Source organism: Nicotiana sylvestris, chromosome 11 (assembly GCF_000393655.2).
Source record: "Nicotiana sylvestris chromosome 11, ASM39365v2, whole genome shotgun sequence".
Taxonomy (NCBI): domain Eukaryota; kingdom Viridiplantae; phylum Streptophyta; class Magnoliopsida; order Solanales; family Solanaceae; genus Nicotiana; species Nicotiana sylvestris.
In genome coordinates, this window is record NC_091067.1 from 6,001,381 (window position 1) to 6,073,469 (window position 72,089).

At 37.8% G+C, this 72,089-nt stretch overlaps 3 protein-coding genes across 3 annotated transcripts; 1 reads left to right on the top strand and 2 right to left on the bottom strand.

Moving 5' to 3' along the window:
- Window positions 1-13,716: 13,716 nt before the first annotated feature.
- LOC104236917 (uncharacterized) lies at window positions 13,717-22,094 on the bottom strand. The gene is made up of 13 exons (XM_009790963.2): window positions 21,689-22,094; window positions 20,475-20,537; window positions 19,369-19,812; window positions 18,893-18,964; window positions 18,656-18,781; window positions 17,895-18,110; window positions 16,786-16,833; window positions 16,114-16,275; window positions 15,655-15,816; window positions 14,954-15,047; window positions 14,752-14,870; window positions 14,614-14,658; window positions 13,717-14,468 (listed from the first exon to the last, which is right to left on the bottom strand). The coding sequence occupies exons 1-13, from the start codon at window positions 22,028-22,030 to the stop codon at window positions 14,235-14,237; spliced, it is 2,127 nt and encodes a 708-aa protein (XP_009789265.1). The 5' UTR covers window positions 22,031-22,094; the 3' UTR covers window positions 13,717-14,234.
- Window positions 22,095-24,580: 2,486 nt separating this feature from the next.
- LOC104236918 (replication factor C subunit 1) lies at window positions 24,581-40,338 on the bottom strand. The gene is made up of 23 exons (XM_009790964.2): window positions 40,172-40,338; window positions 39,951-40,029; window positions 38,750-38,866; window positions 36,664-37,239; window positions 36,514-36,581; window positions 36,207-36,282; window positions 36,071-36,132; window positions 35,846-35,982; window positions 31,458-31,621; window positions 31,173-31,361; window positions 30,938-31,059; window positions 30,660-30,867; window positions 30,257-30,310; window positions 29,531-29,700; window positions 28,494-28,584; window positions 27,327-27,508; window positions 27,193-27,232; window positions 26,690-26,814; window positions 25,969-26,041; window positions 25,802-25,894; window positions 25,470-25,713; window positions 25,060-25,107; window positions 24,581-24,929 (listed from the first exon to the last, which is right to left on the bottom strand). The coding sequence occupies exons 2-23, from the start codon at window positions 39,951-39,953 to the stop codon at window positions 24,775-24,777; spliced, it is 2,997 nt and encodes a 998-aa protein (XP_009789266.1). The 5' UTR covers window positions 39,954-40,029; window positions 40,172-40,338; the 3' UTR covers window positions 24,581-24,774.
- Window positions 40,339-52,077: 11,739 nt separating this feature from the next.
- LOC138880691 (uncharacterized) lies at window positions 52,078-53,337 on the top strand. The gene is made up of 3 exons (XM_070160867.1): window positions 52,078-52,448; window positions 52,887-52,927; window positions 53,045-53,337. Exons 1-3 carry the CDS (start codon window positions 52,078-52,080, stop codon window positions 53,335-53,337), a joined length of 705 nt encoding a protein of 234 aa, XP_070016968.1.
- Window positions 53,338-72,089: the final 18,752 nt, after the last annotated feature.

Genomic DNA, 72,089 nt, shown 5'->3' on the forward strand with positions numbered 1-72,089 from the left:
ATTTGAGAATGTTTTTCTAGAGACTCCGCAGGTACAATTTAAAGCTTAACCCTGCAAAGTGTGCATTTGGTGTTCCATCTGGGAAATTGTTGGGGTTCATAGTTAGTTGGAGGGGCATTGAATTGGACCCGTCAAAGATCAAATCTATCCAAGAATTGCCACCTCCAAGGAAAAAGACCGAGGTGATGTGTTTGCTCGGGCATTTAAATTACATCAGCAGGTTTATTTCCCAACTCACGATGACTTGTGAGCCCATCTTTAAGTTGCTGAAGAAGGATGTGGTGGTCAAATGGACTAATGAGTGCCAGGAGGCATTCGATAAGATCAAAGGGTACTTGTCAAATCCATATGTGTTGGTCCCGCCGGAACCCGGGAGGCCTTTAATTCTTTATTTGACAGTTTTAAACCACTCGTTCAGTTGTGTATTGGGTCAACATGATATCACTGGCAGGAAAGACCAAGCCATCTATTATCTCAACAAGAAGTTCACATCTTATGAGGTTAAGTACACTCCCCTTGAAAGGACATGTTGTGCCCTGACTTGGGTGGCACAAAAGTGGAAGCATTATTTGTCGTCTTACACTACTTACCTCATTTCTCGCCTGGATCCTCTAAAGTATATCTTTCAGAAGCCTATGCCCACAGGAAGACTTGTGAAGTGGCAGATTTTGCTCACAGAGTTTGACATTATCTATGTGACACGAACCGCGATGAAAGCCCAAGTATTGGCCGATCATTTGGCCGAAAACTCGATCGATGAAGAGTATGAGTCATTGAGAACTTATTTTCCCGATGAAGAGGCGATGCATATTGACGAGGTGGAGCAGGTTGAAAAACCAGGTTGGAAACTTTTCTTTGATGGAACTGCTAACATAAAAAGTGTCGGGATATGGTCGTGCTTATTTCTAAAATAGGGCATCACTACCATATTACGGCTCAGCTTCATTTCTATTGTACTAACAACATGGTTGAGTATGAAGCATGCATTTTGGGTTTGAGGTTAGCTGTAGACATGGGAGTCCAGGAAGTCTTGGTATTGGGAAACTCGGACCTTCTGGTGCACCAGATTCAAGGAGAATGGGAGACACGAGATTTAAAGCTCATACCATATCGACAATGTTTGCATAATCTTTGCCAATAGTTTCGGTCAATAGAGTTCAGGCATATTCTAAGGATCCATAATGAGATTGTCGATGCTTTGACTATTTTGGCGTCAATGTTGCACCACCCGGACAAAGCTTAGACCCCCTGCATATTCAAGTTCGTGATCAGCATGCCTATTGTAATGTGGTTGAGGAAGAATTTGATGGTGAACTGTGGTTCCATGACATCAGGGAGTACATCAGAATGGGGGTATATCCGATACAAGCCACAAGTGATCAAAAGAGAACAATTCGACGTTTGGCTAGTGGATTTTTCTTGAGCTGAGGGAATTTGTACAAGAGAACTCCAGATCTTGGGTTGTTGAGGTGCATCGATGCTAAGCAAGCCACTACTATCATGACCGAGGTACATTCTGGAGTTTTCGAGCCGCATATGAGCGGGTATGTTCTGGCAAAAAAGATTCTTCGAGCAGGGTATTATTGGCTCACCATGGAGCGAAATTGCATCAATTTTGTGTTCAAGTGTCATCAATGCCAGGTACACGAAGACTTGATTCATTCTTCGCCATTTGAATTGCACACAATGTCCGCACTATGGCCCTTTGTTGCTTGAGGTATAAATGTCATCAGACCAATTAAGCCAGCAACATCCAATGGGCACAGGTTCATTCTGGTGGACATTGACTACTTCACTAAGTGGGTTGAAGCTAAAACTTTCAAATCTGTGACCAAGAAGGTAGTGGTCAATTTTGTTCATTCAAATATCATTTGTCGGTTTGGAATCCCAAAGGTCATCATCACAGATAATGGTGTTAATCTTAACAGTCATCTGATAAAAGAAGTGTGTCAACAGTTTAAGATTACTAATAACTAGGGATTTTGATACATTTTATTCTCCTTCTTGCTTAAGTTTTGATTAGAAATGTTTACAAAATAGTTCCAAAGGCTCACAAATTGTGCTTGATTGCAGGTTTGATCAACAAAGTGACAAGAAGTCAACGACCAGCTCAAAAGGAGTGAAACTTGCAAAAGTATCAAGACAAGACAAAGCTCAAACAAAACAAGGAGTGTGGCCGCACACCATTCTGTGTGGTTTACACTGTGAGGTTCAGTGAGGTGGCATTCAGGCAAAAAAGGCAATGCGGTCGCACTAGGTATTGTGTGGTCCGCACTAAGATCAATGCGACTGCACTCGATTTAGTGCGGTCCACAGTAAGAAGGATCAGAGAGTTGCCAACTTTTGAGTTTCAAGCCAATGCGGTCTGCATTCCATTTTATGCGGACCGCACTAGAAACCTCTGCGGCCGCAGTCCATTCTCTGCGGTTCGCAGTGCCTGATTTCAAAGAGATGGGTTTTCAAGTTCAGAACCTTAGTGCGGCCGTACACCATTTTGTGCAGTCCACACTAGCCCCGCAGGGGTATTTTTATCCAAATTTTTCAGTTTAGTATAAATAGCTTCTTTTCCATTTTTAGGAAAGCAGATAGATTTAGCTGAAAGCTGCGCTCGTGGGTTCGATACTTTTAGTTATTTTGGGCAATTTTATCTTCATTTTAACATTGAATATTCTAGTTTATCTTAGCAATTAATTAATATGAGTTGTTCTTCATCTATTTCTTTGTCTTCTTCTTCAACTATGAGTAGCTAGACCCATAAGCTAGGGTTGTGGCTCAACCCTAGTATGGGTAATTGATGGGTCTTGTGTTTTAGGGCTAGATTGACTATGGGTGTTTGATATTTGGACTAATTTCATGTTTAATTGTTGAATTAGTGGTTGCAAACACTAGTTTGTGTTTAGTTGATTTTGGCTCTTCTTGAGAAAGAGAACTTAAGTCTCTAAAATTGGTCCAACAAGGAATTGGGGCGTACTCAAGAGATTGATAGCCCCAATTAAAGGGTTAAACCTAGAGATAGTAATACCCGACTTGAACCCTATTTGCTTGTGCAAATTTGCATATCCAATTGGTCTTGAGAAAGTCAATTCGGGCAAAATCACTCGAACTACGAGAGATATAGAGTGAGTAAAATCGTGCAATCATATTCCCCAAATATGTCAATCGTATCTTAAACTCAAGTACCCGTTAATTGACCACCTAGGCGAAAGTCACTACCCTAGTGCCTTTTAACCATTTGAACAACACGTGATATCTCATTCTTAGCTTATTCTAGTTTAAATTAGCATAGTAGTTGATAAAATTAGAAGTTAAACAAAAATCCAAAAATGTTTAGAAGTGCAATTAAGAACAATTACACAACTCTAAATTAGGTAGATACTCGATTCCAACTTCTAATTCTCTGTGGAAATCGATCCCGATCTTAATCGGGTAAAAGCTGCTTCAATTTTCTCTCACTACTCAATAGTAGTGCAGGGTAGGCACCGATCAATTACACATCTAAATTCCACCCTATACTGTCCTAAGGCGAATGGTGTAGTCGAGGCAGCCAACAAGAACATAAAGAAGATACTTCGGAAGATGGTGCAGGGTTCCAGGCAATGGAATGAGAAGTTTCCCTTTGCTTTGTTGGGCTATCGCACCACTGTTCGCACTTCAGTAGGCGCTTCTCCTTATTTGTTGGAATATGGCACTGAAGCAGTGATACCCGCGAAAGTTGAAATTTCATCCCTTCGGATTGTTGCAGAAGCCGAAATTGATGATGATGAGTGGGTCAAAACTCGTCTGGAGCAACTGAGTTTGATTGATGAGAAAAGATTGGCAGCAGTGTGTCATGGCCAGTTGTATCAAAAGAGAATGGAAAAAGCATACAATAAGAAGGTGCGTCCACGGAAATTTGAAGTGGGTCAGCAAGTGTTGAAACACATCCTTCCACATCAGGCTGAAGCGAAAGATAAGTTCGCCCCAAATTGGCAGGGACCGTTTATTGTAACAAGAGTGTTGTCCAATTGCGCTTTATATTTAACAGATATAGAAGGCAAATGTGTAGATATGGTTATCAATTCTGGTGCAGTCAAAAGATATTATGTATGATTTCTTTGTTTTGCCTTAATTGTTGTTTGTACTTGGCATATTTTGAAGATTGGAACGACGAAGGTATTTTATTCTATTATCTAAAAAATTTATCCTTTGGTACTTCTTTGAGCCTTATTTATTTCCTTTCATACCCCTCTTTTGGAATCAGTAGTGAAATTCAGAAACATGAACGCAAAAGGTAAGTAAAGAAGAAAAAAGAGAAAAAAAGAAGAGAAAAGAATGGAAAAGAGTGGGGGGAAAAAGAGAAAAAAGAAAAAGAGAAGCAAAAAAAGCAGGAGAAAAAAAAAGAAAAAAAAAAGAGAAAAGAAAAGGGAAAAAAGAGAAAAAAGAAGAAGATAAAAGTAACAACAACAAAGCAATTCCTATGTCATGAACTACATTTGACCTGATTCCTTTTAAGGATACGTAGGCAGCCTCACGATTCAGTCCCATCAAACTAAAAAGAAATTCAAAAGTCCCCAGGCTAAGAAACTGGGTCAGAAGTTGTGGTTGTTGTAAGAGATCTGATTCCAAAAGTTGTAATATTGAATCATTCAAGTTGTTTTGAGTCTTTGTAATAACCTTTCTTTCTAATCCTATCCAAAAGCCCACATTACGGTCCAAAGAAAGACCTTCTGATCAGTCTTCGAGAGATGCCAAGTCGAGCAAGTAGAGGTGCGATTTATATCAGGGTCAACACTCCAGTCTAAGCAGGAAAAATGAAAAAATGAGTCTTATTGGTGAAAAAACTCACGGACACCGTAAGGTGATTGAAAGGTGAGAGAAATTAAAAAAGCGAGAGTCTTATTGGTGAAAACCCTCACGGGTACCATAAGGTGACGGTAATTTGAGAGATGAATAAATGAGAGAGGTTTGTTGGTGAAAACCCTTTAGGGCACCGCAAATCGACAAGGTCAGTGACTTAGCGAAGAGATTGGGTTATGGAGATCCCGGGGAATAAAGTATGACAAATGAAATGTGATTGGCTGAACGAGCTGGGCTGATTAATCCGAAATGCATGTCATGATCATTGGTTCCATCTACCTCACTCAGATAAGTTTTTCTTCCTTTTCTCCCTCAAGCAGTCATCCTGCTTCAAGTTCTCTTTTTTATTTTTCCTTACCCTCGAAGTCATTGCATTTCATTTCTTTTGGGTTTATCTCTCTAAGGCTTTTCCAATGTCAACTTTGTTTAAGCAAGTAAGAAAGGATTTCAAAGCTTACTATCAACTTCCAAATTGCACAAAGAAAAGTACGGCCAAAGCATACCAGAAATAACATGATGCAAAAGTGAAAAATAAGGTGTTGATGAAAGTTCAAGCGGTCATGTGGTTTGTGAATTTTGTGAAAGATACAGAGGATCAAATTGGAAGGACAGAAATGTAAAACAGCGGGTTGGGTGTAGAGTATTCCGGTCATTCAGGGTCCTGTGGCTGAAATTCAATTAGAAAGGCAAACAATTCTTGGCCAGTTCAAGACGGCCAATGAAAGCAAAGCACGGCAGCGAAAGGGCCACCTTCAGCAAGAATGCCGCAAACTAACTATCGCATCTTCAAATTGATAAGATTTTTCTTTGATTGAAATAGGGGCAGGAAATTTTGTTTGTTTTGGAGAAACCCTCCGTGAGGAAAGCAGGTGCCAGACAGGCTCAGCAGTAAATTCCAGTACCTTCCTGAATAACAGGATTTAGTAAAGTTTTGAGACCCTCGCAAATGACAAGGTCTGACGAGAGGTCTACTTTTGGGAAGTATAATTTGGCATTTAAGTTTTTCACTTTTGAGATGAGGCTTGGTTTGAAATTTTCAAGATAAAGGAATTTAGTTTAGAATTTATTTTGATAACAAGAATCGGTTAACACTCACAAATGTTCCTAATATCAAACTAGGGCAGGAAAATTTCTGTTGTTTTGTTTATTTTATTGAAATCAGGCATCCACCTAGAGAACAAGGGAAGACAACACGAGTTTCAAGAATAGAAAGTAGCTCAGGTTCAGCAATCAGGTACCCACCTAGAAAACAAGGGAAGACAGTTCAAAAGAAAAGCAGTTTCAAGAAGAGGACAATTTGGGTTCAAGAAATCATGCACCCACCTGGAGAACAAGGGAAGACAGTTCAAAAGAATAGCAGTCTCCAGAGAAAGTAGTTCAGGTTCAGCAATCAGGCACCCACCTGGAGAATAGGGGAAGACGACACAAGTTCAAAGGAAGACGGTTCAAGTTCAGCAATCAGGCGCCCACCTGGAAAACAAGGGAAAATGGTTCAAGTTCCAAGGGAAAATAGTCTCAAGTAGTAAGAGAAGATGGTTCGAGTGTCTGCAATCAGGCGCCCACCTGGAAAAAAGGGAAAACAATTCAAGTTTCAGAGGAAAGGAATACAATTCAAATGTTGGTAATCAGGCACCCACCTAGAGAACAAAGGGAAAGCAGCAATGTTCAAAGGAAGACGGTTCAAGTTCAGCAATCAGGAGCCTACCTGGAGAACAAGGGAAAAGCAGTGCAAGTGTTGGAAATCAGGCACCCACCTGGAGAACAAGGAGAACCAGTTCAAGTTTCGAGGGAAAAACAGTGTAAGTATTGGAAATCAGGCACCCACTTGGAGAACAAGGGAAAGCAGGTCAAGTTTCGAGCAAAAGCAGTTCAAGTTTTGGCAATCAGGAACCTACCTGGAGAGCAAGAGAATACAGTTAAAGTTTTGGCAATCAGGCGCCCACCTGGAGATAAAGGAAATACAGTTCAAGTTTTGGCAATCAGGCACCCACATGGAGAACAAGGAAAACAGTTCAAATTTCAAAGGAAGACAACACAGGTTTCAAGGGAAACAGGTCAAGTTTCGATAAAAAGTAGTTCAGGTTTTGGAAATCAGGCGCCCACCTAGAGAGCAAGTGAATACAGTTCAAGTTTTGGCAATCAGGCACCCACATGGGGAACAAGGAAGGCAGTTCAATGTTCAAGGAAAAATAGTTGAAGATCAGCAATCAGACGCCCACTTGGAGAACAAGGGAAGGCAGTTCAAGTTTCGAAGGAAGACAGTTCGAGTATTAGCAATCAGGCGCCTACCTGGAGAATAAGGGAATTCACTTCAGAATGCAATTCAAGTTAGCAACAAAGGAAGCTCACCTGGAGAGTACAAGTCAGCAGAGCAGCAGAAAATGTGATATCAAGTTTGAAGATATGCAGATAGGATTCTTGTAATTCATAGATCATAGTTTAGTCTAGTTTTTATTTTGCCTTTGGTGTAATAAGGAGTTTAGCAAGCAGTAGCAGCAGCAGCAGCAGTGAAATCACAGCTTCCTGGTAGTCCCAGCTACCGAAACTTCCCGAACTACACTGACCTGATTCCTTTATCGCCAAGGATATGTAGGCAATCTCTAAAGCAGGGTGCGGTCAAATCTTTCAGAAATTCTTACCACGGAGTATTCAAACGAGCAAAAATCGCTCGTATCCGCTCACTTTATCTTTGCACGAAAACTCTTCGTATTTCCGAGCAAAGAGGGGTATCTGTGAGCACGTGATTTTTGTCCTATAGGAATTACTCCCATAAAATACAAGAAAAATAATTTTTTCCATTTTTCTACAATTTTATAGGATTTTGTGGGAATTTGTGCTAATTGTTTGCATTTCTGTGCATGTTTATTTTTGTTAAAAATCATAAAAATGTCAAAAATATCATGCATTATATTTAAGTTTCATTTTTACATTTTTTAAGGTTAATTAGTGAATTAGTTTCTTTATTAAAATTGAAAATCACAAAAAATGGGCTTACTTTTGCATTTTTAGCCTTTTAACTTTAGATTAGTAATTTTCTCGTTTAATCTAGGAGTAATTAATTTTTTGTAAGTATTATAGTAGATAATTATTTTAATTTTGCAAATTAATTTAGGTTTTTTAATTATTTATTAGTTAAAAAAGAAAAGAAAAACAATTGAAAAAGAGGAGAAAAAGAATTAGAAAAAGGCCGTTTTAATTAGAGCCCAAATCCCTTACCCGTTTCTAGCCACAACCCAATAGTTTAACCCGGTCCGGACCCGCCCTATCTCCAAACGACCCCGTTCTGGCAGTAACTCATCACAGCCGTTGGATTTTGATAATGCAATGGCTCGGAACTAAGCACTTAGTTAATACATATATGTCGGAACAGTCCCTCCCCCTCAACCCTAAGTCCATTCTTCACTTCCATCTCCCTCTAAATTCAAACCCTAGAGACCGCTGCCACCAAAATCCTACCGGATTTTGAATGGATCATACCAGCATGAGTCATTTGCTCTCAACGGGAGCAATTGATTCATGTGGGCCTGATTCATTGTTTCAAACCCTCATCAACCATATCTGGGTTCCAGCTAGCCCCCCCTCCAAGTCCTAATTGGTATAGGTAAAAGTTTGTTTCTTTTCTTAGCTACTTTTTTTTCTTTCTTTCCATTAGTTGATTTCTTGTTGCGTTTGATTTGATTCATAGTTGCATGATCTAGGGTTTTTAGTGCTTCAAAATTGTTTGTTAGTTTCTGTACTTAAACATTGTGTTAGCAGTATTTTAGGATTAGTTCATTAATTTCCTATCAATGTCATTAGATTTTTCAGTTTATCCGGATTTGTTTAGTTCATGCTTAGGCAAGTTTGTTTGGAAGCAAGCATGTTTAATCTTTCATTATAGTTTGGTTGCCCTGTTGAGGCAGTGTTAAATTTGATTCAAAAGTTCGAACCTCAATTCGTTAATAATGATATTGGTTTAAATTGTTCAAATGTTATGTTTTTCCTGATTCCATTTCAATGATAAACATATTTAAGATTAGGAAATTGGTGCCATTTGATTTCTGCTGCTTGTTGGTTCTTGTTTTGTGTTTTGTGCTTTAATTTGTAAATATTCAGAACTTTCAGGGGGTTAATTGAATAATTAAGAACTTAGAGGGTTAATGTAGGAGTTAGGAATAGAATTTTCAGATAAGGATTAGTATGCGAAGGTTCTAGAACCTGGGGCAACTATCCCCATTTGGTTAGCACCAAAATGATGAGCCAATGAAGGACATCCAGCTGTCCAGGTGGTTAAAGATGCCTTGTGAGGGAATAATTCTCATTCTGTTTTTAGCATCACATGGCACCCCAAAAGGGATATATATAGACCCTTCTTTTACTCAAAAATCAGTCACTGAGATCCTGAAAAAACACTCAAAGTTCTACATCATTTTTGGTTGAAAATTGTTTGAAATTGCTTCTTGGTTTTCACTGTCAGTAAAAACTTAAATGTTTTAAGGGATTACTGAACTATCTGGGGTAAAGATAGTCTGAGGGAGCTGATTATTGTTGTGTCGATTTGCTGATTTGCTCATCCTTCGGCTATTGCTGAAATCCTCATTCTCTTTATTTTATTTTAACCTTCAGGTACTTCATGGACTGTGAATGGCACGTGAAGTATAAATGTGCAATCCGATGTGGAAATCTAATGAATATGAGTTTCCTGTTGAATCATATTCCCATGTTCCTTAATTTCATTCATTTTTCTGTAATAGTTTAGCTTTCTTATATGCATTCTACTTACTCTTTCATGTTACTGATGTTGTATCACATTGTTATGTCTTGGATTAAGATTTCAGTTTATTCTATTGGGTTGTGAGTTAGTTAAAAACATGTCATGGGCATAGAGAATGCTCAAAGCTTTCTGCAGTAGGGATCTAAGTCAGATGATGAACTTCTTTTTGGTTTCGTTTAAATCTGTTCAAAGTCAATGTTGATTTTCAGATTTAGGGTTAGTCAGATTACAATCTCGTTGGCTTATTTCCTTCTATAGTCTGGTTTAAACATTTTTGTTCTTGAGGAGCTATAATTTGAGTAATAAGTTGTTAGTTTGACAAGTGCTAAACATTTCAATTGTGTAGGATTTCCACTACTATTTGTATTAGAAAGGTTAAAATTGAGGTTTGAATTTCATACAAATTGTTTATAATTCAGCTTGAGCTAAATTAAGATTTGAATGTTGCATAGCCATATCCCTATGTTACTAATTCAATTAAATTCAAAACAGTATTTCTTTTAGATGTGTGATATGGTTATTTGGGTGTTGTAGCATTTAGAGCTTGTACATCATATTATTGCATGTTGATCATAGTCGAATGGGCTCAACCAGCTTTGTTAGGCCTCAGATGTTTCCTCCACTCTGTTTGACTCGATCTTGAGTCCCACGCCCCTCAGCATTTACTTTTCATCAGAATTAGCTTACTTTGGGCCTGGATTTTGGGGTCATTTGGAGACGGGCAGACGTTTGCTTAATCACATTCCTTGGGCTCGCCTTCGAGCCCAATTCCCTTTTTAAACCGTTTTTTGCGGATGAAAGCCCAAAACAGACTTGGCCCAAATACTTAAAGGCCTAGTACAAATACCATTTTCCTTTCAGCTAATAGTTGTGCAAGAGTGGCCTTAGATTACGTTGATTAGAGTAACTCTTTTAATTAGATTGAGGTGTGCCATTTAATTAAATCGCTTATGGCCCTCACCAATGTTATAATTAGATTGTTAAGAATAAATATTCGTAGAAAAGCCTTTAGGCGCGTTTAAAATACAATTGTGATTGTGTACACGTTCTCGTAGCATGATTACAATTCTAAAAATCAACTCGGAGTATGTGTTCGCGCAACTTCAAACAAACTTTCTTAATAATAAAATGGTTGCTAATAGGCCGCTAATTGAATTCAGTTTTAATAGTTTGAGGTGTGCCATCCATAATTTAATCATTCATGGCCCTCATATTAATTTTAAAACCTAGATATAAAATGACAAATATTTGTAGTTTGTTTTAGGCACGCTTAATATACTATCGTGGTTGTGGACACGTCCGCGTGACATGATTACGATTTCTAAAAATAAAACCGGGGTATGCGTTCGCGCAACTTTGGCCGAACTTTCTTAATAGTAATAAAGCGTTACTAATTGTGGACACGTTCGCGTGACATAATTTTTGACGCGCCAAACAAATGGGTACACGTGCGCGTGACCCGTTTCAAGATAATTTCTTAATTAAAAGAGGCAAATGCACATAGGTTCTAAAATCAGTAATCAAACAATTTGATTAAGCCAAGTAAGATCAAAGCGACCATGCTAAAACCACGGAACTCGGGAATGCCTAACACCTTCTCCCGGGTTAACAGAATTCCTTACCCGGATTTCGGGATTGAACATAGTCAAATCTTCCTCGATTCGGGATTTTAAACCGGTGACTTGGGACACCATAAATTATTCCAAGTGGCGACTCTGATTTTTTAAATAAATAAGTCCGTTTTGATTGTCCCTTAAATTGAAAAAAACTCCCTTATATCACCTTAGGGGGTGGTAAAAAGGAGTTGTAACAACACTAAATACAAATAGAATACACTGAACACAACCAATGAAATATATTGATTACAACAGTAATAACATATATTAGAAATAACTAAAATAATGTTAATACAAATTCATTTGAATACACTGAATATAAAATAGCGATTACAGTAAATACAAATATTGAAACTAATGAATGCAACAGTAAAAAGAATTAAAACACACTAAATACTAAAGTTAAATACAACAGTTATATACAACTGAAAAATTATTCTAATTAAATGAGTTGATAATGAGACATGTAACAATTAATTTTGTTGAGTTATATTAGGAGTGTATCACGCTAATTGATATTATTTTTGTTATTAGACAGCTGGACATACCTATTTTTAAGGTTTTTGTTATTAGGCACTTTTTGCTGCTGTATTCATGAATACAGCATCACGAATACATGTAAATACATGCGCGTACAGTTGGACTGCCCTGATTTTAGGGGATTTTTAGTGATGTATTCATGAATATAGCAGCGCGAATACATGTGAATACATGTGCGTGCAGCTGGACTACCCTGATTTTAGGTGCTTTTTGCTATTGTATTCATGAATACAGCAACGCGAATACACTACCGTAATAACTGAATAGTAGCTATAGGAAGTAATTATGTATATTGTAGCTATAGGAAATTAATAGCTACAAAACAATAGTGGTTTCTGAAAATTCCTCAATAAATATTCATTTTCCCTTATAGCATTTTCAATCACTACTCTTGTTACTTCAAAAATGTACAACGGTCCAGTAGCGAAAGCAGAATTTTTATTAAAGAGATTAAAAAAATGCAAAAAAGCTAAGAAACAACATCTAATATATGTACATGAAAAAATTTAATATACACGATACAATTTTGGGGCCAAGGAGGTTCGGCTGAACCCCCTTTCGCCACCTGACTTCGCCCCGGGACACGTAGGAACCCCCTTTCGCCCACCAAACTTCGCCCGCCCCGTGATACGTAGAATCAAACTTATAAGTTTAGAGATATGGTGGAAATTTATTAGACATAATATACTTTGCATTTTCGCACTATGTATAAACGAAAGTGTGGACACAACTTATCATAAAAAAGAAGTTTAGAGTGATATCCAGAATTTTGTTCAAATTTTATATTAAATCCTGACATGGCATGTCCGATAAAATTGGAACAATACTGAGAAAGAACTAATATTAAAGATTTTGTACTTAGCCAAGTGTTATTGGGAAAAATTCAAAAATAGTCAAATTTATAAGTGGACATTTAAAAATAGCTATAATTTTAAAAGTAATCGAAATTTAGCCACTTTTCATGTAAAGATAAATCTGAACGAAAACACTGTTCAAAATCCGGAAAAATACTCCAGTATAATATATTGGAACTCCAGTATATTATACTGGAGTTGCAGTATATTATACTGGAACTCTAGTATATTATACTAGAGTTTCCAGTATATTATACTAGAGTTTCAGTGTAATATGTCGGTCCAGCATAATATACTGGAGATTGAAGCACCGATGCTCCAATATCCAGTATATTATACTGGAACTTTCCACGTGTTGGAGTTCCAACATAATATGCTGGAAGTTCATACATAGGTGCACCGATCTCAATATATTATGCTTGACCTTTCCGTGTTGCAGAATATAATGGCTATTTTTTAATGTTTTGCAAATACTGTTATTTTGAATGATCAATCCGAAAAATGGCTAGCCCGTGCTAGTGTTATTCGTTCTTAGACTAAAATATGAGCCCAAATAATTGGCATTCATGTGCCAACTTTGTTTTAGCGGTTACTTTTTCGGTTTTGGTACTTTACCACTTTGACCAACTTTGTTTATTTTTTAAATCTTTAGTTTACATTTTGTTGTATATATTGTTTTATTATGTCATTATGGTCAAGAAAATCCAACCAACAACATAGATTTGATGTTTTATGCATGTGGCTTAACTATGATGTTTATATTGGCCTATTAGAGATGATATTACTAGATTCTAATTGTTGAACTTTGTTTGATTCCTAAAGGGTCGTTTGGTCGGGAACAAGTTATCACTAGATTAGTTATTTTAGGATTAATTACTCCGGAATTGTTATCACATCCTCCCATAGGAATAAAAATAATACCATGATTTTATCCCAATCAAACGTGAATAAACTCATATCAAATTTAATCTCGAGATCAATTATCCCTTATCCCTCGTACCAAACGAGCCATAAGTATCACAGTTCTTGCTGTCATGTATACAAATAAATAAATGCCAAGGGGTGCAGGGTAATGATTATACTTATAAAGTTAAATATCAAGTAAAATTAACACAAATTTTGAAATGAATCAACAAGAGGTAGAATTATTGTTGAAACAGAGGTTGTACATTGGTGGTCCTATTCAGAATATTATGGTGTTCATTAATTGCACAAAATAACAACAATATCAATACATTTCAAAAGAGAGCATGCATTTATTTTACTTTTTATCTCCACTAGAGCAGAATCATCTAAAACCATCACCCGTCTACTGTCTAGGTTGCTCCTAGCAATTAGCAATTACCAATTAGCAATTTAGTACAAATGCCCAAGGAGACGAGGAACTATAGCGAGAACTTAATGCATCGTACTGCCCTTTTACAACAACAAAGAACCCAGTGTAATCCCATATGGTGGGGTGTGAGGGGGAGTGTACGCAGACCTGACCCTACCTTGTGAAGGTAGAGAGGTTGTTTCCGGAAATTGGCCTTTTACACATGGACTAAAAAATGAAGTGCTGCAACTTGCAGATCGCGGTAGGCACCTTGTGATTTACAGTGTGAGTGTGAAATTGGTGAAAACAAAATAATGGTGTCAGTATTTTGCAACTCCAGCATTCTGAGCCTTCCCTAAAACCGACTCGATGCTGCCATGAAAAAGACCTAAACTTTTCGCCAATGCAAAGCCGCTGTACATGCCATCAACTGCTGCACTTACTATCCCACCAGCATAACCCGCTCCTTCTCCGATAGGGTAAAGTCCTCTTAGGGATGTGCACTCGTAAGTATCAGCCCTTCGAGAAATCTGGACAGGTGAACTAGTTCTTGTCTGTAATGAGGACGAAACTATGTTACAATTTTGGTTCCAGAACCAAGAAAATGTGGATGTTATTAACTCGAATACTTAGTCCAAAAATCCGTATGTAAAACTGAATTCGATGCTTTATGATTTCACGAAGAAAGGCGTGCATTACCTCTACTCCATGAAGAAGAGCATTACTGGAAATAAATCCCGGCAACTGTAGTTCCAGGATCAACAGATGTGGTGTTAATTTTCAGAGACGGACATTATATATACGAGATATCAATTGCTCAAGACAGGAAAAACTTACCTCTTTGTCAAACTTTAAAAGTGAATGTTGCAGAGAACTGGTTATGTGACTAGGGAATAATTCGTGGAGATTTGCTGCTCTTACTCCTAATCTATAACTGGAAGACGGCAATGATGTCACTGTAAAACAAATTTTAAGCCACATAAGTATCTTATTCCAAATATCTAACCCCAATTGTGCCGAATCCAACAAAGAGGTATACCTGACAATTTGCTGTCAAGAAAATCGGTCACCGTTTGAACAGGTACCACGAAATTGCCTCCACCCATTGCAGCCGCTTTGCGTTCAAACATTCTCTGCAATTATACAACCGAAATCAAAATACATGAGTAGCATTTTAAATGGCAAAAGCAAAAGGTAACTCCGTTAGACTAGTGGCTTAGGGGTAATAAAACAGTTACTTTGCAAGGAAAGAATATAGAAAACCAATGTCCAACCAAAGGTGACAATCCACCGATTGAACTAAGTTCTCAAAGACGAAAACTTTTGTTTATGGCGTACTTCTTTTATCAAATAATGTTATGGTTTCTATTTTCTGATATATCAAGATAATGCCTGTTTTTCCAGACAAAAAAAAAAGTTGATTTCATTTCTTTTTCAACATAACAGATACACTGGAACCTGCTTTCGAACTCACTTTCATATGCAATACAAAAACCTTCCATTCTCATCCCAACAAGTGCATGCTGAAGAAATCAAAGCAAACGAGGTAATTATGCAATCAGCTCAATAGCTTCTCCTTCGAGACACAGATATTCTTTTACTAATTATTACTACCAAACATGTCAGTAATATCTGCTTCATATTATATCACAGAATTCAATGTGAACATTCAGGAACCCAAGATAGTTCCCGCATAACAGGTTTATGTCTAAGCGACTAGTATGGACACTTAAGAAGTACCTGAAATTCAACACCAGCGAGAGGTCCATTCAAGTCCAAAGCAGAAAAATCCTTTGATGAGACTGTAACAACAAGTGCAGCATTTGCCCATTTAGACGACCGACGAGAAAAGGACATGCCATTTATACAGAGCTCTGATGGATCTGTACTAGTTAGAACTACCTGCCAAAATCTTGTCCAGTAAATTATATCGAAATGGACATTGAAGTCAATTGAAAAATGCATTTCTTTCAGATATCACTAACTTAATCTACGTGTGTAAACGTTTCTAGCTGTTGTCATCAGTCATCTACAATGACTATTACGCGCAAAATGAACAAAAAGTTGCGAACCATGGATATGGTGCATGAAAGGGAATTCAATATAATTGCTAATCAGAAAGTTGGAAAAGCATAAACAAATGTCAGATCAATCATAATATTTCATTCAGCGATTATGAACAAGAGCAGTTGTTTGTACCTGGCCACCAGGACACATGCAAAAGGAGTAACAACTGCGATTTATTGGTCCAGAATTTGAAGGCAAGGCAATATCTTCTGCATTCACATATTCAACGACCTTGTAATCAGCGACAGGCACTTTCCCACGTCCACTTAAAACTTCGTTGGCTAATCCAGAATACTGAACATTTTTGGACCAAAAGCAAATTATTTTCATGATAAATTTGCGAAGATATACTTCACCTAAGAGGGGAAAATACAACAAATGTACTTGCTCACAGACAATGAATAAGCATTGTAAGTTGAAGAACAACAAAGAAATACTAGAGGGAAATATTAAATTTAAACTTTATTTTCAACTAAGACGGTCAACACACATATGTTGATTTCATCTAAAAGAGGAACTTCAAGGTCGCAAGTACACCATGGCAAACTCTTGAATTACCGTTAGTATGTATAATAGAAAATAAGCTATTACCCACTGGATCACTACTGTAGCATCATTTAAGAAAGAGGAGTTTCTTTACTCGACATTGATACAAGGGACAGTCAAAGCCAAACATTTCTAGTGTTGTTAAAGAAAATCTGATAAATCAACATCTCCTCATCATGATACGGCAGGAAAAGCTAAAAATACACTGTATAACTAGTAAATCAACGACTTGATTGTATTTACTATTTAGTGACAAACCTGTATGCTGTTAATTAATTCTTGAGGATGCTCAACCCGCAGACCAACCTGTAATTATACAAGTTATTAGGAGAATGCAAGTATCTTTGACAATGATGGGATACCAACAAGGTTATAGCAAAAATCAATACCACGAGTGCCAATACTAATGAACCAAAAATAAGAAAAAGTCATCAAGGAGAGAAAAGAACAGACAACTTGCACCCAACACAGAGACAGGATTACATCCCTAGCAGCAGCACTCTACTGTTTACAAGAAAATAAAGCAGTCTGCGAAATTTTGATTTCTTAGTGGATTTTCAACCTATTGTAAGACTCAAAAATAAAGGAAAAGTGAGGGTTTAGATATCAAGTTATAGATGTATACATATCAGACATGTCCTTCTGCTAACCGCATTTTAGAATAAACTCCATTATTAGTGAAGTCAATCCATTTGGACTGACCAAGTAACACAGACTTCTGTTATTCAATCTCTAAGGACTAAATTTATGCCATATGGGAGTTCATTCGGTGTGCACATTCAAATCTTAGTGCAGGAGGCCCTAATATGATCAAATATTTATATAAAATGCTACTGATTTATTCAACTTTTAAGGACTAAATTTATATAAATCAAATCGGACCAAGATGTTGATGTATTTGAATGAAGTTTAATGTTAATACCCACATCTGGATAATATCCCACCTTCCTACCACAAATAAAAAATTTTTTTTTTCCTTTTGCTGTAACTAAAAATGTAAGAAATTAACCGTGCCATGGTAAGCCCACCAGAGCACCACTTAGTAAATGCTCCCCCCTCCCTATTCTTTTGTCTTTGGCCGGAAAAGAGGTTTAATGACTTGTAATTAGATAAGACCTACTATGTTGCGCAGACTCTCCAAAATGCCGCCACACCCATGTCGGATCCTCCAAAAATACACTATTTTTGGAGGATCCGACACGCACCCGTTGGCATTTTTGGAGAGTCCGAGCATCATAAAACACACAACAGCAACCCAAGCCGTAAAGCTATAAAGCATATGTACATGTAGATCCAAACACTTCTATTAATGGAAGGAAAAAGAAGATATAAACACGCATAAATAATTCACATGGACAGCAGCTTACAGCAAAATCTTTTTCGACCAGGTTGACCCCATGTGAAAGAAGCATCTGATATGTATCACGTGCAGAGTGTCCAACTGCAAGAACCACTGCATCATAACTCAAATTCTGGCTCGTGGAGTGTGAGCTGTTATCGCTTGAATCAGAAACTTTGACTCCCAACACATGTTCATCTTTGACAAGTAAATCATCTACCCTTGTTCCAAACATGATGTTGACCTGACCATACAAGCAAGAAAACAAAATTTCTTAAGACCCTCCATACAATAATTTTCCTTTTCTTTTTTGAAATTGTTTTCCAAAACTTGTTTGGTTATACATTGGACTAAATTTTTTAATTTTTATTTTAGGATGAGTTTCCAAGCTTCAAAACTTTGCTTGGTTGCTTCCTGTTTAGTGTTTCTTAAGCCGAGGGTCTATAAGGAAACAACCTTTCTATCTTCACAAGGTAAGGGTAAGGCCTGCGTACGCACTACCCTCCCCAGACCCCACTTGTGGGATTACACTGGATTTGTTGTTGTTGTTGTTGTTGTTTCCAAGTTTCAAAAAGTGGGTTTTACCACTTTTTCTGTAAAATTTCATTTCCCTTCACAAAAATGTAATATTTTTTCAAGTAAAATGCATGTTCAAATACAATTTTAAATTCCAAATATATTTTTTCAACTTAACTCCAAAAACTGCATTTTTTGAAAATCACATTTTTTGTGTCCAAAAGCATAAAAAAGTCTCATATTTCTTTTCTAGGATAAGTTACAATTACTTACACCCAACTCTTCCAGGTACCGCCGGAAGTTTTGAAGCAGTGGTACCAATTTATCAGTTCCTAGATGAGGTTTTCCATCAACCAAAATTTTCTTCGGAGCTCCAAAGTGGACCAACGTTTCCAAAACCTAAAATACAAGACAAGGGTAAAATGACAAGGATAACTGACCCAACGAACGCGTATGAAAGAATGCATAGGTAAAAATCAGAGTGTAACTTTCCAGGATTAAGCAACTTACTGCTAAAACACTACCGCTGTTTCTTCCAATTCTAGTAACTAGCTTACCATCGCTCCAAGTACCTGCACCACCCTGTAACACATAAGTCCTTCGTAAATAAGTAGCTAAAGAGACCCAATGACTGTAACATCATATGAGCGATTTGACCCCATAAACCAGAAATCGAAAACCAGTAAGATGATGAAACGGCATACAGATCTAAATCACTGAAAACAGTTACTTAATTCTAGCACTAAAACATCTCTTTCCAAATCTTGCAGTGCAAGTAGCGAGTTGATTCTCCCTTTTAAGATTTAATACTTATCTATTTGAGTATTCCAGTAAACGAATAAACAAATTTGAAAGTAATTTTTTTTATATATGGCCGGTAAAATGCCATGCAGATAGTTGAACAAAATGTACAGAGGTAGATTGCAGAAATTAATCTCAAGAAGCTGGAAAAACCTTTGAAGGAAATAAGTGAATCGGGATATAACCTCCCCAAAGCAAAAGTTGCTCTCCTCCTGCAATATCCGTCGAACAATCAGAGCACCAATATCACGGCCCCTTTTCTCAACGGCTTGTCCCCTTTCCATCACTGTAACATCTGCTCCAAATTCAGCAAGCACAAGTGAAGCAAACAACCCCGCAGGCCCACTACCAACAACGGCAACTTTTGGTTTTCTATAATTTGGATATGTATGTGATCCGTTACAGAGATTCATATCTCCGCTTTCTGAAGTACTTGCATTCTCATCCAACTTTCGGCAATCGTGTACTATGCTCATTATATCCCCGGAAGTTCTGTCATGAGGCAAATGTTCAATTAGGCCAACCTTGGGTTCCAATTCAGAGATGAATTCCCAAGTACGGGGCTCTAAATCTATTAGTTTTTGGACATCCATATCCACTGAATACACAAACTTTGGTTCCTTTTGCAACTGCAATAAGGTTAACGAAGCAGTCAAATACATACATGATACACCCATGGTGTTCAACTGTAGCTATTACAAATTAAAGTTGAATGGCAACATTATAGCCCCTAAACTATCTTCAAGAACACATACCATAGTAAGCTCAATTGCAAATTAAGTATCAAATCGGTAGGATAAAGTATTCAGAAATCAAAGTAGATACATGCATGTTTCTCAATACAAGTAGCTTTAGGTTTGGATATGTTTTCTTTTCCCAATCACAAGCCTGAACTGCTATAAATAAATGAACGGATAGATGGTTGGACATTTGGATAACTTTTTTTCTGGTCAATGTGATCATGAATTCTTCGAATTTTCAACCGCACGAAATCACATTCCTGGTTATGAACATTTTTACAAGGAACAGGATGACCCTAATACTTTTGGCTCTTAAATATTCATAGTCTAGATATGTCACTTAAGTATGGTCTTCGTCTTAAACTTTAGAACGAATGTAAAGGTAATAAGTTATCCCAAAGCACCAAATGGTGGTTATATTGGAACTTAAGATGGTTGAACATCTAATATTAGAAAATTGTCGTGCAGATTACTTGATACAGAAGGAAAAAACAAGCTACACAACCCTGACAAGGAGGGAATGTTTCAAAAGAATTGCTAGGGAAACAAACCTTCCGAGCATCAAAAGATTTTCTAACAACTTTAAATGCCTCCTGTGGCAACATTGAAGCAACCTACAAAACAGAAAAGAAGAGCACATTTTCAAATAAAATGCAAAGGAGAACATACCGAAAATACCTAAGCTTGCATATAAAAAATGCATATTACTCTGTCCAGCTCAAATTAATAGTGTTCCTTCTCCTTTTGAATTGCGCAACATTGTATTTGTAGTTGTGCCCCATGGCTTTTGAACTAGACTCATCTCTATTTTTGGCTTACACAGATTTTGCAAGTAGAAAGGCAATGATATTGAACGTCGGCAGAATCATCATGGATCAAGTATGCTCTTCTAAATAACTAATTCATATTATGTACATTGTGAACATCATGATGCTAAATGATCCTATAACTCATATAACGGAGTTTTGTATCAGACTGGTGAATGTTTACAATCTATGAATATTAAATCAGGGGCAGAGCTAGTGTACTGTGCACGGGTTCGACAGAACCAGTTAGCTTTGGCTCAAACTTTGTATTTAGTTTTTAAAAATCCACTTAATATGTATAAAAATTTATCACATAACCCACTAAGCCGCCTTTTCTATAATCAAGAACCCATAAACTTAAAACCCTAGCTCCACCTCTAAATTTAAAATCTCTTACAATGTTCACTTTCTATAAGGTGGCCTATTATTTACACTTCCAATAAACTTGTAATACTAAAATTATACTCTGGAAAAGTCCCCATTCTTTATAAAGCAAACATTATTTTCACTTATGATCCCACTTTTTCAAGCAAAATAGTTGATCTTATGTGTATCCTATTTAACTAAGTACGGAGTTTAAGAAAGAAATGAAACTTTTGAAACTTGTATCTAAAATAAGCTATAATTATTTGTGTGGCTATAATATCAGCATTCTAAAGTTAAATTGTTACTAAATATAGAAATGTGTTTTTTAGGACCGACTAAAAAGGAAATAATGTCACATAAATTGCAACGGATGGAGTACTATTTTAAGTTGAGACTAATCGAACAGAAGCTCAAAAACCAATTCTTGCTCTGCAATTTTTACTACTTTCCCTTACCACAACACTCAAAAACATACTAAACAGATTGGTCAAATGAACACAAATTAAAAACCCAATTTTCATTTTGTAATTTCTACTGCTTTCCCTTAACACAACACTCAAAAATATAAATATAAAGTTAATATTTCTTTTTACCGGAAATTCAAGAACTTTAGCAATTTCTTGTAGCAAAGCATCAGAAAGATCCAAGAAATCTTTTCCAGGGTCTTTATGAACTGAAACATTGAGCTTAGATAGCCTCCAAATCCCTTCAAATTTGTTTTTAACATCAACTTGAGCTTCTTCTTGTTGCTGTTTCAGCTTCTTTTTCTCTGATGGGTACCTCAATTTTCCTCTTCTTTTTATCCTCTTTGAACATTTAATGCAAAAGGGGTTTGAGTAAAGTGGAAAAGATTTAATTTTTGGGAATGTGAATTTGGGATTTGAGTTCAAGAATGAGAAATGAGAAGAAGGGAGTGAGATTTTGAAAGAAGCCATGGAAATGGTTGAAGAGTTTGAGGAGATAAGATGAGTTGGTACTTGGTTGTGTGGGCAGAGGGGGTTTTAGCAGGGGTTTTGGTTTTTTTTTTTTTTTTTTTTAAAATATGGATTATTTAAAAGAAATTTTCTATCAGTGGGAGAATTATAGATAGGGAAATAAATTGGATTTAAGTTATAGTATAAACTATATTCCTCAATTTTAATTTATATGATTTAGTTTGACTCGATACCAAGTTTAAAATAAAAGAACTTTTAAAATACGTGTTGTTAGAAGCTTAGGGTTACAGCTACGTGAGACTATGTCATTTGTGTAGTTATAAAAAAAAATTATTGAGCGTAAAATGGTAAATGAAGAGTTGTTGAATTATTTTCAATTATAGAAATATGTTATTTTTTTGGAACCAACTAATAAGGAAAATTGTCATTTAAATTGAAACAGAGGGAGTAATAGATCTTTTACCCCAATATAATTTAATAGCTTACTTATTACTTATTTAAAACTATCAATTAATACTAAAAAGGCAGTCCCGTGCAAGCAGGTCAGGAGAAGGCCGACATTTTATTACTTCTACAACTCGAACCTATGAAATTAGTTGTAATTGTTTAAATAACCTAATTCTATAAATTTTTCATACAACTTCAACTCACAAAAATTTGGAGAGAAAAAAAAAACATAGGTGCAAATCAAGTTTACAAAATGGAAGAAATCACTTGTTTATCTTTCACTTTTGAGCTCATCACATTATACACTTTGGGTGTATCATTTTCTGATTCACACTCTATGCTTTTATGATTACTAACTAATATCTGCATCATTTTTTGAGATACACTTTGTCCTATGATTACTTATTTGCCCCTTAATGTTGTATATACAATTTTTAAATTATTTTTACCGTATCCTTTACAATATTATAAAATATTTTATCTGTTGTCTCTCCATAGTATCTTCAACTAGTTTTTCATCCAAAAAAGCACATCTAATTGAAATGGACTTAATGAATTTCTCATGAGGGGTAACCATTTTTTTTCTTATTACAGTTTTTCTCTAGTTTTGAATATTCTCATCTTCTCTTGATAGACTTGTGTGAGTTAACCTAATATAGAAATGGTCATTGGATTGGGGTCGTTTGATATGAGGTATAAGAAGGTATAAGGATGGTATAAAAATTTAATACCACCTTAATATTTTGTTTGGTTAGCAAATCAGGTATAAGTTATCCCGGTGTTAATTTAAAGGTGGGGTAATTAGCACCAGTATAACTTATATCTTCTTCTTAGAAATTATGCAATTGTCATTCTTAATACAACATACCAAACAATGAATAAACAACAATTCCAGCATAACTAATCCCAGCATGACTTATCCCAATATAACATATACCGACATAAATCTTATTCCAACCAAACGACCCCTTGAAGTCTAAAGTTTGCATATCCGCACTCGGTGTTTACTCTAAATCATTATAATCTATCATAATTTAGTTACAACTAAGGAGAAATGTGTATTAATTTCTATGGTTAGATGTAAGAGTATATGTGTAGATAAGTGTCATTCTAACAGCCTAGTCCGCTAGTGATATTTTTCGCTCTGGGCCTAGGTCCTCGTGGGTTTAAAATGTGTCACTGGATCTAAGGCTTGTTAACTTATGTTTTGTCGATGTGGAACTCTGTCTAAAGTCTGAGGTATTACAGTCAATATGTTACTTCGGTTCAATAGCGGAGCTAAGTGGAGGGAAGGGCATCCAATTTAATCTCCTTCATCGAAAATTTATATTGTACAAATAGCACAACGATTCATTTATTATATGTAAGTTGTTGAATTCCTTTGATACATGGAAAAAGTCTAGCAAAGTGGCAAATGAATTCATGAATTGCTTTAGATTACAAGATCAAATATCGTATGTGACATTTTTTTATTCTTTTAAATCCTCTTGTATAAATCCTGACTCTGTAACTGCTTAATGTTGATATAAATACCAAGTGTAAATTTTTATCATTTGAATATGACATACTAAACACCATAGCCAAGCAAAAATAGCTATCGAGAGCTTAACAGCTTCAGGTATTAAGAACATTCGTAGTAACTAATTTTGAATCATCGTAAAGAAAAAGCTAATTACCTTCTAGTTTTTTTATAAATCCAAACCCCATATTAGTTGTTTTAACATGTATATCGGCACCTATTTAATCAAGCCTTTCAAGTGACGTTTTTACCATGTGACCGGGAGGTCAGGGGTTCAAGCCTTGGAAACAGCCTCTTGCAAAAATACAAAATAAGGTTGCGTATAATAGACCCTTGTGGTCCGATACTTCCCCGGCTCCGCGCATAGCGGGAGCTCAGTGTACCGGACTGCCCTTTTTCAAGTGACGTTTCAGGCCCCTTGGATTCAGGATTAAGCATTAAAACATGCAGTCAGCTGCCAAAACAGTACGGGGGATTTGAAGTTGGTATTCCCAGCAGAATTACTAAGTCGTAACTTTGCAGTAAACAAAGTGTCATAGGATAGTGGAATAGAATTAACGCGGCACTGACACGAGAATCCAAAATTTGAATACAAACCAAAACTATAGACAGAAAATAGTTACTCATCAGCTTCAAGTAGAATGTACACAGATCAACTTAAGACCCCCTTTTTTCTTTTACACAAATAGCTAAACAAAGTTTCCTAAATGCTAGACCCGGAAAGCTGCAGCTTCCGATGGTTGTAACAGACATTAGGTCAGGAAGATGTTTTCGGGTTTCACCTCTTTCTCTTGGTAGCTCCAGAACCCCGGCCACCTCTCTTGCTCGAGGATTCAGCACCTCCTTTCTCCCTGCTACTAGAACTTCCTCTTCCTCTTCCAGCAGACGGCTTCTTTCCACCAGCACCCTTCAGATCTACATTTACTTGGATTCCTGTTGTAAAACAAAAGCAGATAAAGGGAAAGACGGGAAAGAATGTTAACAGGTAGGTAGAAGACGCTCAGACAGTAAGTACATGCAGATAAATGAAGAAGAAAATGCAATTGCTCAGAGTGTCACTCACCCTTAGAATTGAGACTCTGAAGATCTGACTCCAACTTTTTCTCAACATCTGCAGAGTTGACCGAAACAAGCAATAACATCATCAAATACTGCTCCAAATTATTGTAAAAGAATTACACCGTCCTTCTATATTAGAGAAATGTCATCACTTATCCCTAATGAAAAGTACTAACATTGAAATAAGAGCAAATAGAAAACGCTTACTGCAGAGGCACAAAGGAAACACAAACTATAATGTGCATGATTTCTTTTTGCTATTGCAACCAAGTGTAGAACAACATTTCTTAACTATGGAGCTCATATCAATGGATTATCTATCTTTAAGATTTTCCAGTTAACTGTTCTGGTAAGAATATTGAATGACACAGTATCATGCTCCCTTTTAATGGGGTAATCTGAGTAGGGATGTACCTATATCCTCTGGCTCTGATGAGTTCTCTTCATCTTCAGCAATTGCTTCACCATTTTCTTCAGCTAAGCCTTCATCTAGTGGCTCCAGCATCGCTGCAACCCGCTTCTTGGGAGCTTTTTTAATTCCAGGAAGGGATATTAAATCTGCTGTGCGAATAACACGTGATTTGCTTCCTTTGTTGTATGCCCTTGTCAGTGCAGCTTTCACAACAGGCTGAATACCATCCAGTGGATTCGGATGTCCCTGATGCAAATGCAGTGAAGTCAACACATGAACAGATTCTAAAAGTGCATCAGAGGAATTAGGAGAAGAGATTAAAACAATGGCATACCTTGAATTTTGATATCTCCACAATATTATCGAAGTCATCCTGGCTTATAGAGTACGAATCCATGAAATCCACAACGTTCTCGACAGCTTCATCCTGGCAATAACATTCATATATAACCATGCAAACAGATATACACAACGAAATTCGGGTTAAGGATGAATAATCACCTTAGGTAGCAGTTTTAATGGATCTGTCAACTTCTTTGTAAGAAGAGTAAAGTAGTCAAGTCTCAGGTTTGCCCTGAAATGTATGAGAAAATATATTACACAACTACCACGAATGCATAAAGACTGTTTTACAGGCAATGTGCAGGAAGAAGTAGTTGAAACTTTGACTGACTTCCAAATTTTGTAAGAAAAAGTGTACACAAAACAGGGGAACCCTGCAATAGGTAACACATCAATAGTTTTTTTGTCAACTATTAACTCTTAAACAATTGATTAACACTAACCACGGAAGGAGGCACAGGCAGAAAAGGGGGAATAGGACAAGACATTGCATCATGGAAACACCAGTCGTTTTAGAAGATTATGTACACAGTTGACTTCAACTATACTTATGCAGGTATTGAAAAAGAATTTTAACAAGTTCTGAATCTAGAACAATAGTCTGAAATCAGGACATGCGCTGTATACCAGATCTTATTATTTGTATTCTGAGAAATACCAAAGAATTAGAAACGAATCATAAGCTGGAGAAAATAAGAAAATACTGAATACATAACAATAAAAGAAACACATGCTCTAATTGAGTGGATTAATGAAGACACTCGGTCTTTGAAAATTAATGTAAGATTACAAGATACAGATCAATGAAATGAACATGTATCAGGTTAGATGAAAAATGAGAATAAAACTAATATGTCAAATATGTCAAAATAGAAAGTACCTTCCCAAATATGATTCACGAGAAGCGAGTAGGTGAACATGCAAGTCCTCCAAAATCCGGTAATTCTTTCCCATTGTAGAGTTCTTTCCTAGCCAGCCACCAAACCTATTAAAGTTGCGTTCTCCCTGCAATATTTAACCCTCACTATAATTTCAGCCGTCTCAAATAAGTCCTGATTGGATGACAATTAAAATATATTCAAGTGAAAATTCCTGGAAAGCTAATAAATGACAAGCAAAGAATTAGAAACCATAAGATGTAAAATATACCGAGACCACATCTCTGGAAACAGCTCACAACTTTTCGACATCTAATACCAATACTGAACCACCTGTAATTATCTAATGTAGGAAACTAATAGTATAACATGATCTCTAGACAAACTTAGATCCACCCATCAGATTTGAGAGAAAGGCACAACATATTGTGCTTAAAATGAAAGCAAAGCTATGCATTGCTCAGCCATCAGATCTTATAGACGGAGAATAAGAAGCACCAGTCACCTGCTCAAGAGTCTGCCTCTGTCCATGCAACAACGAAGCACTACAATGAGGTAGGAAAAAAACAAGAAATTTAGCCAGCACTATAAGAAAAAAGTAGATGCAACTGAACTTTAGACGCTAAGAAATTGTCTTACGGAATAATGCAAGACGAAAGGCAACCAGCTGGAGATAGTTGCCACTGCTGGTATCTACGAATCTGTACATTTATTAAATCACCATTTGCAATAGAGTCAGCAGCATGTGCAATTAGGCTCATCCGCTTTAAACCATCATCATCTTTGCCAACAGAACTTGGCTTGTAATTGAGATAGTTCTCCTGCCATCACATGGGGAAATCATTTTACCAAATAATATGGAGGCCTACTCATAAAATATTTTAAACCATACTGATACTTTCTCAGACCCCGCGCATAGCGGGAGCTTAGTGCACCGGGCTGCCCTTTTTTTATACTGATACTTTCTCAGAAGCTTTTCAATCCTAATATACCAACGTGAAATCTATACCAAGTCAATTTTTAGCCTTATGTTGTGTATGACTCGTTTAATGAGGCAATTGATATGGCACAGATGGTATAAACGACAACCAAGAACAATATCAAGTAACAGAAAGAGGATTACACAGACTGCTGACAAGCATGATCATGCCCAAAAAAAACAAGGAAAAAGGAAAAGAAATAAAATAAACCATCTGAAGCATACAGTCAGCTTTATAGCATAGATCCTAATGCAACACTGCCCAAACATCACACAGGAACAAAGCCCTTCAGCACTTCTCAAACAACTGTCTTCTCTCGTACACAATGAAGTTCTCAACATGTGGCAATATAGCAATCTAAAGAACACAAATGAGCATGTAAGACATAAATTATGGATGGAAGCAAGACCATTTAAGTAAATACATATCCCAAAGCTATCATATAAAGCAGAATTTCTAGAGGATAAGAACAACTAACCAAGAGAGCTTAAATATACTAGCTTAAAATAAGATACAAGATTACTGCATAATGGTTTTTTCGGGGCATGTCATTATAAGTTAGATCATCAGGTACCAAACTTGGAAAATTAATCCAAAAGAGAAATTAATTAGGAAATAAAAGATGGAGTATGAAAACTGAAAAGAAAAAAAGAAAACAGCAAAGCGATCAGTTCCAATTGATATTATTCTACTTGAATGAATACTCTCCGTTCTACAAGGTCTCAAAGTGATATAGAGAAAAATAGGCAGGGACATATAAAAGGAAAATTAACTCAGACGAGAGTAAATTTCAAGCACAAATAGTAACCTTATGGATCTAGAGTACCTGTATAAGAAGCGGGACAAGATCTGGGTCACTCATACTTAGATCAATTCTTCGATCTATTTTCAAGTTCTTGGCATTAAAATCAAACAACCTATCAACACAGGAACAAACATAACTGGTCAGTAAAAAAAATCATATTTAAGTCAAGACCTGAGCGTGAAAGTAATTATTCAATGTGATAGCAGTGAATGCTGTAGTCACATGAAAGTACTAAAGTGAGATCATTCATTAGGCAATGCAAGCTATATTATGGCCGAATTTGAAGTAAAAGCAATAAAAAAAAAAGAGGAGTCCACATCTCAAGAATGTGTAATTTGTAACAAACTGCAATATCCAAAGCAAGTGACAAACATACAAATTCTATCAGAGAAAAGTGTTCAAAGAAGCTGACTACTCAACTCTATACTCCCACAGGATAAGTTACAGAGGATCACTGCTTAGTTTCAAGCATACTGGTATGCTGAATCTTCTTAAATTCCCTCCGCACCCCACCCTCGAAAGCAAGGAAAAGAAAATGCCTCTGCTTTCTTCTTTGTTAAACCCCACTCCTTACTTCCCATAATCCATTCTCACCCACTCTGTTAAAATGAAGATTCGCATATAAAGCTGAGTAAGGAAAATTGACATCCACCTCTTTCAACTTATTTCCCATGAGACGGAGTTATGAATTGACGTTGTAAAAGAAATACATAAATCAAAGGCTAAAAGGGAAAAAAGAGTACAATAACCAAATATTTACACTGCTATGGCTTGTGGTGATATATAAATATGGATCTCCCGTAATGAATTATGGACAACAAGTAGGAAGGTGGCTAATTAAATGATATTGCTGATTAGTTTTCGGTGCTTTTATCCCAAATATTACTAATTATTGATTAAGCTGCTCAACGGCACAAAGGTAGTGGAATAGTCACTACCACATATATTTGGACACAAAGCAACTAGAAAATCCAACGTAGTTCAATCCATATGTGGGGAAAAATTACACATCAATTTGGTAAAATGGTAAAGAGAGGTTGAATCGAAGACATGCATACAGTTCGACAGCTTTGAAGGGTGAGATGTCTTCATCCTTTGAACTGCTTAGAAGGCGCTGTCTTATATCATCGTATTGGATCACAGACTTAGAGAGACTCATGTATTGCAATTGATTTAGAGCCATACGCATATCGCCACCAACACGTTCTGCCAATTCCTCAAGAGCAATCTAGAAAAAGAAATAGAAGAAGAAAATCAATCATGAATCTCAGAAAGTTTGCAGATGGATGCCCAGACAACAACAAAGGAAATGTTTTCCGTATGTTTTGTAGGTGCACCACCAAATTATACATGCTACCGACAAATTTAAGCAGGAAAGTACTCAAATAAATATATATTGACACAAATACACGTCACTATTTCCACAAGAAGTACAAATTGAGATTTTTTAATTGAACAACTAGGGATTTACTTGCATAAAACAATTCATATTTTTGGACATCCCTTACTTGATCAGAAAAAATTGAACTCTTACTTTCTCCACAACAAAATTCATAGGACTTAATCTTGGTGTTTCAGATCTGGATTACTTTACTACATGCACTTCAAGAAACCACCAATATCAAACCAAGTACAACAGTCCACAAATGTTGACAAGTGAAACCAATTTTCACATTTTATCGGGGATGATGGCTTTTGAATGCGATAGGATAGTTCCAAATGTTACTAAATACATCTTCTTCAACATGTAAGAACTTATGCAAGTTGTTGAAAGAGAATAAAACCTCATTGACTTGAAGGCCTTCAGCATTTGCCACTTGCTTTAACCTTTTTGCCATCTGTCAAAACATACTCTCACTATTAGCTGTAAAAATTTCAACAAAATTTTTTTACCTCTTATATCTACCATAGAAGATCCAGCAAGGAACACCAGAAACATTACTGGAGCTAAGGGTAGCTTGGATCTTGTCCATAACAGGACACTGTGGAAGGTACACTGACTAGCATATAATCATTAGTGTAGTGCATCATTTGGAGAAATTCAGCACTAAAATTCAAATCAAGTAAAGATAACTAAGTGCAAGAAGAATATGTCATCTAACAATTCCTTCTTTACTTATACCATCCTATTATTGCTCTTACCCAAAGAAGGAATTGTTAGATGACAAGAATAACTGTGGAAATGACCTGCTGCTTGGTCGGTTTTCGGAAGACAATTGGTAAGCAATAATTGACAAGGCTCTTCAATTTCTGACTGTAGCGATCATTACAAATGCAGATAATAGGAATTTTGGATAACTTGATGCTAGCAATAAGATCGGCAACACCACCTCTATCTCCAGCAGACATGCCATCAACCTCATCCATAATCAGAACAGTCTTCTGATGGTGCAATCTACAATCATCAACATGGATTATGGCATATCATACTTCTGATACAAACATTCAAGAAAGCAGAGGTTTACCTGCCAATATTAGCACCTAGGGATTCATTGCTAACAAGTTCTTTTATGGAATTTGCAGTACTACCACCAATTCCTTTCTCAATTTTTGAATCAGCCTTTCCACGACTATCACTAGCATTTACCTAAAAAAAATAAAGGTACTGTTATATTAATCCAACATCCAACAGAAAGAAAGAGTAAGTGAAAAATGATTAGATTACAGTCCGAGAATTTTCACCATTTAAAAGGAAAATACCTCGATGGTTTGGAAACCCAGTAGCTGACTAACCACCTTTGCTGATGTAGTCTTCCCTATACCCGGCATACCACTCAACAGAACTGCCTTTTTAGCACCAGAGTCATTCTGTTTTTTCCCCTTCCCCTTACTAGCTGCATTTAGAAAATGCTCATCCCAGCTCTCCAGCCAACGCTGAATCTGTTCTACCTGATCGTGTACCATATAGAAGGTAAAGTTACTCCAGGTGATACTTTTAATTCAAAAGTGTAGCCATTAAAGAAAGAAAGCAACATAGAAGAATACCAGTGACTTATTCCCTATTATGTCTACAATAGCTTTGGGCCTGTATTTTTCTGTCCATGGTAGTGAAGACTCTTTAGCTTGGCCTTTCCTCTTGGCAGGAGATGCACTAGGTGTCAATTCTTTGGCAGCTAAAATCTTTGTGGCAGTGCTTCCAGTTCCATCACCTAAAAAACGACATTGCCGCATTTTAGGCCATGAAGGCTCAAAGTCAAGAATGTGAAAGTATCACCTCAGTATAAGAGGCACCAGAAACACAATGTTCCATTGTCTATCGGGCTTGATATTCCCCATCTTTCACCAATCTAAAACAAGAGAGATCAGAAGCACTTTCTCCTACTGTACATGGAAGTAAGCTAACATCACTCAGCTGTCTAGTCTATTTACAGGCTGCTCCCCTCCCCGTCCAGGATGCCAACCACGTTTCCGTTTCTACATACACCACTCAGCTATTTAGTGCTTCTTCCATCCGATTTTGTGTGCCACACTTTCCATGTTAATTTATCTCGAAAAATCACATCTCTGTATTTGGAAACTCATAAATCTTATCATCACCATTTTACCCTTAATAGCATGACTTGTTGGGACCCAGTTGATATAAAGTTCAAATATTTATGAGAGGAATATGAAAAGACAAATGGATCTCTCACCAACTCTCACTTAATTATTTGATAGTCGGGTAATTTAGGTACATTGCGTAGATTCAGCTTACGTCTCAACAATCTTCCTTTGTTTTTACGTCTCAACGATCTTCCTTTGTTTCTTAAACTTTGTGGGTCAAACAGCCCCCCACAATATAAGATGGAGGGATTATTTATAAACTTTCAGCAACTTATATCCCTATTACCTTCAATACAGGAGCCTAAATTGTCCCTATTACCTTCAATACAGGAGCCTAAATTGATGTATATACTTTTTTCTTTTTGAAGGAAATTGATGTATATACTTTTAGTTCTGGTTCTTTGTAATAAACTAATTTTGCGGCAGATATCCAGAGCTTTTAAAAGCAAAAAGCGCCAAAAAGCAACAAGGTCCACGAGCTTGAAGTGAAAAGCGAGAAGTAAAGCGCAAGCTTCTTTGAAGAGAAGAGCACAATTTACTAAAGATGAAACAATACCAAACATATACGAATTTAGTATTATAATAATCAAATTGCAATGAGAATAACTAATTTCAAGTATCCAATATACAATAAAGTTGATGCTAATCCAAATACTCAAAGTTGTGATTCAAAGAATCGACTGCTTCTCATTTGGGTCATTTTGTGTGTCATGTTTAAAGCCACGCTTTTCCGAAGCGCATGGCTTCATCCAGAAAATGATAACCCCCCCTCCACCATCACTTCTTTGGTATAAGCGACAAACCAATGGCTTCTTTGTGCAATAGAGAGGAAGAAACATGGAATCATATTTTCGTCCATTTTTATGATGGCTAAACAACTTTGGGATCTGCTTCTGGGCCTATTTTGGGCTTAAATGGCTGATGCCAAAGACTGAAAGACTTGCTGTCACGTTGGGAAGGCAATGAAAGGAATGCTAGGTGCTTTGTGTGCAAAGCAAGTTTTTTTTGAATTGGTAACTATTGTATATATTATAACAATCAGTACATAGGTTGCACTGAAAACCAAATTTACATAGAGAGAATTTATAGATATTCTAATTTGAGACCTAGCAGGATCCTAGAATGTCTATGATTGTCAATGTATCTTCTGTGTACATCTTTTTGCACCAAAAACAAAATAGAAGAATACAATTGAGTTTGATCTTTTGCATTGAGTTGCTTCTATCTTCAAAACATCTAGTATTCCTTTCTCTCCAGACTGTCCACCAAATACATGCCGGAACAGTCCTCCATCTATCTCTACTAGTTGCTTCAGCTCCAGCTTCTTCCCAGCTATAGATGACATCTTTAATCCTGAATGGCATTGACCATGAGATACCCCTAAGACTAATAAAGATTTTCCATAGTTGGTCTGTAATCTTGCAGTGTAGAAACAGATGGTTGACAGTTTCTGCATTTTCCCCACACAAAAAACATCTCGAACACATAGAAATTCCCCTTTTTATGAGATTATCCTGGGTTAAAACCGCCTCCTTTGCTAGTAGCCAAGTAAAGCATGCTACCTTGTATGGAATCTTTGTTTTCCATATATGTTTCCAAGGCCATGTGTCTACCTGTTGATTATCATGATTCAAAATCTTATATGCATCCTTCACTCGGTAAATCCCTTTGTTGCACCTCTTCCACCATATTGAATCCAAACCTTCCTGTAGTCCTGTAAATGCTTCCAGCTCTTTGTAGAGTTCAGTTAATCTTGTTATCTCCCAGTCATTCAGCTGTCTTCTTAGAGCTATTTCCCATCCTTGACAACTCCTCATATCAGCGACTGTCTTATGCTGGTTTTGTGCTAAACCGAACATATCTGGGTATCTTTCCTTTAAGCTTCCCATTCCTAGCCAGTTATCATTCCAAAATGATGTGTTCCTTCCGTTGTTCACTCTTATGGAGGAGTGATTCTTCATTATTGGCCAAAGTTCTCTGATTGATTTCCACACACTTACTCCATATGATGTACTGACTTTTTTTGACACCCAGTTGTTTTCTTCACCATACTTGGCTTTGATCACTTTGACCCATAAAGATTGGGGTTCTTTAGAGTACTTCCATAACCATTTAATTCTAAGAGCCTTGCTTTGATTCTTCAAATTCCTTATCCCTAATCCACCTTGTTTTTTATCCATTGTTGTTGTCTTCCAATTGACCAAATGGAAGACCTTTTTCTCCTTATTGCCTTGCCAGAGGAATGTTCTTCGGAGTTTGTCCAATCTCTGTAAAATGCTTGATGGAATTGGGAACAAAGACATCATGTAAGTAGGTAGAGAGTCTAATACTGAGTTGATTAGAACTAGCCTACCCCCAATTGTGTGCAAAGCAAGTTCAATATACAATTTAAAGTAAAGATGTTTATGTTTACTGGCTTTATGGTGTAGGCCTAAGTTGCTTGGACTCGGGTGCGGGTATCTGATATGGGGACGGATCCGAGTATCGGATTCGGCAAAATCTAAATTTTAAGATTCGGGGGTGCGGATCCGGATATTGATATGGTGCGGGGATTCGGCTAATAAAAATATTGTAAATTTTGAGAGATTCTGTTAAAAACTTACATGAATATCGTAGAATTCAATCTTTCATTCTCCAAGATGGACATTATTCTTTCATTCTCCTAAATCTGTTTTATTTTTTATTTTGAGAAATCAAAATCTCAATTTTTCTCCCAAATTTGTCGATGGACTCCGGTCAAAGTGTCCGGAGTCGGTTAACCGAATCCGGGACGTATCCCGCTCCCGTCCCGTTCTCGTATCGGGACGGGAACGGCACCAAAATCGAAAAGTCCGTGCAACTTAGGTGTAGGCCACAGGATGTATATGATGTGCATAAAATGATAGATTTCATTAGCTCTTTAAGGAGTAACTTTATAGAGGAGGTCCTTTCTTTTGTTTTTTCGTAAAAGGGAGAGTCCACTTTTGTATACACCAGGCACCATCTTAGTGCTGGCAGACTATTATCATTAATTAACCTTGCCAACTTACTGACCAAATAGAAAACTGAATCATTAGGACGCAAAGGTGGATTTCCAAATGGAGTTAGTCCAGTGTTCTTCTAACATCGAAACCTTGCACCCCTGGGGCTATGTTAATAACATATACCTATTGATCAACCCCAAAAAAAGATAGGTAGTCGTAGGAACATTATACCTTTTTTTTATCAGTTAGTGACATTATACTTTTTGTACCTTTGTACATCTGACAGCACATCTCCGTGCCACTTTTGAAGGGTTAATACTTAAAACAAGCTTTCACTTTTTCCCTGCAAGCCTTGACTTATCACAAAAAAAAATTGTCATCTAAAAGCTTCTAGCATTGTCTTTTCTTATTGAATCAATTCTAAGAGTCTTAACTTGCACAGTCCAAATTAGAATGTAAATGATGGTTTTTTATGGTCCCATTCATTTATATGGCAATGGGAATTGCTGACACTGTTTTCTTGTTTTGGATCAAAAAAAAATTATGCTATTATTTCTTTCTGTAAGCCATTCAGACTGTTTGGCATTCCCAAGTAATTCTAGTTTTCAAGAGTTCCGTCCAAAATATATACCCAACATTCTCCTATTTCTCTTCTTTTTGAAGTGCCTACAGAACTTTAGAGGCACTGTTCAAAAATATCATAAACCCATTCATCTTTCATCTAAGAATGAGTACATCACCAGAAATAAACAAGTCATTGAAAATGAAAAGGGAAAGAAAATACAACAACAACAACAACAATGAACCCAGTGTAATCCCATAAATGGGGTCTGGGGAAAAGGGAAAGCAAATGAGTCTAAGAATTACTTGTATTTTGTGAATTTCTCTTTGCAGGAGAAACAACAGTGGCCACTGATTTCTTTGACTCGGGCTGTGTAGCTGATTTTGATTTCTTTGATGACCGGATCATATCGAACAAACCATCCTCAGTGAGAAATGCAGTTCTAGTTGCAAAAGTATAGGATACCAATATTAGTTCAGGAACCAAATGAAAAAGGAAAATGAGAAAATGCATTGACATTGGAAACAAACCCGAGTTCCTTGGCTTTAGAGGATTTCCGTCCCTCGATGTCTTCATCGCATAAAAGATAATTCTGCAACAGAACAGCGTGAAAAACACACTGTAAAACAATTAAGTTTAGCAAAAATTTATAAGCACAGACAATACCGTTTTCTTGCTAACAGATCCTGTAACACGACCACCATGGCGTTTAATCAAATCCTCAGCTTCTTCTCTTTCTAAACTGAAAGCATGAGAACCGAATGAATGTCTAGCTTTATGTCATTTACATATCCAATACTGAGAGAAGTTAAAAAAGGTAACACATAGACGAAAAGACTTGGCCTTCTACATAGTGCATCAGTTGCAGTGAGTCTTACATGCTATAAGCAATAAAGATATTTATGCAAATACATCCCTGGGTTTATCCCCATAATATCTCTTCAAAAATATACAAACAGACTCAATGAGGTACCTGTCCAGAGTTCCACTAATTACAAAAGTCAAACCAGCTAAACAGTTTGGGGCACCTTCAGGAACTTCCTGCAAAGTGGAAAGACCACAATTTTATTAACTCAGACAACTTCTTAATTGTAAAAGAAAATAGCTTCAGCAAGGCTTCTACCTTTTCCCCCTTGTGAGGAGGGTCTTTTCTTTCGCCAAAATTCATGAAACCGCCCCGTCCTCCACCACCTCTGCCTCGTCCACCACTTGGTGCTGCAGATGGTCCTTTACCACCACGCCCTCGTCCACCAGATTTGGTGTCCTTATCAGCTGAGGCATCATCATCACTTTCATCAAGAGGGATGCCTTTTCCACCAGTCTGAGCTGCTCGTCCACCACGCCCTCTTCCAGTAGGTTTGGGATCAGATTTTGTATCCTTAAGATCATCGTCACTTTCATCACTGATCACATACTTCCGTGCAGATCCCCTTCCAGAGCCACTTGCCGACTTTTTGGCAGGAGTGGCACCTCTGGATCCCATTGCAGATGCAGGCAGTACAAAGTCATCGTCATCCTCAGCTTTGTGAATTCTTTTCGCAGCTGGTGGCTTCTCATTAACTGATGAACTTCCACCAGCATTTTGAGCTTTTCTTTTTGCTGATACTTCCTCTACTTTTTCTTCTTTTGCCTTCACCTTGTTTGTAGCAAAATATTTACTAGTTTTCCTTCTGCCGGCAGTCTCTTGTCCTTCTTGTACCTAGTGTCCATTAGATGCAATAAATAAGATTAACAAAACAAAAGATGTTGTTGTCCGTAGGTTCTCAAAGTTCAGAAATTGCATTTGATAATCCAGTAGAAACATTCCACCATCTCAAAAACTCTACCTACTAGCTAAAATACCCAACGATGAGAAAATATTTTTTTTTTAAAAAAAAAGCTAAAGATCAACAATATTTTACAGGACTTATTGATGGTGACCAACTTTTATTTTACTGCAAAAGTTAGAAACAAGGAGTTAAAGTTCAGAAGTTTAAAATTCTTAATATAGGTGAAAATACTAAGTTTTCATGGTATTTCCGAATGACCTTCAGATTAGTTCAATTTCCCCCTAATTTTCTATCATACTTTGTATAACCCTAATGGTTCTAGGAAAAGCTGAAAGAGCCACAACGTAGAAGACGAGATTTGCCAAGTGTCTTGATGCTGAAGTTTTTATCAAGCACTTGACATATAAGACTTCCCCAGAAATATGTAATCAAGATATCCCTCTCTTTCTTAAATGGTTAGGTAAGCGATGAACTAAATCACATGCATATAAAAGGAAGAGCTCAAGATCTGAAGCCAGCAGATCCAGCCATATATGCATAATATTTGCAGACTTTATAGTCATAACTCAAAATAGCTGGAGCCATCATTCAACAACGTGAAGGAAAGGCCCCAAGTATAAGAGAGAAAGACAGAAACTCTCTTAGAGTAGATTCCTTTCCACTATTTCCCGTTATCAAGTATATTTCTTTATTCAATATTTACATTGGTTATGGATGGGTAGAGTTAAAAGCTATAGGTTTTAGGTAAAAAAATGTCAGCTTTCAATGATTTGCTGGAACTATTAGCAGTGTCCCAAACCCCGAATTGGTGTCAGTCTCAGTTCTGGTGACTAACTGCCCCTGAAATTTTGACAAACCCCACAGGGATTGTTACCATTCATTCTATTTCTTTATAGCTCATGAACTTATTCAAATTTTAAAAAAGTTAAGAGTGGCAGCTAAAGTGAAAATTACACTCATCTAGACTTGATATCATATTTCACTTTCCGTCTTTTCCAAGCTTTACACCTTTTTCTTCCCTTGTAGACGTGTTTAGCTATTTGCACCCAATCCACAAGAAAAAAACCATACCAAGTAAGGGGGAAAGTAGATTTATTCTGACTCATCTGTTAGATTCATCGCTTTGTTGCTTTCATGTTTCAAAAAAGCCATTCTAACAAGTAATCTGTTTCTCCCTCAAATGACTCCATTCCATTTCTTTCTTTCGGTTGCTCATAAAATAACTGAAGTAGAAGTCCATGGTCAAGGCAATCGATAGAAAAGAAATTACTCTCAGGAAATCTCAAAAAGAAACAACAAGCCAGCCCCACCATTCCACGCAATCGTAACAGGTCAAGAAACAAGAAATAGGCAACTACATTAACAAACACTTAAACCATACGAGAGGTCAACGAGAAAGCAAGTGAAATTGGAAGAATGATCTAGCTACAAAATACTTACCAGGTTTCCTGGAGGAGACTTTTCTGCTGAAGGCTTTTCTGGAGCACTATTCTTGGACATACTCCCATTACCCGTACCTTTGTCATGCTGCTTCATGAACCATTTTCTGATATCTGACTGTATTACACAGAACTATACCATCAAACTCTTAAACCATGCATCTCAAATTCTAATATTTGACAGACACAAAATTCATCACATACTTCAATCTGAAAATCCCAGAAACCACAACTTAACACTTGCCATATGCTAAGTATGTGTTCTTTTACTACAGTGTATGTGTGCAATAGTACATGCTTGGGGAAAGTTATTGTGGATAAGTTGAATTGTCTCAGAGTACCAAAATCGGATTGCATATGGAGTTTAAGACACTAGTATTTATTATACAAGTAGTGAACGAAAATGCTGAAATAGTACTTCGAAAATTAGTTCGGTGAACAAATATTTTTTTTCTGAATTTGATTTAATTAAGGATTTTAAACTCCACCGGTGAGCTTGCTCAAATTGTCGGTCCCAAGCCCAAATAAAGGAAGAAGGTTGTGGCCGTCTAGCGGCCAGCATAGAACTAGCCAAATCATGATTAATCTTCATAGTAAAGGGAAGATTTTGGTGGAGAAATTTTATGACTTTGATTGATTTAAGCACTTTAAACTCCATCAGTGGTCCCAATTCCAAATAAAGGAGGAGGGTTATGGTAGTCTAGCAGCTAGCATAAAACTGGTCAAATCACGATGAATACTCATAAACAATGGAACATGTCCAGTGAGTCATATAGTAGACCACAACTTGTTTGGGAGGTGTAATTGTTTCCTTATAGTCTATTCCCAAAAGAATCGCACATTTCTATATTTAAAAATAATTTAACATTAAACTTTCCACTTTACTCTTAATGAGAAGCTTTCATAGCTACACAAATAACCCTTTAAGCTTTTAAGATCACAAGTTTCAAACGTCTTTTTTTTTCTTCTTAAACTCGGTGCAAAGTCAAACTCTGACACACAAATGAAACAAAAGGAGTATTTTAAAACGTGGGAAAAGTTAAAAGTGGTAAAATACAGAGAAGATTAACATGGGCATGCACAAATCAAGAAATGGTCAGAATTCTATGAATTAAAATCTTAACCACCAAAAATTATACAAAAACAATATTGTCAATTGAAAAAAAAAAGTATCAATAAACTGAAACATGAGTAACAAGTACCATTTTTGTGACTTGTAACAATGCACTATCTTCAATAGGCAATGCCTTCTTCAACTTTCGATTAATTTCAAAATTCCACCTAAAAACAAAAAGAAAAATCGAACCAGTGCATGAACAATTTTGTTATACAAACCTCAAAAACGAGATAACTGCGTGAAGAAGATTTTAAAAATGACACGAATATTCAATGCTGCGAAAAGGGAAAAGCAAGAGCATATTACCAAGCTATGAATTCGTCGGCGGGGATTAACCGGCCATTTACCGTCAACGTAGCTCCGGTGTAGGGTTTTCAGAATTTGAGACTTTGATTTTCGACTGGGGTTTTACGGGTTATTTTGAGAGAGTTTTTTTTTTTTTTTGGGAAGCTACTCGGCTGGGATTATCGAGATTTTTACACGCCTAATCCCTTTCCAAAGAGTATTTAAAAAATAACATTAATTTTAGTTTATTTCATAAATAACAATTTTTTTACAATACTAGCATATTGTAAAATTTATGCACAGCATTGATGAGTGAACGGAAGACATAAATTATGGGATGTATTTTTAACGTTATTGATGATAGAGCCTTCGATATTATAATTGAATCTACAATAAATCTTTCCCAAATCTTTTCAACCGAATTTTTCTTTTTAATTATTTTCTCTTATCGATATTTATTTCTTTATCTCTCACAACATGTATTATTCAAAGTATATTATTAGGAAATACCTTACAAAAAAATAAATCTAATATTTTAATATGCCATTAATATGTGTATAGAAACAACATATATAAGATAAACTTATTATATATATATAAATATACGATGTATAATTTCACTAGAGTTATGTTATATAAATAGCATTTTCTTACTGGTAAAAATATCCAATGTATGGAAAGTAAAAAATTTGTTATGGAAAGTTTTCAACATAAAAATAGAAAAATATATTACGTTATGGAATGAATTAGTTTCTAATCATTTAAATGTGTTAGGGAATGGATTGGTTTCAAGAGAAAATATAGAAAAAGATATTAGAAAATAGAAAGTATTAGGAGTGTATTTAAAAGTAGCTTGATTGTCACTCGAACTTTATTATTATCATATCTGAATTTATTGGTAAAAATATTTAACTTCCATACCTGTTAATCATTAACTGATGCTACTTTTTTGTATTATCTTTCTAATAGTCGGCTAATAATGAAAGTTTAATTGGGCTTAAATCAGTGCAAAGGTCCAAGCCCAATAAAGACAGATTGGTATTGGATTCGGCGGTGTGGCATGGGCTAGGGCGATGTGCACAGATAGTCATTAATAGCACATGTCTTTTTTTAAACCACTGTTTTAAATATCTTTAGTCTTTAACCACTGTTTTAATAAACTTTTACCTATCTTGACGAAAATACCCTTCTGATATAAGCTTATACCTATGCTCCGTATTAACGATCAGCAGCGGCAGCACGTAACTGCCTTCTGAAGCAGCAGCGACTGTGATCGTCCAAAATTGCAGAAGCTTCTCTTCTGATTTTAAACTATAGAATTCAACTTTCTCATCCAAAAATCGACATAAAATTACAGTAAGTTATGCTTTTGTGTGTTTCTGTTGATTTTTATTTCGTTACTAGGAATTTAATGCTAGGAATTTGACTTTTTTTTGCTTTTCTGGATTGATAACGTTAAGGACATCACGTCCTGTGATTATTCTATACATATTGAAGACATAGTGTTAAGGATTTGGTGTCCTGATTTTGTAAATTGTATTGAAAAAGTTAAGGACACAATGTCCTTAATGTTTTTGCTGTTGTTCTGAATATTAAGGACATAATGTCCTGATTTTGCAAATTGTTTTGAAAAGTTTAAGGACACTTGGTCCTTAACTTGGAGTCTTAAGTTCAAAACTTAAGGACACTTCGTCCTTAACTTAAAGTTACAAAGTTCAAAAGTTAAGGACACTTGGTCCTGAAGTTTGAGTTCCAAGTTCAAAAGTTAAAGACACATGGTCCTGAAATTAGACTAACAAGGTCAAAAGTTAAGGATTCATGATCCTGAACTTCAAGATTGAAGTTCAAAAATTAAGGACATTTGGTCCTTAACTTTGAATACCAAGTTCAAAAGTTAAGGACACTTGGTCCTTAACTTTGATTTTCAAGTTCAAAAGCTAAGGACACTTGATCCTGAACTTACAGTTCTTGTCCTTAATTTATACAAGGATTGCTCTATAAATATGTCCTGAATTTCCTATTCTCTTGACTTGCAGGATGGAAACTGTCACGACCCGAAATTCCCACCCTCGGGAGTCGTGATGGTGCCTACTCATAGAAGCTAGGCAAGTCACAGACTTAGAAATCTTTAACTCTTCTATGTTAATCCTTTTTACAACTCATTTTAACAAGTGATAAACACCTACATGACAGTGGAATATGAGATTTAAGCGGAAGTCTTAAATAAATATAAAACTAGAATATTTCGTAAGTCAATACATGCATCTACCCAGAAACTGGTGTCACAGTATCCACGGACTACTAAGAATACTACATACAACAGTCTGAAGGAAAAATAACATTGTTTGTCTCGGATACATGAGATAACAGAACATAATAAAAGATAGAGGAGACGTCGAGCCTGCGGACGCCTGCAAGGCTACCTCGGTGTCTCGGTGGACTGAAGACTGACTCCCCTACTGCTGTTGATCTAGTGTCGCTCCAGTATCTACACAGAGTGCAGATTGTAGTATCAGCACAACCGACCCCATGTGCTGGTAAATGTCTGGCCTAACCCTGGCGAGGTAGTAACGAGGCTAGAACCAGACTCCATATACAGCAGAAATATAAACAGGTAATAAAGGTTTTAAAAGGAGGGGGAAACATGCTTTGGGGAAACATATCAATTCTATCAGAAACTTAATAAAGTATGAAAGAACACTCGATGTCTACAATCAATACAATGACAATATTATTGCGGCGCGCAACCCGATCCCTTATCATTTAACATTGTTGCGGTGTGCAACCCGATCCACATATGTAACTGTTGCGGCGTGCAACCCGATCCAATATAATATCTGTTGCGGCGTGCAACCCGATCTAATATAATATATGTTGCGGCGTGCAACCCGATCCAATATAATATCTGTTATGGCGTGCAACCCGATCCAATATAATATCTGTTGTGGTGTGCAACCCGATCCACATATATAACTGTTGCGGCGTGCAACCCGATCTAATATGATATCTAATAATGTTACGGCGCGCAACCCGTTCCAAATACACAATCAACAATAACCATAGTTACCCGTCCCGGCAAGGGATCAACAATAGACTACACTATCCCGGCAAAGGAACTTAACAGTACAAGTATATGCGTCCCGGCAAGGGAGAAACAGCCATAACCAAACTTGTTCCAACATTTAACTATCTCAACTATAACTCAACTAGTTTCAACATCTAACTACCTCAGCTATAACTAACTTGTTACAATACCTAACTACCCAGCTATAACCAAACTTGTTACAACACCTAACACGAAAAATCATCAACCTAAGCGTCCGTAATATCAATTAAGAACACAATGCAAGGGAACCTCAACTCAACAATAGCCCGGCAAGGGGGCAACATAATGATCTCTTCTCTTTCTTACTTTTACTTCATAATTCACTTCACAACTTGAGCCAATGCTCTAGAGTCTCGATTATCACTTATACTTTCACAATTCGTTATACAACTGGAGCCAACGCTCCTCAATGTTCATAGGTCACAACTCTTTCCACAACTTTACACAACAAATAGAAATCTTTACCAAGGCATGAATAATACAACAAGATCATGAAAATCACAAGACAAGACTCACGGTCATGCTTGACACCAACGCATAGCTACTCGTCACCATGCCTATACGTCGTACTCGACAAGAAACAAATAGCAAATAGGACACAACTTCTAATCCCTCAAGCTAGGGTTAGACCAAACACTTACCGCGATGCCTCGAACACAACTCAAGCTTCAATTATAACTTTACCCCTTGATTCCACCACCAATTCGCTCGTATCTAGTCACAAATTACTTAATTACATCAATAAACGCTAAATGAATCAACCCTAATGCATGAAAAATGAGTTTTTCAAAGTTTTACCCAAAAAGTCAAAAATCGCCCCCGGGCCCGCATGGTCAAAACCCGAGGTTCGAACCAAAACCCGATTATCCATTCCCCCACGAACCCAAATATATGATTTGTTTTGAAATCGGACCTCAAATCGAGGTCCAAGTCCCTAATTTTTGAAAAAACTAGGTTCTACCCAAAACACCCAATTTTCCCCATGAAAATCATTGATTTGAAGTTAAAATCATGTTAAAAGATGTTAAAGATTGAAGAAAACTAGTTAAAAATGACTTACAAATGATTTGGAGAAGAAAGGTTGTTTGAAAAATCGCCCCTTATGTTTTAGGATATTGAAGAGTGGAAAATAATTGAAAGGTCCGTTTAAATATACTCCTCTCAGACCCTTACCGCGGACCGCATAAAAAGGATTGCGGCCGCGGAGCTCCATCGCGTACCGGAAGAAATCGAGCGCGACTGCGGAGGCTTGGCCTTGCTCACCGCACAAATCCCACCGCGGACCGCGAGGCCTGGCTTCAAAGACCTACAACTTTTTCCTAAGTTGAAAACTTACCGAAACACATCCGAAAGACACTCGAGCCCTCGAGGCTCCTAACCAAACACACGTACTAACTCAATAACATCATACGAACTCATTCGTGCGATCAAATCGCCAAAATAACCTCAATAACAATGAATCACACCTCAAAATCAAGAATTTTTTCTCAAACTTCATCAAGTATCAAATTTAGCAATTTAGGTCCGAATCACGTCAAACGACGTCCGTTTTCAACCAAACTTTATATAAATGACTTAAACCATATATAAGACCTGTAACGGGTGCCGGAACCAAAATACAGGCCCGATACTATCGCTTTCTAATCAGATTCATTTCAAATTTTCTTAAAAAATTTCAGAAAATAATTTCCTTTAAAAATTAATTTCTCGGGCTCGGGGCCTCGAAATTCGATTCCGGGCATACGCCCAAGTCCCATATTTTTCTACGGACCCTCCGGGACCATCAAATCACGGATCCGGGTCCGTTTACCCAAAAGTTTGACTTAAGTCAAATTTATTCATTTAATAGTCAAAACTTATCATTTTTAACAAAATTTCATATTTAAGCTTTCCAGCTACGCGGCCGGACTGCGCATGTAAATCAAGGTGACTCTAAATGAGGTTTTCAAGGCCTCGAAGACACCTAATTCAATTAAAAGCAAGTGATGACGTCATCACATTCTCCACCTCTAAAACAACCATTCGTCCTCGAACGGACAGAAGAAGGAAGTACCTGAGTCGGGAAAAAGATGGGGATAACGGCTCCGCATATCGGACTCGGACTCCCAGGTCAATACCTCAGGAGGCTGACCTCTCTACCGAACACGAACAGAAGAAAAAATCTTTGGCCTCAACTGACGAACCTGCCGGTCTAGAATAGCTATCGACTCCTCCTCATAAGACAAGTCCTTGTCCAACTAGACAGTGCTGAAATCTAACACGTGGGATGGATTGCCGTGATATTTCCGGAGCATGGAGACATGAAACACTGGATGAACGACTGATAAGCTCGGCGGCAACGCAAGTCTATAAGCCACCTATCCCACTCGATCAAGAATCTCAAATGGACCGATGAACTTAGGGCTAAACTTGCCCTTCTTCCCAAATCTCATCACGCCCTTCATAGGCGAAACTCGGAGCAATACCCGCTCTCCAACCATAAAAGCCACATCTCGAACCTTGAGGTCTGCATAACTCTTTTGCCTGGACTGAGTTGTACGAAGCCTATCCCGAATAATCATGACCTTGTCCAAAGCCTCCTGAACCAGATCCGTACCCAACAATCGAGCCTCTCCCGGCTCAAACCACCCAACCGGATACCGACACTGCCTACCATATAAAGCCTCATAAGGAGCCATGTGGATACTCGACTGGTAGCTGTTGTTGTAGGCAAACTCTACTAAAGACAAAAACTGATCCCAAGAGCCTCCAAAGTCAATAACACAAGCTCGGAGCATATTCTCAAGAATCTGAATAGTTCGCTCGGACTGCCCGTCCGTCCGAGGATGAAATGTTGTGCTCAACTCAACCTGCGTACCCAACCCTCGCTGAACTGATCTCCAAAAACACGAGGTAAATTGCGTATCTCGGTCCGAAATGATAGACACAGGCACACCATGAAGACGAACAATCTCTCGGATATAGATCTCAGCTAACCTCTCGGATGAATAGGAGACTGCCACAGGAATGAAATGCGCTGACTTGGTCAGCCTATCAACAATGACCCATACTACATCGAAGTTCTTCCAAGTCTGCGGGAGTCCAGTAATGAAGTCCATAGTGATCCGCTCCCACTTTCACTCAGGAAGCTCAATCCTCTGAAATAACCCATCAGGCCTGTGATGCTCATACTTGACTTGCTGACAATTCAAATAATGAGCCACATATGCCACGATATCCTTCTTCATTCTCCACCACCAATAATGCTGCCACAAATCCTGATACATCTTTGCGACGCCCGAATGAATAGAGTACCGGGAGCTATGGGCCTCCTCTAAAATCAACTCCCGAAGCCCATTCACATTTGGCACACACACTCGACCCTGCAATCTCAAAACTCCATCATCATCTAGGGTAACCTGTTTAGCACCTCCGCGTTGCACCGTGTCTCTAAGGACGTACAAATGGGGATCATCATACTACTAATTACGGATACACTCCAATAAAGAAGAATGAGCGACCGTGCAAGCTAATACCGACTAGGCTCAGAAATATCCAACCTCACGAACTGATTGGCCAAGGTCTGAACATCTAAAGCAAGCGGCCTCTCACCGACCGGAATATAAGCAAGGCTGCCCATACTGGCTGACTTTCTACTTAAGGCATCGACCACCACATTGGCCTTTCCCGGGTGATATAAGATAGTGATATCATAATCCTTCAACAACTCCAACCACCTCCTCTACCTCAAATTCAACTCTTTGTGCTTGAACAAATACTGAAGACTCTTGTGATCCGTGAACACCTCGCATGCCACGCCATACAGATAATGCCTCCAAATCTTCAATGCGTGAACTATGGCTGCCAACTCTAAATCATGAACTAGATAGTTCTTCTCATGAATCTTCAACTGCCGCGAAGCATAGGCAATGACCTTGCCTTCCCGCATCAACACTACACCAAGCCCAATACAAGATGCATCACAATAAATTGTATAAGGCCCTGAACCCGTGGGCAAAACCAACACCGGTGCCGTAGTCAGAGCTGTCTTGAGCTTTTGAAAGCTCGCCTCACACTCGTCCGACCATCTAAATTGGGCACCCCTCTGGGTCAACCTGGTCATTGGGGTTGCGATAGATGAAAACCCCTCCACGAACCGACGATAGTAGCCTGCCAATCCCAAGAAACTCCGAATCTCTGTAGCTGACGCTAGTCTAGGCCAGTTCTTGACTGCCTCAATTTTCTTCAGATCAACCTGAATACCCTGTGCGGACACAACATGACCCAGGAATGCAACTGAACTCTACTAGAACTCATACTTCGAGAATTTAGCATATAACTGACTATCCCTCAAGGTCTGAAGAACCACTCTAAGATGTTGCTCGTGCTCCTCTCGGCTGCGGAAATATATCAAAATATCATCAATAAAGACTATGATGAACAAATCCAAATAAGGCCTGAACACTCGCTTCATCAAATCCATAAAAGCTGCGGGGGCATTTGTCAGCCCGAATGACATAACCAAGAACTCATAATGCCCATGCCGAGTGCGGAAAGCTATCTTAGGGACATCGGATGCCCTAATCCTCAACTGATGGTAGCCAGATCTCAAGTCAATCTTCGAAAATACCCTGGCACCCTGAAGCTGATCAAACAAATCATCAATCCTCAGCAATGGATACTTATTCTTGATTGTAACCTTGTTCAACTGCCAGTAATCAATACACATTCTCATCGATCCGTCCTTCTTCTTAACAAACAACACCAGGCCCATCCCAAGGCGAAACACTCGGCCTAATGAAACCCTTCTCAAGCAAGTCTTGCAACTACTCCTTCAACTCTTTCAACTCAGGCAGGGCCATACGATACGGCGGGATAGAAATAGGCTGAGTGCCCGGAACCAAATCAATATAAAAATTAATTTCTTTGTTGGGTGGCATACCCGGCAAGTCTGAAGGGAATACCTCAGGAAACTCACAAACAATGGGCATAGAATCAATAGAGGGAACCTCAACATTATAATCACGAACATATGCCAAGTAGGCCAAACACCCCTTCTCGATCATGCGCCAAGCCTTCATGTAAGAGATAACACTACGGGTAGAATGACCAGGAGTCCTTCTCCACTCTAAACGAGGCATACCTGGTAAAACTACAGTCACAATCTTGGCATGACAGTCCAAGATAGCGTGGTAAGGTGATAACCAGTCCATCCCCAATATAATATCGAAATCGACCATGTCTAAAAGCAACAAATCTACACGAGTCTCAAGACCCCCAATCACCACAATACTAGAGCGATGGACTCGATCAACTATAATAGAATCACCCACCGGTGTAGACACATAAACGGGAACACTCAATGAATCACTAGGCATAACCAGATACGGTGCAAAATAAGATGACACATATGAGTAGGTGGACCCTGGATTAAATAACACTGAAGCATCTCTATCAAAAACCAGAACCGTACTTGTAATAACTACATCTGAAGCCTCAGCCTCGGGCCTGGATGGAAGAGCATAACATCGGGGCTGGGGCCCACCACCCTGGGCTCCATCTCTGTGATGGCCTGCAACTAGCTGGCCTCCACCTCTAGCGGCCTGAGCTCCACCTCTAAATCCTCTACCTCCACCTCTAGCACCTCTACCTCCACCCCTAGCTGGCTAGGCGGTCTGTGGAACACCTGATGCCTGGACCATAGCACGGGAACCCTGCTACTGCCACTGAGTACCCACCAACCTCGGACAAGTCCTCTTGATATGACCATATTCACCTCACTCAAAACATCCACCTGAGTGCTGTGAATGAGGAAACTGAGACTGACCTTGGCGACCTGAATGACCACCCCGAAAACTTTGGAGCGACGATGCACTAATAGGAGCTGGTGGTGCACTGTAGGACTGCTGATCGGAATAACGCATCTGCGGACCACGGCTACTTGAAGCGTCGTGAGAGACCTGAAGAGTTGACTGGAAGGGCCTAGGAGGATGGCCTCTACCATATGAATCCCTACCTCCAAACGAGGCACCACTGAATCTACCTGAATGACGGGGCCTCTTAGCCGACCCATGACCACCTCCCTACGACAGGACCATCTCCACTCTATGGGCCACATTGGTCGCCTCTTGAAAGGTGATCTCACTCCCAGCCTCCCTAGCCATCTGAAGGTGAATCGGCTGAATAAGACCATCAATAAACCTCCTCACTCTCTCTCTCTCTCTCTCTCTCTCTCTCTCTCTCTCGGTAGGAAGTATGACAAGAGCATAGCGAGCTAAGTCGATGAATCTGGTCTCATACTGGGTAACCGTCATGGAACCCTGCTGGAAGCACTCAAACTGCCTCCGATAAGCCTCTCACTGAGTAATGGGGAGAAACTTCTCCAGAAATAGCTATGTGAACTGCTCCTAAGTCAAGGCTGGCGATCCGGTTGGTCTAGCTAAGCAATAATCCCTCCACCAAGTCTTGGCGGATCCAGACAAGCGAAATGTAGCAAAATCAACCCCATTGGTCTCAACAATACCCATGTTCCTAAGAACCTCGTGGCAGTTGTCTAGATAATCCTGGGGATCCTCAGTAGATGCATCGCTGAAAGTGGAAGTGAAGAGCTTGGTGAACCTAACCAGCCTGCATAAAGCATTGGCAGACATAGTCGCTCCATCACCGGTCTGAGCTACCACACCCGATTGAACCACTAGAGTCTGAATCTGAGGAGCTACCTGCTCCGGAGTGCGAGTAGCCAGAGTATGGGCCCTTCCTCCAGCCTGAGAGATGGTTGGTGCTATAGGAAGCAAGCTCGCTCGGGTGATACTCTCCATGAGGCCCACTAATCGGACAAGAGCATCCTGAAGGACTGGGGTAGCAATAAACCCCTCTGGGATCTGAGTTGGGCCCACCTGAGTTGCTGCGATTGGAACCTCATCATCAAAGTCAACCTAAGGCTCCACTATTGGGGCTATTACTCGGGGCTGAGCTCTACCCCTACCTCGGCCTCTGGCACGGCCTCGCCCTCGCCCTCTGCCCCTTGTGGGAGCTACTACTGGGGGCTCGAGCTGCTGAGCGGTAGATGAGGAAGCGCGTGTTCTCGCCATCTGCGAAAGAACAAAGTAGAAATTCAATTAGCATTGAGAAACGAAACCGCACGATAGAAAAGAATAAATGTGAAGTTTTTCCTAACTCTGTAGCCTCTGAGGGATAAATACAGACGTATTCGTACCGATCCCTCAGACTCCACTAAGCTTGTACGTGAATTGTGAGACCTATGTAACCCAGATACTCTGATAACAACCTGTCACGACTCGGAATTCCCACCCTCGGGAGTCATGATGGCGCCTACTCATAGAAGCTAAGCAAGCCACGAACTTAGAAATCTTTAATTCTTCTATGTTAATCCTTTTTACAACTCATTTTAACAAGTGATAAACACCTACATGACATCGGAATATGAGATTTAAGTGGAAGTCTTAAATAAATATAAAACCAAAATGTTTCGTAAGTCAATACATGCCTCTACCCAGAAACTGGTGTCACAATATCCACAGACTATTAGGAGTACTGCATACAACAGTCTGAAGGAAAAATAACACTGTTTGTCTCGGGTACATGAGATAACAGAACATAATAAAAGATAGAGGAGACGCCAGGCCTGCGGATGCCTGCAAGGCTACCTCGGTGTCTCGGTGGACTGAACACTGGCTCCCCTACTGCTGCTGATCAAGTGCCGCTTTGGTATCTGCACAGAGTGCAGAGTGTAGTATCAGTACAACCGACCCCATGTGCTGGTAAGTGTCCATCCTAACCCCGACGAGGTAGTGACGAGGCTAGGACCAGACTCCAGATAAACCTGTGTAGTTATATAATATAAAACAAAAATATAAACAGGTAATAACAGTTTTAAAGGGATGGGAAACATGCTTTGGGGAAACATATCAATTATATCAGAAACTTAATAAAGTATGAAAGAACACTCGATGTCTACAATCAATACAATGACAATACTGTTGCGGTGCGCAACCCAATCCTTTATCATTTAACATTGTTGCGGCGTGCAACCCGATCCACATATGTAACTATTGCGGCGTGCAACCCGATCCAATATAATATCTATTGCGGCGTGCAACCCGATCCAATATAATATCTGTTGCGGCGTGCAACCCGGTCCAATATAATATCTGTTGCGGCGTGCAACCTGATCCACATATATAACTGTTGCGGCGTGCAACCCAATCCAATATGATATCCAATAATGTTACGGCGCGCAACCCGTTCCAAATATACAGTCAGCAATAATCATAGTTACCCATCTCGGTAAGGGATCATTCACTCTTCAAGGGTTGTCGTTTCATTGTTGATATTTTGGAAAGAAATTTTGGATTAACAAGCACCTTTGAACGTGTCAACAGAGAAAATAAACATGACAATCAAAACAAATGCCAACAGATAATGGAAATAGATATGGTTGAAACCAATAACTGAAGAGGTGCTTCAAACATTTGATTCTATTCAAGTGGAAAGACAAAGTATTATAGAGATTGACAACGAACAAGCTTTGGGTATTCAAGTCTTAGAGAGTGCACCAGTAATAGAAGAAGTTGCTAAAAAAACCTCTACTCAACTAACTAGACGAAGCTCAAATTCGAAACAAAAAGAATCTCCAACTACGATATTAAGAGAAAATGCTTCGTCGGATAAAATAAAAGTGGGATCAACATTTGACAAAAAGAAAAATATAATTAACTATTTTTCAAATATAGCAATTAAAGGACATTTTGAATTCAACATTTTTGGATCAAGCTCAACAAGATATTCGTTGAAATGCAATGATAATAGGTGTGGGTGGTGTATGCGTGGTTTCAGAGTTAAAGATTCAACACTGTTCAAGATAGTAAAGATTGAGAAAAATCATGACTGCTCAGTTAACGCTATGAAAGCTGATCAAAGGCATACAACTTCAAAGTTGATTAGTGGTTACATTATTGACAATCTTCAAGATCTAAGGTTTGAAGTTACGCCAGCTTTTGCCATGGAAAAAATGCAAAAATTGCATGGACTAGACATTGGGCATCACAAGGCGTGGCATACTATTCAACGTGCTTCAGCTTTAATAAGAGGAACTCCTGAAGAGAATTATGAATTATTGTCTTCATACTTGTATATGATGAAAAGTAAAAATGCGGGAACATATACTAACATAAAGATAGACGACAACAACATGTAAACAATCAAAAAAGAGATTATCAGTCTGTTTTATAAAATTTAGGACATGTTGTCCTTAACTAGTTTTTGATGTGTGCAATCAAAAAGTTAAGGACACTTGGTCCTTAACTTTGATTTCTAAGTTAAGGACTGCATGTCCTTAACTTTTGAACTTGTAACTCTAAGTTCAGGACTCCATGTCCTTAACTTTTGAGCTTGTAACTCTAAGTTAAGGACGACATGTCCTTAAATTTTAAACTTGTAACTCTAAGTTAAGGACCAAGTGTCCTTAACTTTTGACCTTGGAAGTCTAACTTCAGGACTACCTGTCCTAAACTTTTGGGCTTGTAACTTGAAGTTCAGGACTAATTATCCTTAATTTTTGTCTTTGTTAGTCTAAGTTAAGGACTACATGTCCTTAAATTCTGTTAACCTTCTATTATACTGTATTTTCAGGTTTCTTTATATGTTTTACGCATATGGATCATCAATAACTGGTTAGAATCATTGTAGACCAGTGATTGCTGTTGATGCAACTTTTTTTAAGTCAAAATTTTGTGGTATTTTAATGATTTCATTTTCAAATGATGCAAATAACCAAATTTTCCCACTAGCCTTTGGAATTGCAGAATCTGAAAATAACAATTCCTATGAGTGGTACTTTAGTGAGCTTCGCAATGCAATTGGGAGCCGTGAAAATTTAATTTTTTTATCAGACATGCATCAGGCTATTGCATATGACATTGCAAAGGTATACCCTGAAAGCTATCATGGGATTTGTATCTATCATTTGGAGCTGAACCTAAAGCGAAGGAAAGTGAAAAGTGAGGTCATAAAACTTTTCCAAAGTGTTGCAAGAGTATACGGGCGCAAAGAATTTGATCTATACATGTCAGATATAGCGTAAGTAGATAAGAAGACTTATGACTACTTGATAGAAGAACCACCGGAAAGGTGGGCACGTTCTTGTAGTCCACGATGAAGATATGACATGCTCACAACAAACATAGTTGAGTCAATGAATTCTGTACTATTAGAAGCAATGGAGCTGCCTATATTAAGAATGATGGATTTCATCCAAGTGAAGCTGCAACGTTGGTTTTATGAAAGAAGAAATGAAACAGAAGTAACTTTTTATGACGTTTCTTGTTGGGTAGAAGAGGAATTGAAGAAAAAGATAGATTTAGCATTTACTTCGAATGTAAGTATTATGTTCTTTGTTTAGCTTATTATTTTAATGATAATTTAACATAATGTATTAACTTATAATTTTTCAACATTGAAGGTCTTCCCTGTTGATTCATGGTGCTCTAGAGTTGAGGAAGAAGGAATTACTTTCTTGGTGGACTTAAACAAAAGAACATGTGATTGTTTTCAGTTTCAATTTGATGAATTACCATGCATACATGCAATTGCAGCTATTTAGAAGAGAAACATCAAGAAGTCCAACTTTTGCTCGCACTGGTACTTAAAGGAATCTTGGCTGAAAATATATGAAAGACAAATACATCTGTAGGACATACTGATTCTTAGATTGTACCAGAGAGTGTTAAGTCACAAATTATTAAACCTCCAAATTTCAAAGTGTCACCAGGTAGAAGGCAGAAGAAAAGGCATATTCCAGCTACCGAGTCATAAAAAATAACATTCAAATGTGGTCGTTGTAGAAGAATTGGTCATAATAGAACAACTTGGCAGTCCATCCATTTTCAAGGAAGCATAGAGAATAGTAGATATATACAATTATGTTTATCTACTCTTTTACGTTTTTGCTATAAATTGTATTAATTTAGATTATTTTTATTTGAGTAGATATCCTGAATATTCAAACTTTCTTTGCGCTTACATGCTTTTTGTTTCTTTTGAGTTCCAAGTTCAAAAGTTAAGGACAAGCAATCCTTAACTTAGAGTTCCAAGTTCAAAAGTTAAGGACACTTGGTCCTTAACTTAGAGTTCCAAGTTCAAAAGTTAAGGACACTTGGTCCTTAACTTTGAATTCCAAGTTCAAAAGTTAAGGACACTTGGTCCTTAACTTCAAGTTCCAAGTTCAAAAGTTGAGGACACTTGGTCCTGAACTTCAAGTTCCAAGTTTAAAAGTTAAGGACACTTGGTCTTGAACTTCAAATTTCAAGTTCAAAAGTTAAGGACATCTGGTCATGGACTTCAAGTTTTAAGTTCAAAATTTAAGGAGATCTGGTCCTGAACTTCGATTTCCAAGTTCAAAAGTTAAGGACACTTGGTCCTTAACTAATACTTGCAAGCTCAATACACTTAATTTAGGGATTGCAAATGGACAAATCAATACTTGATAGAAACAAAGAAATTAATAACATGATGCCTTCATACTACTTCCGAAACTGTAATTTGGCATAGCTGTGACCAAAAATTGTGATATGCAAACAAAATAAAAGTGCCTTGTTTACAGCAATTTTATACAAAACATCAACAACAACTAACTTTCTTTACAACTAAACTACAGCGCCTTTGGGCAGCAAGTTTCATTTTCGCTATCATAGTCGTTGCCAACCTTTTCTGGTGGTGTATCATACCCAGAATTTCTTTTCCACTCTCCGTGTGCCCAAAGATTTGCTGCAAGTTCTTTTCTAAAGTTTGTTATGTCTTCAGGTTGGAATTTCTCCACATCATTTCCAATCATCAGTAACTCCACATACTTGATTAGGAATGCACCACAATCAGTCCTAAGAAAAATGTAAGATACAGAGTCAATTAAATAATATCTTTAATAAAATAAATCTAAAGTACATATAAATTATATAGCAAATGACAACACGTACGATCCAGTTTGGTGTAGTGACCTTTGCCACTGAATATCAAATTTGTTGAATGCATTTCCAAAAGACTTGTGATTTTTCTCAAACCGTGAGAACTTTAGCAAGTGGGGGATCATGCGTGCATACATTTCAATGTGATTCATTCCTACCTCATATGGCTCACTAGATATGGAATCGTACACATCATTCTTTTTCTCATTCAAGTCCAATACCCCCACAAGAAAATGTGTCACAACATCATCATCTTCTGAAGGAAGCCGACATAGAAAAAAGATTTTGTCAACCTCAGTCCAAGCAATTCCACATCTACAACTGTCACCCCACACATATGGTGTCAGAAACAATTGATTATCACCAGACCAAAACTCATCTATAGCATCTTCATTGAAATCCTTATATACAAGCACCATATAGTTATCAAAAAGTATATCTGTAGTTGTGCAATGAAAAGGATGGGCGCGAGGGTGGTAGCATTCCTTCTTTCTCAAATAATGCAGGGCAATGTCAATATGTTTCATAAAAAGCAAAAAAAATAAAACAAATTCACCAGTCATAAATAATTAAAAAATAATAAATTAAGAATAAAGAAAATAAATGTCTTGCGAATTATCAAACCTTATCATCAAGTACAAATCTACTATCTGAAAGCTTAAGGAGGAACATTTTGCTACTGATTTTTTGATGGTACAATTTATATGGATTCTTTCTCACACCATTATTGTGAGCATATATGTCAGTTTCTCCCCTGAAAATTTTGAAAATATCAAAATTAGAAGTTAGTCCTCATTTCCTAATTAAGGACATCTGGTCCTGACCTTAGGCTACTAAATTCAAAAGTTAAGGACAATAGGTCCTAAACTTCGAGTTCTAAGTTCAAAAGTTAAGGTCAAAAGGTCCTGAACTTTGAATTCCAAGTTCAAAAGTTAAGGACACTTGGTCCTGAACTTACATTTACAAGTTCGAAAGTTAAGGACACTTAGTCCTGAACTTACATTTACAAGTTCAAAAGTTAAGGATACTTGGTCATGAACTTAGACTTGCAATCTCAAAAGTTAAGGACACTTAACTTTAGGAATTTAAAATATACAAGTTCAGGACACGAATTTAAGCAATTAACAAATAATGAAATACATTTAGAGGCTTAAGTTTTTTGCGACCTTTCCTTTTCTCCTTGCCCAACCACCCAATGAATGTCTTCAATAAGTTTGCATCATCTTTGCCATAATGAAAAATACATGTACGAGCATATTTTTATTTTATCCAGCCCGTATTCTTGGGAGTATTTTCATTGTGCGCCATCGATGTTCCTATTTTTCTTTGCTATTCAAAAGGAGATTTCAATTGCCAACTAAGCTTCTTATTCCTTTTCCCTCAACCAAGATCTTTTTCAACATTTCCTTTAACCTCCATAGACAAACACTCATCATTGCTCATCTGTGTAGTTGGAGGAGTAGGAGTAAAGATACAAAATGATGGACCATCAAAACCAATACTATCTCTTATAATGACTCGACCGATCATTTTGAGATCTAGCACATCGTTTAGTGGTTTGGGGCCCTGAGTAGCTTCACTTCAGGTATTATGACTTATATTCATGGTCAGAATTGAATTCCGGGAAGTTCGGAGTTGATTTAGAGAGAGAATTCTCATTTAGGAAGCTTTAAATTGAAAGAATTAACTAAGATTAGATTTTTGAGTAAACGACCTCGGAATCAGGATTCAAAGGTTCTAACAGTTTCGTATGATGATTTTGGACTTGGGCGTATGTCTGGATCGGATTTTGGAAGATCCGGGAATGTTTCGACATCTATTGAGGAAGTTGGCATTTTGAAAGAATTTCATAAGTTTGGGTTGAAGTACATATCAGTGTTATCGATGTCCGTTTGGGATCCCTAGTCTGGGAATAGCTCCGTATGGTGATTCTGGTGTTGGGAGCGCGATCAAAAGTGAATTCGGAGGTCCATGGGTCATTTTGGAGTCATTTGGCCAAATATAGAAATTTGAAGGTTTTTGAGGAGTTTGACCGGAAGTGGACTTTTTGATATCGGGGTCGTATTTCGATTCCGGAAGTTGGAGTAGGTCTGTAATGTCGAATATGACTTGTGTGCAAAATTTGAGGTCAATCGGACATGATTTGATTGGTTTTGGCATCGAATATAGAAGTTTGAAATTCTAAAGTCCATTAAGCTTGGATTGGAGTGCGATTTATAGTTTTAGAGTTGTTTGATGTGATTTGAGGCCTTGAGCAGGTCCGTGTTATGTTATGGGACTGGTTGGTATGATTGGATGGGGTCGCTGGGGCCTCAGGTGTGTTTCGAGGTGGTTTTGGATTAGTTTGGGCTGTTTTGATATAGCTGATGCTGGTGTCTGGTGTTGTTTTTCGCGTCCGCGAGGGTCCTCTCGCATTCGCGAAAAAGGATTTGGCTTCTGGATTTTGTTCTTTGCGTTCGCGTAGAGAGTCTCGCGGTCGCGAAGAAGAAGAATTTCTGTTGCGCAAGTCTTACTTCGGCGGCTCATATCTCACCATCTACAAGTAATTTGAAGATGATACAAAAAGGAAAGTTGTATTTCTTTGTGTCTAGTTTTCAGAAAGGTATACCATTTAACATTTCAATTTGTGTACAAAAAGTTATGGCTGGTACACTACAGGTTGTCCAGGAAGATGAAGAAGAAATTTATGTTGCACAGGGCTAACTTTGACAGCTTATATCTCAAAATATATAAGGAATTGGGAAATTTACAAAAGATGAAAGTTTTAGATATTGGTGTCTAGTTTTCAAACCATTAAGCCAATTGTAATTTGGCAAGGGTATGGATATTATACTAGACGCTGTCTGAGAGGAGTTTGAAAAATGGTTTTTGGGAATTTTCTTCTTCGCGAACATGACGGGGGTCTCGCGAACTCGAAGAAGAGTCATCTGGGCAGTGTATAAGTGTAAAGAAATGGGTTTGGATCATTTCATCTCATTTCCTCCATGGGAGACGATCTAGGAGCGATTTTGGAGCTCCATTTTCATCATCCATGTTAAGGTAAGTGATTCCCACCTATTGCAAGTTAATCACTTAAATTATATCTAGATTTTAACATGGAAAATCATGTAAATTAGTAGAAATTTTGGGATTTTGAAGAAAATCTAGAAAATTTATATTCTTGGATTTTGACCACGATTTTGAACATGAAATTGAGAGCCAATTATATATTTGAGTTCGTGAGGTGGGGGTAAACTTTATCTTCAAAAAATTTCGGAATCTGGGCACGTGGTCGTGAGGGCACTTTTGTCAACTTTTCGATCGGGGTTAGAAAATTTTATAAATTGGTATAAGTCGGGGTAGTCTAGGGCCCAAAAGCATACTTTACTTGTAATATTTGAAACCTTGTTGTCAATTTAAAAATGCTTAAACACATATTGAATGTATAAATAAATTTCTAAAAGACTAGACATCATTTCTTGACTTTTAAAAGAGAAACGTGCCTTTTCCTGAATAATTGTCCCTGATGTATTCCTTGTTGACTGCTTGAATGTGTTTATTTATTTTGGAATGGGCCGAACGCCTCGGCAGATTAAATAGATGCATCTATGATTCGCGTCATTCGACCCTCTAGCAGTGCACAATTTAAATATTGTTGGATCGAGCCGTACGTCCTCGGCATGATTTGCGCATGCTTGTAATGTTTGCCTTAGAAATTATAAATGTTGATAATTTTTTCTCCCTGACCTGAGATAAATATATAAATAATGAAAAGGAATTTGAAAATTTCCTATAAAAGAAAGAATTGTTCACTTGCTTCATTCTATTGAGTTACAATCATGTTTATAAAAATCTTTGATTTATTATATTACTGGTGTATCATTATTGGACCACTAGTAAGTGTCGAAGTCGACCTCTCGTCTCTACTTCTTCGAGATTAGGCGGGATACTTACTGAGTACACATTGTTTTGTACTTATGCTACACTTGCTGTGCATTTTTGTTGAACAGGCACTTGTACCTCTAGCGACCTAATGAGCGCAATAACATGGATGATACAGAGACTTAGGTGAGCTATATCTCTCGAGGTGACCCGCAACCGACATAGTCTCTTTCACTGTATTGTATTTTCTCTACTGTCCCATTTGTACTCTGGACGGTTATTGTACTATATTGTTTCCTAGAAATTGCTCATGCACTTGTGACACCGGGTTCTAGGATGTCTATGGGATTATTCAATATTTTAAAATTGTTAAAGGTATCATTACTTATTCAGTGGGATTTATTATTTATTGTCTAAATTAAAAAAAAAGTGATTTCAGAAATAACTAAAACGAGAATTTACTAGTTAAATAGTGTTGGCTTGCCTGACAGTGATGTCCGGTGCCATCACAACCCTTAGTGGATTTTGGGACGTGACAACATGGTATCATAGCACTAGGTTCCCTTAGGTCTCACGAGTCATGAGCGAGTCTAGTATAGTCTTGTGGATCAGTACGGAGACGTCTGTACTTATCTTCGAGAGGCTACGAGGTTGTTGGGAGCACTTCCCTTCTTGATTCATCATACTGCGGTTTGATTCCTTTGAGGCTTATGCCTTTACTTATTACCTACTCAATATATGTGATGCGAAGCGCTTATTAGAAATCGAGAATTGAGGAATTTTAATGGTACTGCAGATGTGGTGCGTGATGTTTCCTCCTGCGAGTTTGATTGGGCAGCGAATGATGAGGAAGGGCACATGGGAAATGTCTTGTGGTGATTAAACTCCTAGAATGGCCAAGTGTGGGAAACAAGATTCGAGTAGTTGCTTAAAGGAGTGAGTTTGACCAAAGTGGGAGAGTGGTAGGATAACATATGGGTTCAGTGGTAGGGTAACTACACACCTTGAGGAAGAGACAGAGTGATTTGGGAATTTTAATGGATGGTTATTAGGTCCACGGGCTTAATTTGAAATATTGGATATTATACGGCGGGAGATTGGATGCAATAGAAAGGGGGGTTGCTTGATACGAAGAAGGATGCAATATAACTTTGAATTGGATGATATTGTCACACATTTGGTTAATGTCCATAAGAAGTGAACGAACTAGTACAGTTGGTGAATGAGCACGGGCTCAGGGTGGGTTATTGAGGTCGTAGTGATTGTACCCCGTGCAACAACGTTGGAAGATGTCAGCATGTAATTTCCACAGGTGGGTTATCTCCTGTGAGCAGATCAGGGGTCGCATGGTTGGCGAAGCTTCTGCGAGACATTCAGAGTGTTCATGAAATGCTAACGGAATTATTTCGAGGAATTTGGAGGTTGATTGCGCAAGGTTATTGCAATGAGAGATAAAGAATCTTGGTGGGCCCCAGAGTTGCGTAATAGTAGCTTCAAGCTAAGTGGGAGAGCCCACCGCCTACGATTGGGTTGCGCGTTTAACTACTTGTGAGGTTTCTGGCTATCGACATAAGGGTGAGTTATTTCAGCTTAGGGGAAAGAATATAAGTGGTAATTTGAGTAAATGGTTCGAGAGATGTGTGCCATAAATGGCCTTATCAATTATGTTCAGGCTTAGGGAAGGTTCAGGATTTACGCTTCGGGTAGATGCGGGAGCTTTATTGAGAGGGTGTTCATTTGCAAGGAGAATCTTGGAGTTGATTATATTCAAGACCAAGTCAGAGTGGGTGACTCATAATAACGGTACTAGTGGATTTAGAGGTTAAGTCATGGCGCTAAGGATTTCAAGTCCATAAGTATGTTTAAGAATTGAGCTTTACATCGGATTATGAAAAGAGGCTCAGAAGGTTCTATGATATCTTCGGCTTGTAGTATAGCTTTTGGAGGAATTAAAGGGAATGACTTTGCAATCGCAAAGGTATTTTCAGAATGGGTATAGTATATGAAGATGCGAATATGCAAACAAGGAGGGCATGAGATGGTTTGTGGGATTTGAGACAGCATAGTCACGTGATACAAGGCCACTCGAGAGGAGTGCAGATTGAGTTCGTTATGTGTTGAATGGAGTTATTATTGTTTCTAAGGCGATTAAGGATAAATTAGAAGAAGTTAGATTGGTTAGCTATGGTTGAATTGGCATATTGATGGCAGTGGTTAGTTCCTCCAGTGTGATTGAGTTATGTTGGTGATTTTGTGACGATACGTGTGAAGCTTAACGGCCACCGCAATTGATTTTATTCGGAAGTACTATAATGTTATGGCCTTGTTATGTGTAGGCAAATCCCGGAAGGGCTATGGTGGCTTAGACCACTACTTGAAGATTTGCATATTCTACGGTCATGAGAATTCACGTGTGTGTTGCTATGGTTCTCCTGAAATGGGTTAAGTGAAAAGTTTCTATATGGTGAGGTAATAATCTATTAGTGGTTTCGAAGTTATGATGAAAATCTTGTACTACCGCATATTGTCATGTTAGGTGCAGTGAGTGGTATGAAATTTGAAAGTGAGGATCAAGGTTGCGACTCGATGTTGACAAGGATGTCACGAGCTCGGATGAATAGGAAAAGGGATTTGAATATTTAGACTTGTCACGACCCAAACCGATGGGCCGCGATGGCCACCCGGTACCTTACTCAACTGAGTACCAACGTAACGTATCTTTCTTATTACATCATCATATACATGTGATATACGGGCCTAATAGGCCAATATAATCATTTATAAACTCAAAACATAGGCCGACAAGGCCGTACAATCTTTCACATACACGACATATGTCTACAAGCCTCTAAGAGTATATAAATGTCATAAAGGTCGGGACAGAGTCCCGCCATACCAAACAATACACGTCTAAATCATACTAACCAAACAGGCAACTCCGAAGCAAATGGAGCACACCAACATTTTCTGTGGAGCTGGTAGCCTACTTGGAGGGCTCTCGACCTGTCTATCAGAACCTGCGGGCATGAAACGCAGCGTCCCTAGGCAAAAGGGACGTCCGTACGAAATTATGTACCGAGTATGTAAGGAAATATACTGAAAGCTAAAACTGAACTGATAATATAATAACTGCGAGTAGCTGGAAGTCAAAGAAAATCTGAAAATATGCTTACTTGCTGATACCGACTCAATTCTCTCAATATAGTAAGTAAAATAGTTGTCTGGCCCTATAAGACTCGGTGTATATATATATATATATATATATATAACTGCTCTGTCATAGTAGGCTCGCTCATAAGCGCTCAGCCATACTAGGCTCTGTATCTCGACCAACTGGGCTCACTCATAATCACTCGGCCACAGTAAGCTCGGTATATAACTTACCATCTGATCAGAGGTTTCCCAATAGGGGCCTGCCCATCGATTATAGCTTGATGGTAATGAAAATACTTTTAATACTGTATATACACACTCTCTGCTCTCTTGACTGGAAGTGTTAAATACTCAATTAAATATAAAGTTCCGATAAGGAGAATATTGTAACTTACAAAACTAGAAAAATATACGTAACTTGCGAGACAACAAAACATACGTAAATTTTGGGATATGAATTTTTCTTTATGCCTCATTACCAAACTTGTGTAATGACGAGATCATGCCAAAATGAAGGAAAAACTTAGCCTTAACATACCTGTTACAGGAATTATTCGAACGGATCTGCTTCTGCGAAATGTGGACGAAATTCACACTTGGACGAATTGTTCTACTTTGCTTCCAACATTTTGAGCAAAACATAATGGATTAAATCAATTGTTGAACTTGAACTCTTTGGCTAAGAGTTCTTGGATGAAATGGAATGTCCTCTGGTCCCTCACGTTCTTTTGTTCAAAATCAGAAATGTAAAAATGTTGTTTTATCCATTCCTCTTTCTATATAAAAATCTCTACTAGATAAGGCATTTGTAAATTAGCCTTGACACATGTAAAGGTGGTTTATGACTCACCTTAAAACTAAGAAGGGGCTGCCACATCCCTTTTTGGTATGATCTTGTTAATTTTATTCACTTATTAGTTAATCGGGTAATATCGCGTTACCCGGTAATTAATCAATTATCCGCATAATTTAAAAATTATCCCAAAGTACTTAAAGTTATATTTATTACTAAAATACTTCATATATACTTTATATGTTATACTATCGTGGTCATATGGTACCTTGCATGGTACTAGTCCATAAATACTGGGTATTTTAGCTCGGGCCATATTTTACCCTAAAATGTCAAATTTGGACAAAATTTATTTTCTTTGACTTGCTCCCCCTTTCACCTTCATGAATTTACTAATCACTTGTGAAATAGCATAATCCTTATGATCTACAAATAATCTTTTAATTGGACTGATGTCAATTACCTTATGACAAATTCAACATATAGTACTTCAAGGTGCAAAATCGTCGTAACTTAATATCGCGAAGCGTAACATCACCGCAATATATATTACTGTAGAGCATAACATCGACGTAATACTGCGGGGCGTATTATTATTTTCTCTTTTGGAACATTCGTCCTCGAATGTTGACTGATGCACTTATCATTTTCATAACTTATATCTTTCGAATACTTTTGAACTTCTCTTGCCATCTAGTTGACTGTCCTGTGAATGAGTCCAAAGTCCAGGGCATTCCCCCCTTAGGCCTCCTTCTCACACCACAACTTGTAGTCGGAATCCTTCCAATCCCGTAACTGTTACTACCTTTTATCATGCAACCTATATAATTTTGACCTTATAAGTGTGCCCAATCTCTAGGATTCATATATATAGCTTGATAAGATGTCCCTTTGGCCATATATGAGTATACTGAAGTTCTTCGGTCGGTACTTTGTTGAATTCACGAATATTGATCTACAATATACCACTGATAATTTGAAACTTCTTACGTAATACTTTGCCCCTAGAGCTTACGTTACCTCAAGGAATATTTGAAGCGATTCCCATAATCGTATTTCATAGTGTCTCAATGTGATTCACCTTGTTGGGGTATTCTAATTTCTTGCCGCCAACGAAATCTTTTCTCCTTCTCTTTCAAATCATTATTCAAACGAAGGCCCAAACATCATCCTGTACCTGTCACAATTATACCCTTCATTTTATTACCGGGTCAACATTTCATTCCTTCTAAATGCTATTAATCTTAGACTTATTTGAGTTCATTAAAGCTATAGTGAGCTTTGTATAACATAGAGAAACTGTCTACTCTTCTTGTTTTCATGGGATTATTCCTAAAGACTTATCCATTCTCATCACGTTTTCACTTGCCTTTTCTCATCCTTACTCATGCTTCCTTAAAACTTTATCACTCTACCACACTTTAACTTGCGACCTATGCATATCCATTTATAAACTTTTCTTCAACTTGCTTGCACCATAGATTTTCTTATGTTATTCTGAAACATCAAGCGAGACATCACATCGTCTCCAACTTTTCCCTATTCTCTTAACTAAATCTCTCAGTACTTAGAAACCATAGGCTGAAAGACATGCCGCTGATGATGCCGCTATCATTCCCGGTTATTGGATCCCCGTGCTTATAGCCTTCTATCTAAAGTATCGACTATTCACGATCTTCTGCCTTCGAGTATCTCATGCGTTGTTCACCTTTACCTCACTTACCTTAAAATCTCGCATCGTATCTTCTATCTCTTTTGTGACCTCCCTTCTACCTAGGTGTAATTCACGTCCATAACTTGAATCTCTATTATAATACTCGCACCTCTGGTACATACACAATCCAGTGGGAGCTTCACTGACTTCTTATGAGGCTGGTACTTCTTCTAACTGGCTTCCTTGTAGATCCATTATAGATTATGGTTGTTGTGTTATTTCTCTTGAACATCTGATATTACGAGTGATTATGTCATGTTTTCAAGCACAACTTCTATAATTTTTCTAGGTCCAATAATCAGACTCCTGATTTACTTGTGTGATATAATTCTTTAGTTTCCTCTTCCTTTTGATCAGCCTTTACGTAGGCTTAATCTATCTTCTGATCTGTGGCTCATGGTATCAGTTATTACCTTAGCCTTTCATGGGCGTTATGGAATATCCATGATACAATCTTCTAATAATTGAATCCTTTGTCTATGTCTTGGGCTCAATTCTTTCTTTTAACTTATATCGGAGTCTTCTATGGTTGTATGATTATCAACAAATATGTTGTCTGGATAATGCTCCAAATTCTTGAGTGTATGTATAACGTACTAACTCTGGATTATTTATCGAATAATTCCTTTCGTTCCATCTCAGCTTCCTTTAAACGTGTGCGATTACTTTTCCTGGTCTTTCTGCCCTTTGTTGCATCCATACTTAGCTTATCTTAGTGCCACACTTTCTAGAGTTTTCATACAACTCATATGATCTCGAATATTATTTTTAATTCTTACTTCCCGTTCATTAGCCACGGTAGGTGCTGCTTTCCTTTGGAATGCTTACAATGTTGTTGCGAGATTTATTGTTACACGACCATTTCCTTTTTAGGTCACTGTGCTTGGGTTGAAGCCTTTTTTCTTATCTCCTTAGCTAGTCTTTCGTTGTAGTACTTAGGTAGAACCCTTGACTCTTGTAAAGCTATGAGTTTATTACGGACCTTTTTGATGTCCTTACTTGCCTGTAATCATCCGTAGTTGCTTACCTCCATGCCCTTGTGCTTGTATGGTTGCTTCTGAACTGATATTTTGAGTGCCTTCCTAGTGGTACTTTCTTTTATCCCCGTAACACTCATACAATATCTTTAGCTACCCCGACTCTTATTTGAATATATCTCAAGTATTATAATTATATTCTTCGAGGCTGAACTCTCCATGTTGGGTTCTACTATGTTTATCTCACATGATCTGATGACTCGTCTGTAACTATATTTATCCCGTTTATCCATAAGTGGGATCTTCCTGACCAATTACTAACTACTTGTTGGCCCATTCTCATATCAATATTCCTTATAATCTTTCTTGGGTTATTTTCTTTGTCTTATCTTACGTCCCGCACTGGCTCTTTGTTTATTAATAACAGCTCGGGCAGGAACTTTTACTTCCTCTCCTTGACGTCGTGCTTGCACAATATTCTTGAATCGTAGCGTATCTGTAAGATTTGGATAGATGCCTTCTCATTCCTCTTTCATTTATCGCATTCTTCCTTTACCATTTCATAGCCACTAGAACCACTTAATTCTGACTTAATGCCACGTCACTCCATTTTCCCTCCTTTAGGGGTGTACTAAGAGCTGAAGCCATGAGGATCTACCTATAGATGTTTTACCTCTTCATCTTTGCCATCGTTTCTCAACATCAATGATACTTACTTACCTTGCGACAATCCTTCTGTACCAAGGATGACAAATCCCCTTACTTGCGAGGGTGACGCTTAATGTAACTAGTACATACGGTCCCTTAAGCTTAACTTTGCTAACATTGCTATCTTTAGGGAAGCGTCTTCCTGAATGACTATTCTTTGAATTTCTCATGAACCTTTTTCTGTTGTCCATCCTATTATTGCCGGAATGTGATATGAAATTCTCATGATGCTGACTATTACCAAATCACTCAGTCCCTAATTCATATTTAGTTTATCTTATTCACCAGCCCATACTGATTTCTATTACTCTAGGGTCTAACTTTTCCTCTTGGTAATCACGCTAGAGTTGCGGACTTATTTCTCGAAATGAGGATATGATTGTATGGTCTATACTCTTTTGTTGTCCTAATGCCTGTCACCTATCGTCTCTTCCTTCACTTGACTATAGATTTTGTAATATTGACATCTTTTGATCTACCGTTGTCATCCATGTACCACATCTTACTCATAGTGTTTCATTAACTCTCTTCTTATCTCCCACTAATTATCTATGTCTATTGCTTTATTCTAAAAACTCGAACAAAATATTCTTTTGCTTTTGTCTACCCTTGCTCCATCCCTTGGCTCTTTCAATTGCCTAACATTCTTTGTTTACTGGGGGCGGGAGCTACACTAAGGTAATATTTATTCCTTCAAAGCTTCCAGTGCTCATATCTAGCTTTAATATTTTAGGGTGCACCATCTAGGTGTCTCACGAGGAGATCTACTAGCACATTTGCAATATCCTTTGGAAATGTCAACTAACACAAACAATTCATCCATCATAACTTCTTAAACTACTTCTATTAACCCTCATAGGGCATATCTGGAATGGGTGCGACCAATTGTATATACCTATGTTACTATTGAATATAACTCAAAAAGCTTATGTGCCTCTGCCTGAATTATAGACACCGTTAACCTTTGTTAATTGGACGCCTCGTACCATTCTTTATCTTGCTTCTTTTGCTTGTTGAAACTTGTATTTATCTTTTTAATCTCTCATTTTCTTTCACCATAAAGCTGGATAGGCATTCTTGCCTTAAGGCTTCTTATAAAGAGGCTAACACCTTTCAGTACGCACATGATCTGCTGAAGATATCACATTTACTTATCATAAGCATGATACAAAGTTAAGTTCCTCTAATTCAATACTTCCACAACTATATCTCTTATCGATCATCTTTTTGAATGCAGGCATTGTCTTATTACGAATAAAAATAGAAGTTCGGGACTTAAATTCTTATAAATGAGCTCTACCACATGATCTAGAGTAAGAAGAAAAAGTGACAATCTTAAATGCCCTGTAGCCTCTTGCTTATAAGTGTGGTGTATGACATACCCATAAATAAGACTCTACTAGACACGGCTTGTAGACTTTCTAGGACAGAACTACTCTGATATCACTTTTTGTCACGACCCAAACCGATGGGCCGCAATGGGAACCCGGTACCGTACTCAACTGAGTACCAACGTAACGTATCTTTCTTATTACATCATCATATACATGTGACATACGGGCCTAATAGGCCAACATAATCATTTATGAACTCAAAACATAGACCGACAAGGCCGTACAATATTTCACGTACACGACATATGTCTACAAGCCTCTAAGAGTACATAAATGTCATAAAGGCCGGGACAGAGTCCCGCCATACCAAACAATACACGTCTAAATCATACTAACCAAAAAAGCAACTACGAAGCAAATGGAGCACACCAACATTTTTCGCTGAGCTGATAGCCTACTTGGAGGGCTCTCGACTTGTCTATCAGAACCTGCGGGCATGAAACGCAGCGTCCCCAGGCAAAAGGGACGTCAGTATGAAATAATGTACCGAGTATGTAAGGAAATATACTGAAACCTAAAACTGAACTGATAATATAATAACTGCAAATAGCTGGAAGTTAAAGAAAATTTGAAAATATGCTTACATGCTAATACCGATTCAATTCTCTCAATATAGTAAGTAAAATAGCTGTCCGACCCTATAAGACTTGATATATATATAACTGCTCTGTCGTAGTAGGCTCTCTCATAAGCGCTCGACCATAATAGGCTTTGTATCTCGACCAACTGGGCTCGCTCATAAGTGTTCGGCCACAGTAGGCTCAGTATATATCTTACCATCTGATCTGAGGTTTCCCATAGGGGCCTGCCCATAGATTATAGCTCGATGGTAATGAAAATACTTTTAATACTGTATATATAAACTCTCTGCTCTCTTGACTGGAAGAGAGAAATACTCAATTGAATATAAAGTCCCGATAAGGAGAATATTATAACTTACAAAACTAGAAAAATATACGTAACTTGTGACACAGCAAAATATACGTAAATTTTGGGATCTGAATTTTTCTTTATGCCTCATTACCAAACTTGTGTAATGACGAGATTATACCAAAATAAAGAAAAAACTTAGCCTTAACATACCTGTTCCAGGAATTATTCGAACGGATCTGCTGCTGCGAAATGTGGACGAAATTCACACTTGGACGAATTGTTCTGCTTTGCTTCCAACGTTTTGAGCAAAACAGAATGGATTAAATCAATTTTTGAACTTGAACTCTTTGGCTAAGAGTTCTTGGATGAAATGTAATGTCCCCTGGTCCCTCACGTTCTTTTGTTCAAAATCAGAAATGTAAAAATGTTGTTTTATCCATTCCTCTTTCTAAATAAAAATCTCTACTAGATAAGGCATTTGTAAATTAGCCTTGACACATGTAAATGTGGTTTATGACTTACCTTAAAACTAAGAAGGGGATGCCACGTTCCTTTTTGGTATGATTTTGTTAATTTTATCCACTTATTAGTTAATCGGGTAATGTCACGTTACCCGATAATTTAACCAATTACCCGCATAATTTAAAAATTACCCAAATTACTTAAAATTTTATTTATTACTAAAATACTTCATATATACTTTATATGTTATACTACCATGGTCATATGGTACCTTGCATGGTACTAGTCCATAAATACTAGATATTTTAGCTCGGCAGTATTTTACCCCAAAATGCCAAATTTGGACAAAATTTATTTTCTTTGACTTGCTCCCCCTTTCACCTTCATGAATTTACTAATCACTTGTAAAATAGCATAATCCTTATGATCTCCAAATAATCTTTTACTTGGAATGATGTCAATTACCTTATGATAAATTCAACGTATAGTACTTCAGGGTGCAACATCATCGTAACATAATATCGCGAAGCGTAACATCACCGCAATATATATTAATGCAGAGCATAACATCGACGTAATACTGCGGGGCATAACAAGACTAAGCTGGCATTGTCTTCTGCGTCACTTGAGATCGGTGTTTTATGAAAAAGGCTTTGCATCCTGGTTATGTATTCTTGATCGCTTTTCAGCGTTAGTGCCGTAGGCGATATGGATATGCAGACTTGTTATCTTTTACGGAAGGTCATGGGAGAGTTCCCCACGGGAAGATTGTATAAGTGTGTCATGTAATCACTTGATTGATTGAAGAATTAAACCAAGTATGAAGATTGTGGTGCTATTGTTAATTTGAGAATTTATGCTTGGAGGGCACTCGGTTTATTGGGTTGAGGACTGTGAAGGATTGGTCCAGTTATGATGGTTGTTCTTGTGTGTTATGGGAAAAAGGGGGTTATTAAGGACCCAAGAAAGATTATTGTCCTAGTTCGGTACGATCAGAATTGGCTTGAGGTTTGTGAGTGGATTTAAATATGAATATGGGCCCTATATCAGGCCGGATGTGTTCATTTCAGTGTAGCGCTCCTTATAAAGGAATATTTGGACGTTGGATGTTATTTCATCGTTGGCTATTTCATAAAATGCTATATTGTGCCGTGTGAGTTGCGAAACGGCTTGAAAAATTTCTTATGTGTTAAGGTTCCACGTAGTGATGGTGTTATGTGAGCAGGATGGCTCTTGAGGTTCATATTATATATCGCACTTCAGTTGTGCTTGAGTTTTATAGCTTGTGGCGCTATTTGTCTCCCTAGGATGGTATTATGCACTTAGCGTGCTTGTGGCCGATATTCGGTATTTTGTAGTAATGAGCAAGTTAGCTCGGAGTGTATATTCTTATATGAATTTTATGTGTGGATCGAGTGGCACGCTGTTTGGATCGGGTTGCATGCCGCAACAGTGTGATGTTGAGTACAGTTCCTTATATCTGTTTTTGTGTGTTTTGTTTCCCATCTTTCTGAGGGAAGTTCATATTAGTTGCGTGAGTTGAGTAGTCCCTTCCTGAGTTCGTTTTTCTTAGGTATCATGTTCAGGCTTGCAGCCTATTAGCTCGTTATGGCATCATATGGAACTTTTGATCGTAACTTGGGTGGCTTATTGCCTGAGAGGTTCGTACTGGGTGAGACGGGATTATTAGATCTAGGATCAGTGCAGTCGGATTATATGAAGTATAATAAAGAGCAAATATCATTACTTGGTTCAGAGTGAGGTAATGGTTCTTATCAGAAGTATAAATTCAAGGATTTGTTAACTTGGCAGTTGGTTATAAATTTCTTCACATCTTTTCCGTCGCGGCGGTATTGCGAGAGTTGGAACAAGACTTATATATCATGGGGTGCATTGTGAGCATCAGATTAGGGGAATGTTGGTTATTATGATTAGAGAATATTATTATGGTCCTGCGAATGATGTGGTGCATGGTGAGAACTCAGTAAAAGTATGCAGTCTTGTTCTGGACCTCGTGTGGTGCTCGATACGGTGTTCATATGTTGAAATCAGGTCTGGCAGTGTATTTTGGATGTTGAAAATAGGCTCTAAGGCTTATTTGCCCAAATGAAAGAGGTTATCTTTAGATTTGATCGAGCTAATGTGCCCAACTGAGTTATGGCAGTATGGGTAGGTGCACGAGGTGTTAAGGAGTGATTTCAGACTACTTCAGTGCAGTTCTCATCATGTTCGAGGATGAACGTATGTTTAAGTGGGAGAGAATGTAATGACCCGGCCGGTTGTTTTGAGCTACAACGCGTCATTCAGCGGGTTGGGGCCCTGAATAGCTTCACTTCAGGTATTATGACTTGTACGCATGGTCGGAATTGAGTTTCGGGAAGTTCGAAGTTGTTTTGGAGAGAGAATTCTCATTTCGGAAGCTTTAAGTTGAAAATATTTACTAAGATTAGATTTTTGAGTAAAAGACCTTGAAATCGGGATTCAAAGGTTCCAACAAGTTCGTATAATGATTTCAGACTTGGGCGTATGTCCGGATCGGGTTTTGGAAGACCCGAGAACGTTTCAGCACCTATTGTGGAAGTTGGCATTTTGAAAGAATTTCATAAGTTTGGGTTGAAGTACATATCAGTGTTATCGATATCCGTTTGGGATCCCTAGTCTGGGAATAGCTCTGTATGGTGATTCTGGTGTTGGGAGCATGATCGAAAGTGAATTCGGAGGTCTGTGGGTCATTTTGGAGTCATTTGGCTAAAGATAGAAATTTGAAGGTTTTGAGGAGTTTGACCAGAAGTGGACTTTTTGATATCGGGGTCAGATTTTGATTTCGAAAGTTGGAATAGGTCCGTAATGTCGAATATGACTTGTGTGCAAAATTTGAGGTCAATCGGACGTGATTTGATAGGTTTCGGCATCGAATATAGAAGTTTGAAATTCTAAAGTT

Bases quoted from the DNA above. Each gene is read 5' to 3' on its own strand.
- LOC104236917 (XM_009790963.2), bottom strand. From the start codon at position 22,030: ATGGCTTCTTTCAAAATCTCACTCCCTTCTTCTCATTTCTCATTCTTG. The intron at 20,538-21,688 runs GTAAAAAGAAAT...TCTGTTTTGTAG, and splicing joins CTAAAGTTCTTGAATTTCCG to GTTGCTTCAATGTTGCCACA. The intron at 19,813-20,474 runs GTTTGTTTCCCT...ACCTTATTGCAG, and splicing joins AATCTTTTGATGCTCGGAAG to TTGCAAAAGGAACCAAAGTT.
- LOC104236918 (XM_009790964.2), bottom strand. The intron at 31,060-31,172 runs GTATTTTCCTTT...TATTTTTTTTAG, and splicing joins TGGGTTTCCAAACCATCGAG to GTAAATGCTAGTGATAGTCG. The intron at 24,930-25,059 runs GTGAGTGACACT...GTTTTACAACAG, and splicing joins TCAGAGTCTCAATTCTAAGG to GAATCCAAGTAAATGTAGAT.
- LOC138880691 (XM_070160867.1), top strand. From the start codon at position 52,078: ATGCGTGGTTTCAGAGTTAAAGATTCAACACTGTTCAAGATAGTAAAG. The intron at 52,449-52,886 runs GTAAACAATCAA...CTGTATTTTCAG, and splicing joins AAGATAGACGACAACAACAT to GTTTCTTTATATGTTTTACG. The intron at 52,928-53,044 runs GTTAGAATCATT...TTTTCCCACTAG, and splicing joins ATATGGATCATCAATAACTG to CCTTTGGAATTGCAGAATCT.